Here is a 71,918-nt window from a genome sequence, read left to right as displayed (position 1 = left end):
TTGGATTTACATACTCTACTATTGAATCTGCATAATTTATTCTTTATTTCAGTTAATGCCTCCTTCATTTCTGACTGTGCATCCATCATTTCTGACTGGTCCTTTTTTATGCTCTTGAGGCCCTCACTAAGTTCACTGAGGTTTTCACTAAGTTCATTGAGCATCCTTACAAGCAGTATTTTGAATTCAGCATCTATTAGGTTGCTTATCTCCCTTTCGCTTAGTTCTTTCCTTGGGGTTTTGTTCTGTTCTTTCATTTGGGATCTGTTTCTTTGTCTCCTCATTTTGGCTGCCTCCCTGTGTTTGTTTCTGTGTATTACTTAACGAGCAGTATGGGGCTAGCTAAGACCAGATGCTGCTTGTTTGAAAGAGTTTAGGAAAACCTGAAGCAGGATCCAAGACAGGCCAATCCTATGGTTAAGTAAGCAGCAACAGCGTGGGTGGGCCTGAAAGTTGAGTGGGGCGGGGCCTCAGGGAGTCACCAGGGCGGGGCTACCAGTGTGAGCCAGGTTGCTGGAGTCCCTGATATGGCGGCTATCTGCCACCCCAGGGAAGGGCTCACCAAAGGAACAAAGGCCTCTGACAGCACGTTTATCCCGGAGATAGACCCCTCTCCAGCCCTCGCTCCAGTGCCAAACAGCTCAGTTCTTCCCTGTATGTCTCTGTCGAGCTGCCTCCCCTCCAAGCTTAGAGGGAGAGAGTCCGATATGTTCGTGCGCGGGCCTTTTAAGGAGCTGCTTGGGTCTCCAGCCGCGTCAACTTCCCTGAGCCTCAGTTCCCGCTGGTTTTCCGAGCCAGAAGTTATGGGGACTTCTCTTCCTGGCCCTGGAACCCTGAGCTGGGCACCTGGTGTGGGACAGGGAACCCTCAGTCCTCAGGGAAGGCCTTCCCTGCCGAGGTGTCCTTCTGCCCCTGTCCCTCCTACCAGTCTGGATGTGGCTGCTGCTTTAATTCCGTAGTTTTAGGACTTCCATTCAGCTTGATTTCAGGCGGTTTTGAATGATGGTTGTTCTGTAGTTTAGTTGTAACTTCGATGTGGTTTTGAGAGGATGCGAAACCGCGTTTACCTACGCCGCCATCTTGACCGGAAGTCTCACATTTATTGATTTGTGAATACTGTATCAGCCTTGCATCCCTGAGATGAATCCTACTGGGTCACGGTGAACAGTTTTTTTGATGTATTGCTGGATCCAGTGAACAATTTTTTTTGATGTATTGCTGGATCTGATTTGCTAATATTTTGTTAAGGATTTTGGCATCTATGTTAATCAAGAATTTTGGCCTATAGTTTTCTTTCTTTGTAGTGTCTTTATCTGGTTTTGGAATTAGAATTATGCTGGCCTCATAAAACAAGTTTGGAAGTCTTCCTTCTTCTTGAATTTTTTCTGGAATAATTTGAGGAGAATGGGTGTTAGTTCTTTGAATGTTCAGTAAAACTCCCCTGTGAAGCCATCTGGGCTTGGGCTTTTGTTTGCTGGGAGTTTCTTGATTACATCTTCAATTTCCTTTTGTTGTTATTGGTCTGTTCAAGTTTTCTATCTCTTCCTGATTCAGTTTTGGGAGACTGTGTGATTCTAGAAATTTGTCCATTTTGCCTAGAGTGTCCAATTTGTTGGCATATAATTGTTCATAGTATTCTTAAACGATCCTTTGTATTTCTGTAGTGTCCGTTGTTATTTCTCCTCTTTTGTTACTGATTTTGTTTATTTGGGCCCTTTCTGTTTGTTTCTTGGTGAGTCTGGCTAAGGGCCCATCAATCTTATTTATCTTTCCAAAGAACCAGCTCTTTGTTTCATTGATCTTTTGAACTGTATTTTTTAGTCTCTTAGGTTTTTTATTTCTGTTCTGACCTTTACTATTTCCTTCTATTTGCTCTGGGTTTTTCTTTTTGTTTACTTTCTAGTACTTTAAGTTGTAGAATTAGATAGTCAATTAGGAATTGTTCTTGTTTCTTTCTTTTTTTTTTTTTACCCTCACCCGAGGACATTTTTCCATTTTTTGTTCAGGTAGAGTGGGAGGGAGAGAGAGAAACAGAGAGAGAGAAACATCGATGTGAAAGGAACACATCAAGTGGCTGCCACCCACACAACCGACCAGGGCCGGGGACAAACTGCAGCCGAGGTACGCGCCCTTAGCGGGAACCGAACCCGGGTCTCTCAGGACCACAGGCCGACGCTCTAACCGCTGAGCCAAACCGGCCAGGGCTGTTCTTGTTTCTTGAGGTAAGCCTATAGTGCTATGAACTGCCCTCTCAGAACTGCTTTTGCTGCATCTCATAGATTTTATTTTGTTGTGTGTTCATTTTCACTGGTTTCCAGGAAGTTTTTAATTTCTTCCTTGATCTCCTTGGTAACCCATTCATTGTTTAATAACATACTACTTAGCCTCCAACTATTTGAATGTTTTTGTTGTAATTGAGTTCTAGTTTCATGCCATTGTGATCTGAGAAGATGCTTGATATGATATCAATCTTTTTGAATTTGTAGAAACTTTGTTTGTATCCTAACATGTGGTCTATATTTGAGAATGTTCCATGTGCACTTGAGAAGAATGTGAATTCTGCAGTTTTGGGGTGTAATTCTCTGTAGATATCTATTAAATCCATTTGATCTAGTGAATCATTTAGAATCTCTATTTCCTTGTTAATTTTTTGTCTAGAGGATCTATCCAGTGATGTCAGCAGGGTGTTGAAGTCTCCTGCTATGATTGTATTACTGTTGGTTTCTTTTTGAAGTCCTCCAGAAGTTTTTAAATGTATTTTGGTGCTCCTATATTGGGTGTATATATGTTTACCAAGGTTATATCCTCCTGTTGGATAGATCCTTTCAAAATTATGTAGTGACCTCCTTTGTCTCTAGTTATGGCCTTCATTTTGAAGTCCATTTTATCAGATATGAGTATTGCTACCCCAGCTTATTTTTCTTTCTGTTTGCTTGGATGATTTTTTCCATCCCTTCACTTTCAACCTATGTGAGTCTTTTGTTGTGAGGTGGATCTCTTGTAAACAACATATATATGAGTCATACTTTCTTGTTCATTCAGCTACTCTGTATTTTGATTAGAGCGTTTAATCCATTTATGATTAAGGTTATTATGGATATATATTTATTTATTGCCCTTTTTGTTTATTATGGTTATGTTTCTCTTCCTATTTCTTTTCTTCTTATAGCACTCCTCTTAAAATTTTCTGCATTGCTGGTTTGGTGTTAATATATTCCCTTAGCCTCCTTCCCCCCCCCCCCCATCTGGGAAGCTCTTTATTTCACCTCTATTTTGAATGATAGCCTTGCTAGATAGAGTAGTCTTGGATTCAGAACCTTGTTTTTCATTACCTTGATTACTTCATGCTATTCCCTTCTGGCCTGTAGTATTTCTGTTGAGAAGTCAGATGACAGCCTTATGGGGATTCCTTTGTAAGTAACCTAGTGCTTATCTCTTACTGCCTTTAGGAGTTTCTCTTTATCTTTCATTTTTGGCATTAATTATAATGTGTCTTGGTGTGGGCCTCTTTGGGTTCTTCTTAGTTGGGTCTCTATTCTTTTTGAACTTGTATGCCTTTTTTCCTTACCAAGTTAAGAAAGTTTTCTGTCACTATTTCTTCAGATATATTCTCTAACCCTTGCTCATTTTCTTCTTCTGGAATTCCTATGATGCGGATGTTGTTACGTTTCATGTTGTCTCACAGTTCTCTTAAGCCATCTTCCTGTTTTTTCATTGTTTTTTTCTTTTTTGGTTTTCTAATTGTATGATTTTTTTCTACCCTGTCTTCTAATTTACTGATCCAATCCTTGGCTTCTACTCTGCTGGTTATTCCTTCCAATGTGTTCTTTATTTCTGCTGTGTCATTCTTCATTTACACTTGGTGTTTTTTCATTTCCAGTTGATTGATTTTCAGTGTTTCTATATCTTTACTCATGCTGTTGAGCTTCCTCACAGTCATTTCTCTGAATTCTGCCTCTGATATCTTGCTTAATTTCATTTCATTTATCTCATCTTTTGTAGAATTCTCTTGTTCTTTCATTTGGGATTTGTTTTTTTGTTTCACCATTTTGGCTGTCTCATGGGTTCTGAAGCCTGTCAAATTTTCCATGTGGGTGTTGGTGTTCCACTGATTGTGGTTCCCTCTACTGGATTTGGATGAGTGTGGGAGAACCCATGTTAAACATCACTGTCCTGTGTTGATTTGCAGGCTAAACAAAGTTTAGTTATCCTCTAGCTTTTGCCTGCAGGCTATTATTCTTAGTTACTTGATGAGCCTTGGGTTGTAGTCCTCAGCTGAATGAAAGAAATCCCTCAGGTGTGCAGGGTAAGAGGATTTCCAGTGGGTTGTAGTCCTCAGCTGAATGAAAGAAATCCCTCAGGTGTGCAGGGTAAGAGGATTTCCAGTGGGTGGGGCAATTGCTTGCTGGCAATTTCTAGGTGTTAATGAGCCTCAATTTGCATTTCTTTGGCCTGGCCTGGTGTAGCTTCTCCCCAGGCTCTGGGAAGGGGGCTCTTTGAGCAGTACAAAACTCTTGGTGTCCTTCTCCCCAGCTCTCTCCTGAGCTAGGAGCCCTGGACTCTCTCCACACAGTTCCAGTCTGTCCACCCTCCCTGTGTGGGAGCCCAAGGTGAGTGGCTGTAGCTGATTTAGTGCTCTGGCCCTGATTGCTCAAAGCTAAACAGCCCTCAGCTGCTGTTTGTGGGCTCCCAGCATGCCCTCTCATGCCTCTGTAGTTCCTACCAGACTCAATTTGTCCTCTTTCCATCCCAGGTTATGCGGGTTCTCTCCATCTGCTTTTCGGTTGGTTTTCCTGATGATTTGTCTTTTTTTGGTTGTTGTTGTAATTCCAGTTTAGTCCTGGGAGATGGTCTGTGTAGCTTCCATTCACTCCACTGCCATTTTTCTCTCTCAAGTCTCAATAGATTTTAAAATATAAATAGGATACAAGTATCTTCTCTGACCACAAGAGGATGAAATTTGAAACAAACAACAAAAGGAAAACTGGAAAATTAACAAATTGTTGACAGACTCTCAGCCAAGATGAGATGGCAAGTGAATTTAGAATGCACTCAGAAATTAATGAAAATATAAACAAAACATATCCAAACTATGGGACACATCAAAAGCAGTGCTAAGTGGGAAATTTATAGTTATAAATATATTAAAAAAGAATAAAGATCTCAAATTAATAGCCTAATTTTACAACTTATGGAGTTAAAAAAATAACAAACTAAACTCAAATCTAACAAAAGGATGAAAATAATAAAGGTGAAAGCAAAGATAAATAAAACAGAGACTAGAATAGAAAAACTAGAGAAAATTTTAAAAATTGTGTGTTTTTTTAAAAGATTAACAAAATTGACAAATCTTTAGCTTGCTTCATTAAAAACAAAACAAAACAAAAGACTCAAATTATTGAAATCAGAAAGGAGAGTGGGGAGCCCTGGCCAGTTTGGCTCAGTGGTTAGAGTGCCGGCCTGCAGTCCGGAGAGACCCGGGTTTAGTTCCCGCTAAGGGCACGTACCTCGGTTGCAGTTTGTCCCCGGCCCTGGTTGGGTTGTGCGGGTGGCAACCACTCGATGTGTCCCTTTCACGTCGATGTTTCTCTCTCTCTCTCTCCCACTCTATCTGAACAAAAAATGGAAAAATGTCCTCCGGTGAGGATAAAAATAAATAAATAAATAAATAAATAAATAAATAAATAAATAAAAGTTTAAAAAAGAAAAAAGAGTGGGGAACATTACTATGAAACAAAAAGGATTATAAAAGAGTACTATAAACAATAGTATATCGACACATTGGATACCCTAGATGAAATGAACAAATTCCTAGACACACAAAATCTATCAAGACTAAGTCATAAGGAAATAAAAAATCTGAATAGACCTTTAACCAGTAAGGAGATTGAAGCAATAATTTTTTTTTAAATCTAACAAAGAAAAACCCTGAACCTGCTGGTTTCACTGGTGAATTCTATTAAACATTTAACAAACTAACACCAATTCTTCTTTCACTTCTCAAAAACTTGAAGAGGAGAGAACACTTCTATGAGGTAAACTTTCTTCTGATACTAAAGCCAAAAAAGTACACTGTAGAAAAAGAAAACTATGGGCCAATAAACCTATGAACATTCACTCAAAAATCCTCAACAAAATATTAGCAAACTGAATTCAACAGTATATTATAAGGATTATATACTGTGACCAAGTGGAATTTATTCCTGGAATATAACATGTGAAAATGGTTCAACATTGTGAAATGTATAATACACAACAGTAACAGAATGAAAGGAAAAACCCACATGCTCATCTAAATTGACACAGAAATAGATTTGACAAAATCCAACATTCTTTCATGATAAAAAACAACAAACTAGGAATAGAAAAAACAATCTCAACATAATAAAAGCCATAGATGACCCCCCAACCCCCAGCAGATATACCCAGTAGTAAAACACAGAAAGCTTGTCTGTACAATGAGAAACAAGGCAAGGATGCTTACTTTCACCACTTTTGTTCAACATAGTACTGAAAGTTCGATTCAGAGCCCTTAGGCAAGAAATAAAAATAAATGCATCCATAGTGGAAAGCAAAGGAAACTTATCTCTGCTGGCAGCTGATACAGTCTGATATGTATAAAACTCTAATGATTCCACAACAAATTGTTAGAACTAAAATGAACAAATTAAGCTAAGTAGCAGGATTCAATATCAACACTCTAAATCAGTCGCTTTTCTATATACTAACAATGAAAATCCAAAAAGGAATTTAAGAACACAATTCCATTTATGGTAGTATCAAAAAGATTCCCAGGAATTATTAAAAAGGTGAAAGACTCCAAAACATTGCTGAAAGAATGACATAGATCAATGTAAAGCCATCCCATGTTTGTGGATTAGAGAACTTAATATTGTTATTATATGATGCCAATACTACCCAAAGCAGTCTACAGATTAAATGCAATTGCTATCAACCCAATGACTATTTTTCAGAAATAGAAAAAAAAAATACTAAAAGTCATGTGTGTTATCTCAAGTGATTCTGAATAGCCAAAACACTCTTGAAAGGAACAAAGCTGGAGGACTCACACTTCCTGATTTCAAAACTTATGTAACTCATAATGTTACATCTATCAAAAGAGTATGGTAATGTTTCCACAATGCCACAGTCCTTTCACCACTTGTTCCATGTAGGGGATGATTAGCAGTAGTTCTGTTCTGCATTTGTTGTTAAAAAAGAAATTCTTCCTCACAAATAATATGTTTATAGCAAGAGAATGCCAAAAAACAACACACACACACAAACAAAACACAAAAGAGTATGGTACTGCCAGGCACATAGACCAATAGAATAGAACAGAACAGAATAGGAGAGCCCAGAAATAGACAGTTGCATAAATGGTCAAATGATTTTCTACAAGGGGACCAAGGACACTTAATGGGTGAAAGAATAATCTTTTCAACAAATTGTGTTGGGAAAACCGAATAAAAAACATGCAAATGAATAAAGTTGGGCTCTCTGTATTACTATATATAAAAATTAACTCAAAGATCAAAGCCTAAGACCTAAAAGTATAAAACTCTTAGAAGAAAATAAAGGGTAGACGCTTCATGACTTTGGATTTGGCAATGATTTCTTAGATATGGCATTAAGGCATGGCAACAAAAACAAAAATAGAAAAATTTGACTTGATGGAAATGGGAAGTTTGTGCATCAAAAGATACCATGGACAGAGTACAAAGGCAACTCACAGAATGGGAGAAAATATTTGCAAATCAGATAACTGATAAGGGAGTAATACCTCAAATATATAGTGAACTTTTAAAACTCCACAACAGAACAACAACCAACCAATTCAAAAATGGACAAAGGTCCCTGGCCAGTTTGGCTTAGTGGTTACAGTGAAGGCCCAGGGAACAAAGGGTTGTGGGTTTGATTCCAGTCAAGGGCATGTACCTGGGTTTTGGGTTCTTTCCCCGGCCCTGGTTGGGGTCATGTGGGAGTCAACAAATCAATGTGTCTCTTTCACATCGATGTTTCTCTCTCTTCCCCCTCTCTCCCTCCTTCCCACTCTATCTAAATATATATATATATATATATATATATATATATATATATATATATATATATATGAGTGTGTGTGTGTGTGTGTGTGTATAATCTCCTTGGGTGAGAATTAACCAAAAATATAGGCAAAGGATCTTAGATTTTTCTTCAAAAAAATTATAAGAATGGCCAATAAGTACATGAAAAGATGCTCAAGATCACTAATCATTAGGAAAATGCAAATCAAATCTATAATGGGATAGCTTCTCATACATATTAGGCTATCTACTATTTTAAAAAAACCCAAAAGTAGTAAATGTTGAGGATATGTATAAATTGGAACTCTGTGCACTATTGTGGGAATATAAAATGGTACAGTCATTGTGGAATACAATATGGAGGTTCCTAAAAAAAAATTAAACATAGAATTACCACATGACCCAGAAATTCCACTTCTGAGTATATACCCCAAAGAACAGAAAGCAGGGTCTTGAAGAGATATTTATATACCCCTATTTGTAAATTATTCACGATAGTTCAAATGTGGAAGCAACCCAAGTGTCTATCGATAGATGAACAGATAAGCAAAATATAATACATACGTACAGTGGAATATTATTCAGCCTTAAAAAGGAAGGGAATTCTTGAGATATATTACAACATGAATGAAACTTGAAGACATTACGGTAACTGAAGTAAGCCAATCCCAAAAGATAACTATTACACGATTCCATTAAATGAGGTACTTGGAGTAGTCAAAATCTTAGAGACAGAAAGCAGAGTGGTAGTGGGTAGGGGCTGGAAGTAAGAGGAAATGAGGAGTTATTGTTTATAGCTATCATGTTTCAGTTTTGGAAGATGAAAAGAGTTCTGGAGATGAATGGTAGTGATGGCCACACAACAATATGAATGTACTTAATACCACTGAATTGTACACTTAAAATGGTTAAGATGGCTGGGGGGAAAAAGAGAAACATCTGTAACAAAAATAAATTAATTTATTTTAAAAAATGGTTTATGATGGTAAATTTTATGTTATGTGGATTATGCTAAGTGAAATAAGACAGAGAAAGACAAATATCATATGATTTCACTTATGTGTGAAATCTAAAAAACAAAATAAATGAACAAATAGAACAGAAACAAACGCAGAGATATAGAGAACAAATTGGTGGTGGCCAGATGGGATGGGGATTGGGGGCGATGGATGAAAAAGGTCAAAGGGATTAAGAAGTACAAATAGTTATAAAAATAGTCATGGGGATGTAAAGTAAGCATATAGTCAATAATATTGTAATAACTATATATGGTGTCAAATTGGTACTAGATTTATTGGAGTCATCACTTTGGTTTTTTTTTAATCCTCATCTGAGGATATTTTTCTATTTATCTTCAGATAGAGTGGAAAGGAGAGAGAGGGGGAGAGAGAGAGAAACATCGATATGAGAGGGACACATTGACTGGTTGCCTCCTGCACAACCCCGACCAGGGCTCGGGATGAACCGCAACTGAGGTATGTGCCCTTGACCAGAATCAAACCCGCAACTCATTGGTCCGCAGACCGACCCTCTGCTGCTGAGCCAAACTGACCAGGGCTGGGGCCATCACTTTGTAAGGTATATAAATGTCTGATCACTATGTTGTACATCTGAAACTAATATAATATTATATGTCAACTATAATTGAAAAATAAATTTAAAGAAGAAAAAAGATAGGAAAGAATTATAACCCACTGAATAAAAAGGAACTCCCAAGTCCATGCTGATAAAAACAAATAAAGGAAATATATTAATAAATGGAGAAAGAGAAGTACTTGTTTACTTTAGAATGCCAATTGATAAATGATATAATCAGGGAATTTCTACTTAGCAACTAATAGAGTAACAATTGATTTAGGCAAGAATCATTAATGAATGCTAAAACTAGGGGGTGAAAGTGTGATGAGTAAAATATTAAATAATCTCAAAGTATCTCCCCCAAAACTACCCATTAATTACAAAGGCAAATTTACAATGTAGAAACCTGTCAGATACCACCTTAACCAAGCAAACAGTGTTAACGGGAAGAGATAATGGGACAAATCACTATTGTGCTCCTTCTAATGCAATACCCTAATGCACTTTTGTTATGTTACTGCCAAAAATGCACACCCTGAATCAAATCACAAGGAAACATCAAACAAACCCAAATTGAGGAGCTTTCTACAAAATACTGTTAGACACAAAATAACACCATGGGGATATGCGTCAGCCAAATGCAGAAATTTCGAAGGACAAATGAAGCAGTTTCTTCAGCAAGTAAATAGCATAAAAGATAGGGGGACTGTTTTTGAGTAAAAGAGATTTAAGAGATAATAATGCAACTCCTGGATCTTGTTTTAGGTTCTACTTTGAACAAATAGCTTAAAATTTTTAGACAACTAGGGAAATTGGGATGGTGATATAGAATAATTGTTTATTTTTACAGGTGTGATAAATACATTATGGCTATGTAAAAAAAATTCCTTGGCTGTTAAAGATGCACCTTTTTGTGGGTGAAATAATATAACGTGTTATTACAGAAAAAAGTGGAAGTGGAAGGATGGATGAAATATGATTGGCAAAATAATGACAATTGTTGAAGCTGGGTAAGGTGTGAATAGATGTTTATTATATTATTTTATCTACTTTTGTGTATGCTTGACATTTTTCATATGTATGTAAAAGAAGAAGGAGGATAAGAATTTGAAAAAGACCTTTAACCATAGCTAGTCAAGAGTTTAATTTACTTCTTAACATGGAAGAATTGGAATAAACACAAGAGCTAGACAATAGCCCTAGCCAGGTAGTTCAGTTGTTTAGAGCATCATCTGATACACCAAGGTTGTCGGTTTCACCTCCAGTCAGGACATATACAAGAAGCAACCAATGAATTCACAAATAAGTAGAACAACAAATCAACCTCTCTCTCTCTCTCTCTCTCTCTCTCTCTCTCTCTCTCTCTCTCTCTCTGTCTCCCTCCCTATCTTCATCTCTAAAATCAATAAATTTTTTAAAAATTTAAAAGGAACTAGAGAATTAGATTACATACCAATTGTAGTGGATACATGTCTACAAATCCTTAAGTATTTAGTGAACTGCATATAATTTTCTTTCCATACAACTAGTACAGTATCAAGTTATAGAAAGCACTTAGGTAATATTATTGATAATTAACACTGAGTTGTATTATAGATCTTGGTGCTCAGAGTTGGGTGGACAAGGTAAATAAAATCAAATACATTCTGTTCTTACTTTGCTATGCTATAACTTACACAAGCAACCAAATGTCTATTTTAGGACTTTTTCATTTCCATATAAACTTTAGAATTATATTGTCAATTCCCACAAAAAATATGAAATACTTATTGAGAGTTAGACTGGAAGTACATTGAATCTATATATTAATTTTGGGAGAATTAACATGTGTGTAATATTGGATCTCTATGTTTTGGGTGTAACCCTTCATTTACTTCATGTTTCTTTAATTTTTCTCAGTACTATTTTATAGTTTGGTGTACACAAATTTCAGACATCATTTTATAAATGAATTCCTAGGCATTTTGTTATTATTATAGTACTTCAGCATTTTTATAGTCTTTTTCATTTTGTAGATAGAAATACAATCGGTGTTTGCATAGTTACCTTGTATCCAGCCTAATATTGCCTAACATTTATCTTTCTGATATTTAATTTCTTTAAAATTTTATACAGGTACAATCATATATCATCTGTGAAAATGACAGTTTTATTTTTTTTCTTTTCAGTCCTTTTACATATTACATATTTTTTTACCTGTCTGGACTGGCAAGGACTACAAGTAAAAATGTTGAATAGAAATGATAATATTCTGATCTTTTTCATGATTTCAAAGAGAAAGCTTTCATTTACCATTCCACCACTGAGTATGATTTCTTTTGTATACAAAAAATTTATTTTTTATCCTCACCTGAGGACACTTTCCAACTTTCCATTTTTTGTTCAGATAGAGTGGGAGGGAGAGAGAGGAAGAGAGAAACATCGATGTGAAAGGGACATATTGAGTGGCTGCCACTTGCACAACCCAACCAGGGCCAGGGACAAACTGCAGCCGAGGTACGTGCCCTTAGTGGGAACTGAACCAGGTCTCTCTGGACCGCAGAGAGACCGATGCTCTAACCGCTGAGCCAAACCGACCAGGGCCAAAACATCTCTTTTTTTTATCCTCACCCAAGGACATTCCTCCATTCCTTATTCAGACAGAATGGGAGGGAGAGAGAGGAAGAGAGAGAAAGAGAGAAACATCGACGGGAAAGGGACACATTGAGCGGCTGCCACCCGCACGACCCAACCAGGGCCGGGGACAAACTGCAACCGAAGTACATGCCATTAGTGGAACCAAACCCGGGTCTCTCTGGACCACAGGCCGACACTGTAACTGCTGAGCCAAACCGGCCAGGGCAACATTTCTTTTATATACGTTTATTTTCCCTCTCTGTCTCTCTCTGACTCTCTCTCTCTCTCTTTATCAGATTAAGCAAGTTTTCTAGGACAATGTTGCTAAGAGGTTTTAAAACAAATGGATGTTGACTTTTACCAAATGCTGTTCCTGTACAGATGATATGGTCATCTAATTTTTTTTGTTTATTCTGTTAATGTGATCGATTACACTGATTGATTTTCAAATGATAACTTATATTCCTGGAATAAACCCAACTTGGTAATAATTTAGTATCCTTTTTAGATATTGCTGGATTCAATTTGCTAATATTTTGCTTAGGATTTTTGCATCTATGTTCATCAAAGGTAATATTTTAAGTCTTTGTCATGATATCCTTGGTGGTTTTTGCTTTCAAATTATACTTACTGGCCTCAAAAAATTAGGAAGTAATCCTTTTTTGTCTGTTCCTTGGATAAGTATGTGTCAGATTGTCTAATTCTTCTTAAATGTTTGGTAGAATTTGTCAGTGAAGCTATCTGGCCCTGGACTATTCTTCATAAAAAGGATATTTTTATGGATCCCTGGGGAAAAGAATGGAGACCTTGAAAATCATTGTTGAGGGACTTCTGAGGAGTAAGATGGGTGGGTTTTGGGGGTAGGGGTGGGGGCTGGTATATGGCATTTCAAATGCCTGACATTTTCCTAAAAGAATCTGGCCCTTGGTTCCCACCCATCTCGCTACACTTTCCCTGAGCCACAGGCCTGTGGGATAACATGTCTAGGAGCATAGGATTCTATGACCCAGACTCGGGTCTTCAGAGAAGGCCCTGTTGTTGGGCAGAGTGCAGTGAGTAGGAGGTGGAGGAGAGACTGGTTTAAGCAGACAGAGGCTCTTTGTTTGCTCTGTTTCTTTGTAAATGAGGCAATATTTGGAAACAACAAATATTAGTTCAGAGAACTAATGCCTCTCTGCCCATCCTTTTTAGGACAGTTACCCAACCCCTCTGCACGTACACACAAGTTCAGCTCTTTCTACAGCGGGGCCAATCTTGTTGAAATTTAAGAGTTTTATTCAGTTTATGAAGGAAGATTTGGGTCGTGATTTGGATTGTTTTATAACTGGAAAATCTCTTATATTCATATTCTCTCTTTCCTCCTTTCTCCCCTTCCTCTCTATCTCCTCCTCTTCTGGATAAATAAAGAGAAGATTAATATCAAAAAGGCAGCTGGGGTCTGCAGAAGGCTGGGACACTCGGGAGATTTGAGTTCAAGTTTCAAAGCTCTGTGAATGAGGACCTGTCATTTTACTGTAGTGTCCCCATTTAAACAATGGGGGGGGGGGGGGAGTACTGATCCTATCTCCTAAGGTTAGAGTTAGGAACAGTGCTTGGCACATGGAAAGGCTGCATAAATCAGTGCATACCTTCTGGGCATAAGCCAGTGCATACTTGAAGTTCTGCAGCTGGAGTACTTGATGGACCAGCACCTCTGCAGATTGAACCCAGGGGCTGCATCTCTGTGGAAAAACAACAGGGTTGGGAGTGCCCTGTTTATCCCTCTCATATGAGTCCAGGGCCTCTGTGTGTCCCTGGTGAATGGAACCAGACTGCCTAATTTTGCATCTGATTCACCAGCTGACTTTGGATAAGTTATTCACTTCTCAGGGCTTCAGTTCCCTAACTTCATCTGTGAGATGGGGATTCTAATGCACCAATCACAGAGGGTTAGCATCCAGTAACGCTTTCAGTGAGTGTTAGCCATCATTAAGTGGCAAAAGAGGGACAATGAATTTCCTGACTCCAGAGTGTCTGTGGTGTAGAATTAAGCACTATAAGGGAGAGTACAGGCATATGTGTCACGGGCCACCCAAGGCATAAAACACGTCATGCTAACCTTTACCTCCACACACCCCCATACTCATTACAAATGGGGGCAGCCATACAACCAGGGTCCTATATACATGTATACCCCACAGCCTCACCCCTTCCTCCAAGGAATGGCCGACATAGGGGTCTATTCCTGTCCTCCTGAGTAAAAACTAGGGCCCTGGGTCCCTGCCTATGTGAGTAGATGGTGTGGGACTCCTGCTGTCCATGTCCCATCTGACCTACCTCAAGATCCCATGGGCTCTGCACTTCCTCCCCTGCACCTGTGTGGGCTTGGACTCAGAGGGCTCTGCTGAGGCAGGGCATGGGGCTGGCTTGTCTGGAGAGGGTTCAGTCTGGCCAGATGGTGCTCTCTTTGAAGGGCTTAGGCTAGCCTGTCCCTTGAGGAGCTGCCTCAGGAAAGGATCATGGTCCATTGACCTTCCATGGCCTCCACCAAGCTTTCCCGTTTGTGGATTGGCTCAACATTTAGCAACTCTTCTTCACTTCTGGACAGACTCTGCAAGCTAACCTTGGGGCCTGAGGAGGGCATCAGTTGAACATGGGCATGCCCACTCTGCAGAGTCCTCTCCCAGCCAGCTCTGCCCCTGACTTTCCCTCCATCTTCATCTCTGTACCTCAAGGTCCCCACATGAAGCCAGACTCTCTCCCCTCAATGCTTTTCAATCATAAAAGGAAAAGTTAGTTTATATTTGTTTAAAAGTTTAAATATATTAGTTTAAAAAGTCATATATAGAATATACAACCTCACTATTTTCTTCTGTGGAATCAAACCCATTTGGAGACCACTTAGCAGGAGAGAGCCAGGGATGAGCCAGGGCATTGAGATCAGACTATATCCTCCCCTGGGCCTCTTTCTTTGTGCTCATGTGTCACTTTGTTCTGAGTCTCAGAGTCTTGATCACATCTGGGCAGCTTCTTGTGGGAGAGAATTCATCTATCCTGTGACTCTGTCCCTAGGCCAAGATGTCCAGCAGGCTACATGAAGGGAGGGAAGATTTCCAGTCCAGGAGTCTTAGCTCAGCAGGGCAATGGGGATGGAGCAGCACCTCAGTGGGGGCAGGCCCTTAGGAGCCCAGGAGCAGGGGACAAAAGCCTGGGAACCAGTGAAGGGTGCTGAGTCTGTTGTCTTTGACTTGAGGCCAGCTTTATTTTTCGGAGACACCTTCTCCCAGGAAGGTCCTTGCCTGTCACTCTCTGGGGTTCTAGTCTGGATCCGGGCAGTTCCCTTCCTTCTTCCGTCTGTGGCATGAGCACACGGGACTGGTGCAGGACCAGCTCTACCATCTAGGGATTCAGGAACAGAGCCAGTCCCTGCCCTTACCCCCACCCCCCTCTTTCCCCAGCCCCTGCCAGTGGCAGTTCCGCTCCTGGCACAGAGCCAGCGCACGTTAACAAAGAATTGGTTTTTCTTTAGTTTTCCTTCCAATCAGCATTTTTGTGCTGGATTCCATCCAGGGGTCTGACCCAGAGTTCAGGAAATGAGGAGAGCGGAAGGGGGTGAGGAATGAAGGGCGATTGGGCAAGCAGCTATGCAAACACAGGAGGTCAAAGGTTGTCCTCGGTCCACCCCACTAGGGATAAAGGGTAGCAGAGCACTGAGAGGCAGTGCAGAAGACGGTCAGTCTGTGCCTGCTGCAACACCTGCAGACCGCAGACCCAGAGGATGAGGTTCACCGCCCCTGCCCTGCTGGCCTGCACCATCCTGGGTGAGTGTAGGCGTGGGGGAAGGCCCCTTATACCCTGGACCCCGCCATACTACCCCCTGGGCTCTGTGATCTGACTGGAGGCCTTTCTTTAGCTCTTCCGGTTGCCCCTCTACACCTGCTTTAGCACTGTCTCAGGAACAGCTCTGCGCCTGCACCTGCTGATCCTGCTTGTGCCTCTGTCACTTTTTCATGCTCTTCTTGCCTTTTTCTCCTCGTCCTCCTCCTTGTCCAGTAAATCTTGTAATAGAGTAATACAATAAATTAGAGCACTCCCATCACAGTTTATCGAATCCCTTCCCTGGGTCCTCCTCAGTCAAGTCCAAAAGGTTCAGCATGGCATTCAAGGCCTCCCCCCAGATCTGACCCTCTCCTCTTTGGCAGTCTGCTAATGATGTATGGCTGCCCGGGGGTTGAAGCATGGGATTTAAAGACAGATTTCTTGGGTCCTCACCAGTGAGAAGGGTAGTAGAACCCAGCTTGGGAGGGTAGGTGAGGATAATTAAGGCCATGGGTCCATGCACCAGTGGAGTTTGCTGCACACATCCCTACAATGGGGGCTGTCACTGGATGGCCTCTCCCAGTCTTCCTGAAATTATTGAGCCCCTTTATTCTCTAACTTTTGCCTACTACTTATAGTACATTTGTCACACCTTTGGAGACTCCCATGTTAAGTCATTTGTCTCTCTTGAAAAAGTTTACCCTTGAGAGTTGGTCCCACATTATTTGCCTTTGCCTCACCCTTTTCCCACCCCTCACCCCAAGGACCTCATAGGGCTGTGCAAGATAAATACATGACTGAAGACAAATTACTGCCCATGGGAACCCCAGGAAGGGCAGTTTGGGGAGGGTCTGCCACTGATTCCTCCTATGAATTCCCAGGGCAGAGCTGGGATAAAGGGTGGTTGACGCAGTAAGTTCCCTGTAGTTCCAAGAACTGGTACCCTCCCCCTATGCTTTGTGGATACTCATCAGCTTCCTTGAGTTAGTTAATCCATGGAGAGTGGAGATGACAGAGGGTTTGGGCACAGTGCCAAGATCACATGATGGAGATAACACATGGCTTTTAGTAGCTACAGACATGGCTGAGTTTAGCTCCCCCTAAACTAACTTTTCCTTTTATAAATTTCTATTCCTTTCATGATTGAAAAGCATTGAGGGGAGAGGGTCTGGCTTCATGTGGGGACCTTGAGGTACAGAGATGAAGATGGAGGGGAAAGTCAGGGGCAGAGCTGGCTGGGAGAGGACTCTGCAGAGTGGGCATGCCCATGTTCAACTGATGCCTTCCTCCTAATTGCAGCCAAGAAAACTGGTGAAAATTAAGGGTCATTGGAAACAGAGAACCACTGACTATGTGGAGTTTCTAGTTACTCCTAGGACAGAGGATGACAGATGAGTGTAACAGGCAAATTCATTATCTCATCAATCATTTACCTCTATTTACTGGCCAACCAGATGTAAATAACTCAGAATGTTATCTTCTTTAGTTCCCTGGGCAAAGACCAGAGTCTAGAGAACTGGTTTCTAGGCCAGTCTCAGCCACTAATAATAGGCTGAGTAAAACATCACTCTCCAAGCAGTTTCCTCCTCTTTTAAAAATGGTAATTCCTCCCTTGTTGGCTTCCTGAGTTGTGTGGTATTGAGCCAATGCCTTGGAGTGGTTGAAAATACCCTGTCACACTGATGAGGCTTATGTCCCATTGTAGTCCCATGATGATGAGGGAAGGAGGCACAGAGAAGCAGATGGAGGTCTCCTACTGAGAACTGAAGGTCAAGCCACCATCTCTCTGGCCAGCAATGGGTGGCAAATGGGAAACTGGAAAGTCATTAGGGTTTGCTTCTCTTGTCCCCAGCCTCCGAATGCAGTGGCACCTATACCCTTCTTTGTTCACGGACAGGAGTGGGAGGAGGACAGCACACAGGGGATGTAGCCTTCAAATCCCTTCAGAGGTGCTGCTGTCTCTCCCACTGGCACAGTTCCTCTGGCCTTTCTCCCCTAGGGCTGTGTCTGGCTGTCCCTGAGAACACTGTGCGATGGTGCACCACCTCAACTCCTGAGTTCACTAAGTGCACTACGTTCCGCGACAGTATGAGAAAAGTCCTTTCCGCGGCTGGCCCTCTTGTTGAATGTGTGAAGAGAACCTCCTACCTTGAGTGCATCAAGGCCATCGCGGTAAGTCACTGCTGCCTAAAGGAGAGTGGAAGACAATCCATACTTTCTCTTGCTCCTGGTGTTCTGGACCAACTCTGTACTCGCACATAGGAGCCTGATGTACTTTGAAATGGAAACAGGAGTGACCATCTTGAACAAGTCTTAAAGCAAAATCCAACGTGCTCTGAAAGGGGACTATTTTGAGGCACTAAGTTCTCTGAACTCAGGGAAAAAACAAGAACGTTTGCTATCGAAATGATCACGTAACACTGTCTGGAAGTTCTGGAAACACCGTGGGAAGTAGATGAATGATGCTCTCAGGGAAAAGGAATACACACGGTGTCAGGATTGCAGATGATAGCTTTGTTTTCCAGGTTTTCCAAAATCCTCTTCACTCTTTCAACATTGTTCCTGCTCATTTACCTGTGTTAGACCCTGGGCTGGGCAATGGGGCTGCAGTGGTGCATTTAAACACACATGGTCCTTGCACTTGAGGAGTTTACACTCTAGTCAGGAGAGAAGGAAAACATACAATCAAGTAGATGTGATTTCAATTGTGTGATGTACAATGAAGGGGAAAGTAGAATGCTCTGGCAGAGCACTGGGTGTCAGAAACAATCTCCCTGAGAGGAAACAATGAAGCTGAGACCCCAGGGATGAGCATGGGTAAGCCAAGAGCCAAGGTATAATACTCTAGGCAGTGAACAACAGCGTGTGCAAAGGGCCTGAGGCAGGGTAGAGCTGGGCTCATTTGAATTACTGAAGGGTGGGTGACAGAGCAGAGCAAGAAGGGTATTGGAAGGAGTGATGAGGTGAGAGAGGTAGACTTAGCAGATGGAGCTTGATTAACTCAGGGAATCAGTGATTTGGTACAAACAACTGGTGTGTTCTGTTTGTTTTGTTTTTGTTTTTAAATTGGACCCCAGTTACTATCATGGCTTAATTACAACCCTTGAATTATGACATGTGTTCAGCTTTGGTCTATGTATGCCCCTCTTTATTTTTAAATATGTTAATAATATAAAATAATACTATTGACGACCCCACCACAAGTTCTCAGAACTTCATTATTGCCAACAGCTTACTTCTAGGGCTACTTTGCAGCAGCACTGGATTCTATGGGAATGGTGCCACTTGGGGTGGTGGAACCCACTGGCCCTACTTACAATGACCTATGTGTTTCCCCATCCTGAGCAAATAGAATCCAAGAATTTTTTGCCTTTTATTTTATTTATTTATTTATTTTTCAATCCTCACCTGAGAATATTTTTCCATTTATCTTCAGATAGAGTGTGAGAGAGGGAGGGAGGAAGAGAGAGAGAGAGAGAAACACCGTTGTAAGAGAGACATATCGATTGGTTGCTTCCTGCATGACCCTGACCAGGACCGGGGATTGAACTGCAACTGAGGTACATGGCCTTGGCCGGAATCGAACCTGTGACTCTTTGGTCCATGGGCCAACACTCTAACCGCTAAGCCAAATGAGCCAGGGTTTATTTTAGTTTTAAGACTTATCTAGGTATGTGTGATTGATAGTTTTGCTTCTTAAAAAATTATAAACATAATGTTACTGTGTTGTCTTCTGATACTTGCTTTTTTCTCCTCGGTATTATGCTAAGACTCAGCCGTGTTGTTGAATATAGCTATTGTCCATTCATATTCAGAACTTTACAATGGTCCATTATGTTAGTATACCACAATTTATTTGTTCTTTTCTGGTCATTAGCCATTTGGACTGTTTTCAGTTTTTGTTATTCTAATCGGAGCTTAAGAAATATTCTTATACAAATCTCCTGGGACCCAGGATTAAAAATTTCTCTTGAATATATATGTAGGGGCGAAGTTGCTGACCCATGGGATATGCATTAGACTTTTAAAACAATGCTGAATGTATGTGACTTCTAAGCAAATACAATATGGTTATTTCAATTTCTACTTCCACCAGCAGTTGGAGAATAAGCCGTACATTCTTGGTGAATTTGATATTTTACCATTATAAAATAATCTCTATCTCTGGCAGTGCTTTTTGACTAAATTTTGATACTAAATACCACATCAACTTTCTTTTGGTTAGTATTCTTTCTTTGTAGTGTCTTTTTCTGGTTTTGGGATTAGAATTATGCTGGCCTCATAAAACGAGTTTGGAAGTCTTCCTTCTTCTTGAATTTTTTGAAATAGTTTGAGGAGAATGGGTATTAGTTCTTCCTTGAATGTTTGGTAAAACTCCCCCGTGAAGCCATCCGGGCCTGGGCTTTCGTTTGCTGGGAGAATCTTGATTACCTCTTCAATTTCCTTAGTTGTTATCGGTCTGTTCAAGTTTTCTATCTCTTCCCGGTCCAGTTTTGGGAGACTATGTGTTTCTAGAAATTTGTCCATTTAGCTTAGATTGTCAAATTTGTTGCCATATAATTGTTCATAGTAGTTGTTAGTGATCTTTTGTATTTCTGTGGTGTCAGTTGTTACTTCTCTTTCATTTCTGATTGGTTAGTATTCTCCTGTACCTTTTTCCCATTCCTTTATTTTCAACTCTGTGTGCTTATGCTTCAGGTGTGTCTTTTGAAAACTGTCTATTGCTGGATTTTGTTAACGTAATCTGACAATCTCTTTGTTTTATAAGGTAAATTAGACCATTAATAATTATTGTTATTGTTGATAAATTTGGACTTATTTTATGACATATTACTTTTTTTAAAAACTTCACCCAAGGATATGTTTTTATTGATTTTAGAGAGGAAGGGAAAGAGAAAGAGAGAGAAACATCAATGTGAGGAACACCAATCAGTTGCCTCCTGTTTGTGCCCCAAATGGGGATCAAAACCCACCACATCGAAGACACATTGATTAGTTGCCTTCTGCACGACCCAGACTGGGGCTGGGGATCAAACCTGTACATGCGCTGACCAGGAATCAAAACCACAACCTTTTGGTGTATGGGACAACACTACAACCAACTGAGCTACCCGGCCAGGGTTGACATATTACTTTTAAATTTCTCTTAGACCTGCTTTCCCTCTCCTTCCTAATTTTTCCTTTTACGGTTTTTAAAACTTGAATTGTACATGTGACATGTATGTTCATTTGCATTGTTTTCGTTTTATTTCACTTTTCCTTCCTATTAGTGGTGAATTTAAATATTTTATATTCTTTTTTTTTAAATCCTCACCTAAGGATATTTTTCCATTGATTTTCAGATAGAGTGGGCAGGAGGGAGGAAAGTGGGGGGAGAGGGAGAGAAACATTGATGTAAGAGAGACACATCAATTGGTTGCCTCCAGCACCACCCTGACTAGGGCTGGAGATTGAACCATACTGAGATACTTGCCCTTGACTGGAATTGAACCCGAGACTCTTTGTTCTGCAGGCTGACACTCTAACTGCTGAGCCAAACTGGCCAGGGCAATACTTTGTATTCTTAAATTATTTCCCCTAAATTTATACTATATACTTTTAGTTTACCAAAGCATTTCACAGTAAAACAATAACAACACCCCCACCCCTTGCCAAACAATAAAAGAACTCTGGAATATTATTAGCTCAGACTTCCATCTTCTCTGTTTAGATATTACTATCTAATGTTTTATGTCTATCTTTATTAACCCCACAATGTAGATACTTCATGTATTAGTAGATGCTATATATAAATATATTTATGTGTGTCTGTGTATGCATCTATGTATAGGTGTGTATACACACACCCAAAAGCACTTAGAAAGAGGGAGAGAGACAGAAAACATTTGTATTTACCTACATTTTTGCCATTTAATCTGTTCGCCATTATTTCTTATAATTCAGATCATCCTTCTGAATATGTTTTCTTCTTGAAATATGCCCTTTTGGCCTTTAGAGTGAATCTGTTGGTGTTAAACTCTCTCAATTGCTTGCTTATTTGCTTTCTTTGTATTATAGATCTGATTTGCATTTTCCTAATGATGAATTATCTTTTTTTGTTGTTGTTAATCATCACCCAAGGATATTTTTCCATTGATTTTTTTTTAGACAGAGTGCAATGGAGGGAGGAAGAGAGACACATCGATTTGTTGCCTTCTGCACGACCCAGACTGGGGCCGGGGATCAAACCTGTAACTCAGAGCCCTGGCCGATTTAGCTCAGCAGTTAGAGCGTCAACCTGCGGTCCAGAGAGACCCGGGTTCAGTTCCCATGAAGGGCATGCATACCTCGGTTGCAGTTTGTCCCTGGCCCTGGTTGGGTCGGGGCCCTGCAGGAGGCAGCCACTTGATGTGTCCCTTTCAAGTCTATGTTTCTCTCTATCTCTCTCTCTTCCTCTCTCCCCCTCCTACTCTATGTAAAAAACAAAACAAAACAAAACAAAAAAAACCCCTGTAACTCAGGTACATGCTCTTGACCAGAAATTGAACCCAAGACCCTATAGTCTGCGGGTCAACACTCTAACCGCTAAGCCAAACTGGCCGGGGCATGATTAGTGATCTTGAGCATATTTTCATGTGCTTATTAGTCATTCATTTGATTTCTTTGAAGAACATTTTATTGAAGTCGTTTGCCCATTTTTGAGTTATTTTTTCCCCGTTGTTGAGTTTTAGTAGTTCTCTATACATTCTTGAATGGTAATTTTGCTGAATGTACAATTCTAGTTTGACATTTTCACAATGTTTAAAAATATTATTCCACTGTCTCCTGATTTTCATTGTAGTCATTGAGTAGTCTTGTGTTGTCCTGTCATTTCTTCAATCATCATTTCTGGATAATTTTGAGGTTTCATTTTCTTAGTCTATAATGAACCCACAGATTCACTATGATATTTCCAGTTGTGGAAATCTTGATACTTATCCTGCTTAGCATATAATGGATCTATGGAGTCCAATTTTTCATCAGTCCTGGAAAATTTTGAGCCATTATCTCTTTGAATACTGCCTTTTCTTCAGTCTGTCCATTTTTTCTTTTAAATTCTAGGATTCCATGGTGACAGATGTTAGGCCCTCTTTAATCTCCCCTCCATATCTTTTTTTTTTTATCTTTATCGTTGAATGTAAAATGTATTACAGATGTTCCACATTTTTCCCCCACTGACTCCCTCCTCCCCACTCCCGCCCACCTCCCGCCTTTTCCCACACTATTGTCTGTGTCCATTGGTTATGCATATAAGTTCTTTGGTTTATTTCTTCCCACCCCAACCCCTTTCCTTTGAGATTTGTCAGTCTAGCAGTGAATTTGGACTTCTTAATCTCTTCACCTTTTTCACCCATTCCCCCAAACCCCCCCCCCCCCCAGCTAGCAACCAACAAAATGTTCTCTGTATCTATGCGAATGTTTCTGTTGTACCTGTTCATTTTGTTTGTAGATTCCATCGTCGATAGATATGTATTCATTACCATTTTGTTTGTTCGTGTATTTTATCTTTTTCTTCAAAAAGTCCCTTCATCATTTCATATAATAACGGTTTGGTGGTGATGAAATTCTTTAACTTTTTCTTGTCTGGGAAACTCTTTATATGGCCATCGATTCTAAATGACAGCTTTGCAGAATAGAGTAATCTTGGTTGTAGGTTCTTGCTTTTCATCACTCTGAATATTTCTTACCACTCCCTTCTGGCCTGCAAACTTTCTTTTGAGAAATCAGCTGACAGCCTTATGGGAACTCCCTTGTAGATAACTAGCTGCCTTTCTCTTGCTGCTTTTAAGATTCTCTCTTTGTCTTGAACCTTTTGCATTTTGATGATGATGTGTCTTGGTGTGGGCCTCTTGGGGTTCATCTTGTTAGGGACTCTCTGCGCTTCCTGGACTTGTATGTCTGTTTCCTTCACCAAGTTAGGAAAGTTTTCTGCCGTTATTGTTTGAAACAGGTTTTCAATTTCTTGTTCTCGCTCTTCTCCTTCTGGCACCCCCAAGATGCGAATGTTGGCACGCATGAGGTTATCCCAGAGGCTCCTTACACTATCCTCATTTTTCTGGATTCTTTTTTTCTTTTTGCTGTTCTGATTGGGCATTTTTTGCTTCCTTATATTCCAAATCGATGGTTTGCTTCTTGGATTTATGTACTCTATTATTGAAGCTGTGTAAATTATTCTTTACTTCAGTTAATGCCTCCTTCAATTCTAACTGTGCATCCATGATTTCTGACTGATCCTTTTTTATGCTCTTGAGGCCCTCATTAAGTTTGCTGAGGTTCTCACTAAATTCATTGAGCATCCTTATAAGCAGTATTTGAACTCAGCATCTGTTAGGTTGCTTATCTCCATTTCGCTTAGTTCTTTCCTTGGGGTTTTGTTCTGTTCTTTCATTTGGGACCTGTTTCTTTGTCTCCTCATTTTGGCTGCCTCCCTGTGTTTGTTTCAGTGTATTACTTAACGAGTGGTATGGGGCTAGCTGAGACCAGATGCTTCTCCTTTGAAAGAATTTAGGAAAAACCTGAAGTCTGATCCAAGACAGGCCCATCCTATGGTTAAGCAAGTGGCAACAGCTTGGGTGGGCCTGAAAGATGGGTGGGGTGGGGCGGGGCGGGGCTTCAGGGAGTCAGCAGGGCGGGGCTACCAGTGTGAGCCAGGTTGCTGGAGTCCCAGATATGGCTTCTGTCTACCGCCCCAAGGAAGGGCTCACCAAAGGAACAAAGACCTCTGACAGCACGTTTGTCCCGGAGAAAGCCCCCTCTCCAGCCCTCGCTCCAGTGCCAAACAGCTCAGTTCTTCCCTGTATGTCTCTGGTGCTCCTGGGGCTGCCTCCCCTCCAAGCTTAGAGGGAGAGAGTCCGATATGTTCGTGTGCAGGCCCTTTAAGGAGCTGCCTGGGGCTCCAGCCGCATCAGCCTCCCTGAGCCTCAGTTCCCGCTGGTTTTTCCAGCCAGAAGTTATGGGTACTTCTCTTCCTGGCACTGGAATCCTGAGTGTGGCACCTGGTGTGGGACAGGGACCCCTCAGTCCTCAGGAAGGACCTTCCCAGCTGAGGCAGCCTCCTGATTTGTATCCGCCACACGTGGGTATGGGACCAGCCTGCCGCACCACCACCACCACCGCAGCCCCTCTGCCCCTCTTACCAGTCTCAATGTGGCTGCTGCTTTAATCCCGTAGTTGTAGGACTTCCATTCAGCTTGATTTCAGGCAGTTTTGAATGATGGTTGTTCTGTAGTTTAGTTGTAACTTTGATGTGGTTGTGAGAGGACACAAAACCGCGTTTACCTACGCCGCCATCTTGACCGGAAGTCTTCCCTTCCATATCTTTTAATCCTTTAATTTCCACCACCTGCACCTCTTTTCGCAGCATCCAGTATAAATTCTTATTTATTTTTTTATTCCTTACCCAAGGATATTTTTCTACTTATTATCAGATAGAGTGGGAGGGAGGGACAGAGAGAGAGACAGAGAGAAACATTGATGTGATAGAGCTACATCGACTGGTTGCCTCCCATATGACCCGACCAGGGCCAGGGACAAACCATAACTGAGGTATGTGCCCTTGACTGGAATCAAACCCTCGACTTGTTGGTCCACGGGATGACGCTCTAACCACTGAGCCAAACCAGCCAGGGCAAGTATACATTCTTTAGATACAGCTTCCTGTTTACTAATTCTCACTTTAGACATGTATAATCAACTTGTTGCTCATTCATTTACTTTTTTATTTCAACAGTACATTTTTTATTTTTGTCTTCACTGTGTACATAAAGCTAAATATCTCATAGGTAGCTCTTCTCCATTGCATCTGACAGTTCCAACCTCTATACCCCTTAAGGGACCAAGTCTGTTTTTCCTGTTAATGACCATGCGTTGTGCCTTACCTTTTTCTAGGTTTGGTTATCTGCATCTCTGAGGTCATGTTTGATTTTAGTACTCCCCCTTTCTGTTGGTTCAGGTTCCCCTCAGAATCCCTGTTGCTCTCGTGGACCCCATTCCTGAGCTCCTGAGGCTCCAGTGATTCCTGCCCAGGATACTGGTGTTTTGGCCAAGAAAGCCCTAACCTCACTGCCCTGGGAAAAGATCTTGTTTATTTGCTTGCTTACTTTTATTCTACAATGTGTGTGGTGGGCGGCTAAATGGTAAACTTTATGTTATATATCTTATTATAATAAAATCACAACAAAAACAACCCCAACATGGCCCTGGCCGGTTTGGCTCTGTGGTTGGAGTGTATGCCTGTGGACGAGAGAGTCCTGGATTTGATTCCCGCTAGAGGCACGTACCAAAAAATAAATAAATTTAATTTAATTTTAAAAAACCAACATTAAAAAGTTTCAGCTATAAAAATATATAGTTTGGCTTACATTATTGTTTCATTTCATTTAGAAATATCGTCTTATTCCCTACCTATAACTTCACACAGATCATGGAGGTATAACTTCTGCTTTGTAATTTTATCAATAACTATTCATAGAGTACTGGCCAGAGCTTCCAGAAGAATTATTTTGATTTAAGATAGTTGAAGAAAAGAGGGAATAGAAATATGATATTAACAGTCTATATAAAAAAAAACAGTGCTTCTCGCTTTACAAGAAAATAAATTATAGATACAGTGGGAAGGTACCTAAAATATTTAAAGTGAACTATTATATTAAAGTTAAAACAGAAACTAAAATAACAACAACAACCAGCAAGTAATGTGTAATAGAAGAAATAAACCCATATTGCCTGGATTTTAATCCCAGCTCCATACTTACTAGCTATGTGGCCTCCAGACGTGACTTAAACTGTCTCTAATTTTTAATGTGTAAAATGCAGCCGAGTTGGACAGTGGTGAGCCGTGACATGTCTCAGTAGTAGATTAAATGAACAAGGAACCGTAATGGAAGTAATAATAGTTTAATACTTAGATCAGAGTGAAACAAGAAATTAAACCCAAAGAAATGCTGAACCCAGGAAAGCAAAACTCCTGCAGTTATACGGACCCAGGACAGGAAGGAGCACTACTGAGCACTGATGAGAGTGGAGAAGAGTATCATCAAAGCCCATAAGGAGGGCTTCACAGTGCCATCTGAGGCCTCAGCAGAGCGCCCAAGATAAAGAGGTCACCAAAGGAAAGCACCTGGGTTCTCAAGGTAAACGTGTGAGAGCACAGCCAGGCAGGTGGACCTGTGTAATTGACTGCAACCTCCTCCAGAGACTGCAGTGCATGGGCTGCGCACCCAGTCTGGTGTGGGGAGGGCAGCGTTCTGCCACCAGGCCTGCTACGTAAAGTCTCTACTTCAGGTTGACCCTGAAAGAGCACACACCAGTTTCTGAGACAAGACCAGACTTCTCACCAGAAAAAAAGACAACTTATCCATTCCTTCCTCTATGTGGGAAGAATAGGAATACGGTGACCAAATTCCCTCACCAGGGTGGTGCAGTCAACTGAAGCTTGGTTTGGTGTGTGGTCTGGTCAAGTTGATGGTTTTTCTGTTCCCGCCAGTCACCCCTACTCGCCTGGGTTTAGGTGGGCTTTCCCAGAAGTAAAAGCTTCATTGGCATCTGGTCTGCTCCTTTTCAGGCAAACGAAGCAGATGCTGTGACCCTGGATGCAGGTTTGGTATATGAGGCCGGCCTGGCCCCCTACAACCTGAAACCTGTAGTGGCAGAGAACTATGGGTCAAAAGACAGTAAGTTCTCCCCAAGCACTCAGGAGAGTTTGTGGCCGTTGCTCTCTCCTGATAGACGCTTGTTCTCTCCCGGTAGACTCTTGTCTTCTTTAGGCAGGTAGTGGAGGAGTGAGTAGGTAATGAGGGGTCCCATACGTCCCCACCGGCACAACTCAAGGCCTCTGTGGCTTTGGGCTGGTTGAGGACTGGTGCCGCTGACACCGACCTCCTGGGCCAGGAAATGTGCTCCCTGGAGACACAGAGCTGAACCATCAGAGTTTAGCGTTGTATAGAGGAGTCCTCCAAGAACCACAGTGCCTCACTCAGAGGAGAGACCACACTGGAGCACACACTCTGGGAGTAACCTGACCATCCCTGGGTCCCAGGAAATACTTACAGGAATGTGGCTTCCAGTTTTCTGGTAGGCTTGGGTTGGTAGGTGTAGGCAGGCAACCTGCAGGGCCAGGGCAGGAAAAATCATTTGGGGCACATGTGGCCTTCTTCCCTGCGTTAACCTGGAGAGTTAGTACAGATGTCCCCTCTGTGGTCCTTTCCTTCCCTGCAAGCCTAGGAAACTTACTCTGATCCCTCCCTCTTTGAAATCCAACCCAACATAAGTGTGGCATGTGGGTTCCCCTTCCCTGGTCAGGAGCCCGGCAGTGATGAGCAGTGTTTCCCTGAAGCCCAGGTTGCGGGTCTTCCATTCACATGGTCTCTTTGCAGATCCACAGACCAGCTATTATGCTGTGGCCGTGGTGAAAAAGGGCAGTGGCTTCCAGCTGAATGAGCTCCGAGGCAAGAAGTCCTGCCACACAGGCCTTGGCAGGTCCGCTGGGTGGAAAGTCCCCATGGGCTTACTCTATAAGGAACTGACTGAACCACATGACTCTCTTCAGAAAGGTAAGCAGGAAGGAGGGTGTGTGCCCTCAGGTGTCCCTTCTTTAGGTGCCACACAGGCCACCCTGAGGTCATTCAGACATGATCAGATGGTCATGTGTGATGCCTCTTGGAGTGGAGGTGGAAGGTTAACCAGCTTTAAACTGGTCAGTTCTGCTACGCTAGCAACTCTTGCAGGTTTCAGCTGAGTCTTGTCTTCTCTGAGCTCCCTGTAGCTCTGCAGACGCTGTCTGGAAAAGAAGGTGGGGAAGGGCATCAGGCCCACAGTGTATTCAGGCAGGACCAAGGTCACTGGGCCCTGCTGTCCACTTTCCTGGGTGCCTTCCTTTCTGTGGCTCATGTGTTTCCTGTCCTGCTGGAGCATTCTCTGATGGCCATGAGCTTGGCATGCACCTGTTCAGGTGGGCCTGTCATCTGGGCATGACTTCCAGGCGAGACTTCTCTCTGAACTGTTCCAGTGTGACAAGGCAGGGAGGGGAGCTGACAGTGACCTGAGATAGGCCTTGGTTGGTGGCAGGCACAGGCCTGGTTCTAGGGGAGGGTGGTGGGAGAATAGGAGTTAACATGTCCCTTTGTGGGGACCTTGATCTTGAAGAGTGAACACATAAGGGCAAAGCTGGGCCTGGTATGCTGGTTTTGTTCTGGTCACTGTTCACTCGTGAGCCTGGGCTGGGAGCTGTAACTGTCTTTGGCCAGGCTGGCTCATGTCCTGTGTTCCACCTCTCTGTGTTGAGCAGCAGCGTCCAATTTCTTCGAAGCCAGCTGTGTCCCCTGTGCGGATCGGACAGCCTTCCCCAAACTGTGCCAGCTATGTGCGGGGAAGGGGACAGACAAGTGTGCCTGCTCCAACCACGAACCCTACTTTGGCTACTCGGGTGCCCTCAAGTGAGTGAGACTGGCTGCTGCTCCATGGCAGCTGAAGTGTTCAATGTCCTCAGGCTGAGAAACCCTCTCTGGACCGCAGTAGAGCCCAGCCTGCAACAGTCGTGCTCAGGATGCCTAGTCCCCTCAGCGACTCAGTGATCCAGCTGGGACTCCCTAGGCCAAGCCAGCGCATGCTCCCTTCATGTGGCATTAATAAGAAGCCCCTTACCTGGGGACTCTTCTATCTTCCTAGAGCACTTCAATCTGGCCAGTGTGTCCTCTCATTATATTGGGCAGAGCCTGAGCAGACAGGCACATTCCTAGTGTCCGGGCCATTCTTTGTTGACTGGCCCTCTGTTTCCTATTGCGGCAGTGTCACTTGCTCAATGTACCAGCTTCTCTCCTGCCTCCCATCATGGCCTCTGTGCAGAGCTCACATTGCTCATTTCTTGCTGCTTCTTTTCCCTTGGTTTTATTTCCAGCTAGGGATACTTCCTTTTCCTCAGAAGATACTATGCCTTTATCCTTTATTTCAGAAGTTTGAAAACTCTCCTCTGTACTAAAATATCCTCAATGCCCTTTGCTGCTTTGGAGCACATGGTGAGGGACCTCTAGCTCTTGTGAGCTCATCTCTTCCACATTGGTGGTGCTCTAGATATCAGTGCCACAGGGTGCTTCCTCTGCTGTTGTTCTGCACAGAGGTCTCCACCAGGCTCTCCCCTTGTCCCAGGGTTGGACAGTGTGATAAAGCCTAAGGAGAAGGACCTGTTCTGAAGAAACTCTCCTAATGTATTTCTTCTCACAGGTGTCTGATGGATGGCGCTGGGGATGTGGCTTTTGTCAAGCACTTGACTGTACTGGGTAAGTGATAGAACAAGAATCTGAAGATCCTCTCCAAGTAGTGGGCCTTCCCTTTTTCCTGATCAGTAGTCAGACATGAGCATAGTGTGCTCCTCCTTTATCACTGCTTGGGTTTCTACCTGTGCAGAGGTTATGTGCCTGTGAGGTCCCTGCCTGGATTCCTGGGCCTCTTTTTTGGATACAGGGCCCCCTTCTTCTGTTAAGTGTTGCCACAGCAAAGGATTGGAGACAGGTCTGGCCAACCTTGGCCTATAGTTGGCCTGCTGAGTTGAGACCAATGTGGGGTGTGGGGCAGTTATCCCTGCACTGGGTATCAGAAACTTCCTTGCCAGTAACTGGCTGTGGGATTTTGAGCAAGTCAGTTTCCCTATGTTCTTTGGCCCTCAGTGTTCGCTCCAGGCTTCTCAACTTGCACATTTTATGACGTAGTGGGAATTCAAGGGAGGGGAAGGTGGACCACAGCTCATGGCTTTTCCTGCAGTAGGTTCATCTGAGCTTTCCTCCCCCAGAGAACATGGCAGACCAGGCTAAGAGGGACCAGTATGAGCTGCTCTGCGGGGACAACACCCGGAAGCCAGTAGACAGATATGATGAGTGCCACCTGGCCATTGTCCCTTCCCATGCCGTTGTGGCCCGAAGTGTAGGTGGCAAGGAGGACTTGATCTGGGAGCTTCTCAACCAGGCCCAGGTACCAAATCCACTGTTTTCCCCCAGCTTGGTGGCCCTTGCTTAAATTTGGGGCATTTTCCTTCATTTCCTTATTGCCAATGCAGAACCTTCTGTTTTCAGGACATAGTTAGGATTATCCCACACACCATCCACTTATCTAAAAGTGTTCAATAGGGATTATTCTCAGAGTGTCACAAAGCCTAGTCCTGCATTATCATCTGCCAGACCCTATATTTTGGACATGAAGATGCTCCTTACTGCTCTATTCCATTTCTTTCCATGGAAATCAGGCCACCTACGACAAGGGCAAACACCCCCGCCCCCATAAGGCCTTCCATGACCCCTTCAGGAGGAAATTATCTCTTTCCTGATGTCCCTCAACCTGCCTGTGAGGGAGCTGCATGCACAACCAGCTTTATCTCTAGAGCAGTGGAATGCCAGAAACGAGCCAACTATCATCCAAGCTCTTCCATCCGTCCATCAAGAGTCTAAGTGGCAATCACACAGTGTCAGCCTCTGTTGGAGATACATTTCTTGCACTCAGTGAGCCGTCAACCCAGCCAGCGAGACCAGCACAGAAATACATCCAGGGACATAGGACGTGGCATATCCCAGAAGGCTGCGAGTGGAAAAGGTGATGGGTAGGAAAGAGCAGGCCTGACTACCCTGGCATCTTGAAAATTTCATGGTTTAATTTTGTTTTCATGGGATTTTTGTTGTTCTTCAGTCCCATTTCACGACCTACTTTGTTACTATAGCCATTCACTGTTGTTTTACTATAAACAGGAACATTTTGGCAGAGATAAATCTACAGAATTCCAGCTCTTCGGCTCCTCTCACGGGAAGGACCTGCTGTTTAAGGACTCTACACAAGGGCTTTTAAAGGTTCCCCCTCGGATGGACTCCTGGATGTACCTGGGATATGAGTATGTCACTGCTATTCAGAATCTTAAGAAAGAGACAGGTAAGTACTTGGGAAGAATTGTGTGACTTTAGGAGCTTGGAAACACAATGAGGGCAGGAACTTGGAAATCTGATGAGAGCGGGAACCAGTGAAAGAGAGTGTCCAGGTACTGAACACCTGCGGGGCTGTACCTTTATTTGTCCTACCTGTTGGATAGATGGTAAATGGCATTCATCATTATGAGATAAGTTTGGACATCACCAAAGGGCATTAAAGAAAATTCATGCTTAAAATGACATGGTTTCCCTTGTATAAATCAGGGCTGCCCCAACCACTTTCTGAAGCCAATTAGCCTGGCACAAAGTAAGTCAAAAAAAATAAAATTCATTTCATATCCACAGCCAGTACCATGGTTAACATGTAGCCTAGTGAAGCTGGAGTTCTAGCTAGATCCATCCTGTTCCTGAATTCCTTGGGTCACTGGAGGTTTGTTTGATCATTCATTCATTCAACAGAGATTTTTTGATTATCTGGCCATAGACTGTGCCAGGTGCTGGGTATATAATGGTGAGACAAACATATATTAGATTCTGCTATCATGAAACTATCTCACTAGTGGAGAAGACAAATATTCCATGGATAGTCATTCTATTGAATGATCAATTAAGAAGAGATTTACTTCGAAGAAGAAGAAGAAAAAAACAAAACAAAACAATAAAATATCATGATCCTTTGAGACCATGAAAACAAAAACAGGTCCTGAAGTTGAGGTAAGGCTTCCCTGAGGAAGAGACTCTTGAGTTGAGACTGATGGTTAAGTAGGTGTCCATTTATTCAGCAGACATGTATTGTGCTGACCATGAGCCAGGCACCGTCCTCAACAATGAGGATGCTGTGAAGAAAAAGACAGGCATGGTCATTGTCTGGCCTAGCTCATGTTCTCCTACAGGGAACAGACAATAAACAATGAACAAATAAAGAAGAACAGCTCAAGTGGTTAAGTTATATCAAAAAGAAGAGGAAAACTAGCCTGAAGTGATGGACTGCCTGGCGGCTGGGAGGATGGCTTCTCAGAAGAATTAATTTAAAGCTAAAGCTAAATGATAAGTCAACCAAGAGAATGTTATTGCCTTTGCTTTCTAAGATGATTAATTCCTTGAATAGGATATTTTTGGGCAAATTCCAGCATTTTCATGAAGTTAGAAGCATTCATAAACAGCAGGCAGCTTCTGGTGCCTCATCTGCATCCCCATTTTCTTTCTTATGTCCTAGGCTCAGATACTCCTCAGGAGAAATGCAAGAATGTGAAGTGGTGTGCAATAGGCCACCATGAGAGGACCAAGTGTGATGAGTGGAGTGTAAACAGTGGAGGGAAAATAGAGTGTGAATCAGCAGAATCTACTGAAGATTGCATTGCCAAGATCATGGTATGTCACTCCTGCCTTCATAGGACAGTGGCCCTGCCACTGCTGCCTGCCTGTCCCTAAAGCTGAGCAAGTATTCCTGGAAATGATATGAAAACCCAGGAATAATCAGATATATGGACAACTAACTCATTGGGCAAAATGAGTTAGTTCTGCCCTCACTATGGGAGCCCAGCCCACAGGAGCTTCAGTACTTTTGAATTTGTGGATCTGATGGGCTCCTTAGAGCAGGGCTCCACTCATCTGTCTTTCAAAAGAGAATTCTTGGTGTCAGAAAGGTGTCGTGGGAATGTCTCTGAGACAGTGTGTTCTGTTAGAGGACAGGCGGGCTGATTGTAGGTCTTTGCTCCTGAAGAAACTAAGCAAGGCACCCAGAGTTGATCATCTGTTCATGATGGTTTGGGTGAAAATGAGAGTACATTTTATTTTCTATGCTGGGTGTGCCTGGCTGATCCTTTGGGGGTCCAGAACTAGCAATAGCTGTCTCCTTGGTCCCTCATGACCTTTGATGGAAGGCTGCTTCAAGGAAACACCTAGAAGGGTAGATGGGACAGGAAATGGCCTCTTTTCATCTGCTGTGATGTGCTATGTCTTTGCAGAAAGGAGAAGCTGATGCCATGAGCTTGGATGGAGGCTTCATCTACATCGCGGGCAAGTGTGGTCTAGTGCCTGTCCTGGCAGAGAACTACAGTAAGTAACTGTGTTTTATTTCCTCTAGGACACAAAGAAAGGAGATGGGAAAATCATAGCCTGATTCATACTATATCGGCCATAAAGCTCTTGCTTACTGAGCACCTCCTACTTCCCAGGCTCTGGGCCCCCTCATCTGTAATCCCCACAGTTATGTTGAAGAATAGATCTTCTATCATACTTCCACCAGGGGAAATGGAGGCTTTGCACTGCAAAGTTCCAGCTAAAAGAGACCCCAATGCAGAGAACAGTTGGGATTCTCAGGTGGGAGATTCCTGGCAGGTCTTCTTGCTTGCAAAACTCACTTTTCCTATTGAACTGGTGTAGGGATTCAAGTATAACTGGCAGGGACCATTGTGGCCACAGGACAGATAGAGCAGGAAACTTGAAATTCATAATTTTAGGCTAAATTCCATTGGCCAGTGAGTTGGAGTGAATTTTCACAACCAAGAGTGCTTGGGCTTTTTTGGAATTGGTGATATTTAGTTTTGCTGGCTCTTTTTATTCTTATCTGCAACATGAGAAAAGCATGATTTCTGATATAAAAGTGAGTATTTAATTAATATTTCATTTTCTCTTCTCCAGAAACTTCTGACAATTGTGAGAACACACCGGAAAAAGGTGAGTTGGGATTGGAAACATCATGAATTTAAGATAAATTCCATTGCTTTGGGGGAAGAGGCAGGGGAAGGTAAGTTTAAATTCAAATCAAAAGTAGATAAGGCAATGGAAGAGATCAATTTTTAGAATGTAGAAGAATCATGAAAAGACAGTAAATGGTAATGTTGGTTTCTCTTTTACACTTGCCATGACTTGCACAAAAGATTTCTCACTTAATCCTATAAGGTAGGTCTTGTCATCTTCTAAGGATATATAAAAGGATCAATGGCTGAGAGATTTTACAAGTTGTCTAGGCTCCTATATCTGGTAAGCAAATCCTTACCCTCCTCACCACTCCCGACTGCCTTGCATGAGTTAGCACCAGCCAAGGAACCTTGCATATATATCTATATCTATATCTATCTATCTATCTATAGATATCTATCTATCTATCTATCTATCTATATCTATATCTATCTATCTATCTCTATAGATATATCTATAGAGATAGATAGATAGATATAGATATAGATATAGATATAGATATAGATATAGATATAGATATAGATATAATGTCTGGCAGTGCTGAGGAGAGAGGCTCACACAGACAGATGTCTAAGAGCATGAAATTACCCAGTCTCCCAACCAGGACTGGGCTCAGGAATCCAGGTCAACCTGCCTCTTGCCCAGGGTTCTGGCTGGGGTGGATCTGGAAAGACAGGATGGGAGCAAGTCAAGAAGTCTTACACCCAGGAGAGCACCCTGGAACCCCTCTACTCAGGCCTCTCTATGTCATTTCCCAGCTACTAGTGTGCAAGCCTGTCCTTGTGACTTCCTGTTTACAACCCCGAAGTCTTTCCCCATCATCCTAGGAACCAAGCTCAGTAGTAGAATATAGAGAGGCCTATTCTTATTCCATGGATAATGACTTCTGTTTTCTATCGTAAACAATTTACTGAGTTAAATTAGAATGCTGAAATCATAAGTTGATGTTCCATTCCCAATTTTTTATCAGCAATTATTTGCTGCTAAAGATGGCAGCTGACTTAATTTTGACAGTATCCACTTCACATATTTTGGTGCAAACCTGTATTCTTATGACAAAGTATCTGGCCAGAATATTCCCTGCAGTTTATTGGTCATATACTAATCTTCCTAATACTTTTTAGTGTATATAATGTTGGGAATTACATATACTCTTCAGTATTCATTCCTCTGATATTCCACAGTGGAGGGTGAGTTGCTGATTTATAACTCCAGTAGCTTTGTGCATTTGGGAAGAATCATACACCCGTTGCTCTGATCATAATACATTCTTACTACTTTGATTTTTTCAGTTCAGATTAATCTTCACCTGAAAGAGTGACTTGCACTTCACCCCACTCAGTTATTGGGAAAGGCTCTTTCAAAGGCAGGAATGATGCAGAATAATTTTGCTTCCACAGGGAGATGGTAGACTTTGACTAAAGACAGACACTCTGGAGGGCCTAGAGGTGTTAATACATCTTTTCTTTTTTTTTTTTTTTTGGTGTCTTTCTTGTAGGTTATCTTGCTGTGGCTGTGGTTAAGTCATCATCACCAGAAGACCTCACCTGGAACACTTTACAAGGCAAGAAGTCCTGTCACACTGCAGTAGATAGAACTGCTGGCTGGAATATCCCCATGGGCCTGCTCTACAACAGGATCAACCACTGTGAATTTGGTGAGTGGATCCTGGGAGGTCACTGTAGTCAGGGCAGGCCAGAAGGAGGTGTACTGGGAAGACAGTGGTACAGCACAAATGCTGCTGTGGCCCTGGTTCTATGGTAGGTAATTTTTGGTTAAAGTGAATCTGAAGGAAATGCCTAAAAGGGATGGTAGGGCTGGGAAGATGAGTCAGAATGGTTCTTTTTGGTTGCAAATGATGGCTTACCTTTCTTTCTCATGAAAAAGAGGAGAGGTGAGCAGTCCATGCTGATATGCTCATTAGAAACCAAGGCTCCTTCTCTCTTCTGCTTCACCATTCTGAGCATGAGGCCTCCATCTTCAAGGCCATTCATAATTGCCATCACATCCATAATCCAGGAAGCCTCAAGGAGCAAGAACTAAGGGCAACTTAAAGTGCATGCCACCTGCTGTTAAGTTATTAAAGAAGCCATCCAGGAAATCTAACTGAATTATTTCAAGTAACTTCTCATTGCTCAGAACTTAGGCACATGGCACACTTAGCTGTGAAATATTCTAGGAAATGTCATCTTTTATTTGGGCATGTTTCTGCCCAAATAAAACCAGATTTTGTTTTTTAAAAAAATTAAAAATAGACTTACCATGTGATCCAACAATTCCACTTATGAGTATTTATCCAAAGGAAAAAAAACACTAACTCAAAAAGATATATGCACTCCCATGTTCACTGCAGCATTATTTACAATAGCCAAGACATAGAAACAATCTAAGTGTCCATCAATAGATGAATGGATAAAGAAAATGTGATACACACAGACACACACACACACACTGGAATATTATTCAGCTATAAAAAAAATTAGGAAATCTTGCCATTTGCAACAACATGGATGGACCTTGAGGGTGTTATAATATAAGTGAAATAAGTCAGACAGAGAAATACAAGATACAGAGAACACATCGAATATTGCCAGAGGCCAGGGCTGGGGTTGGACAACATGGGTGAAGGGAGTCAAAAGGCACAAACTTCCAGTTATAAAATAAAGAAGTCATGGGGATGTGATGTATAGCATGGGGACTAAAGTTAATAATGCTGTGTTGCATATTTAAAAGTTGCTAAGAGAGATCTTAAATTTCTCATCATAAGAAAAAATTACAACTGTATGATGACAGATGTTAACCAGACTTATTGTGGTGATCATTTCACAAGAAATTTACAATTATTCTGTTGTATACCTGAAACAAATATAATGTTAAATGTCAATTATGTATCAATATAAGTAATTAGCAGAGAAAAAAGTTTAAAAAACTAAATCTATTACTAAAAAACAAGGGGAAATGGCAATAGGGTCAGCAGCTATAATTCCTGCCTTGGGGCTTTCTAGGCAATGTGAGTGTATGGGATCCTTAAGTCTCTTTAAGGTCTTGACAGTCTCACCAAGTGACTGCCCAATTCCCAGGATCCTTCTAAGGGGTGGAAATCAGTATACTTTCTGTCCTTTGAATATCTTCAGGTATGAGCTTAGTTCTAGCCCCTAAAAACTCATGTGTAAGTTCACCATGGACAAATGTTTTGTAATGGTTTTCATTTATGTTAACTTTCTATTATGTCCTGCCTGCCACCTCCAAATATATGCAACTGATGTAAAAAGGAGGCCTCTAGCCCTGGCCAATTTGGCTCAGTGGTTGGAGCGTCAGCCCGCAGACCAAAGAGTCATAGGTTTGATTCCAGCCAAGGGCATGTACCTTTGGTGTGGTTCGTCCCTGGCCCTGGTCAGGGTGATGCAGGAAGCAACCAGTCAATGTGTCCCTTTCACCTCGATGCTTCTCTCTCTCTCCCTCCCTCCCACTCTATATGAAGATAAATAGAAGGAAAAAAAATGTCCTCGGGTGAGGATTGGAAAAACAAAACAAAACAAGAGGTTTCTAAAAACAGTTATGAGCCAGACTCTTGTGTGTGTGGATTGGAGATGAGATCACATTTATGCACATAGTTGTTCTATGACACCAATCTGACAGGCAGCAAAGAGTGGCTGGGGTGACATTCAGAAGTTCTGGTTCCCAACCAGCAAGGGGCACCACCTCTGCTCTCCTGGGTCTTCTTGAAGTTTTACAGCCAGGGGAGAATAGCTGAGCCGTGACTAAAATTACCCAGCACTTTTTGGAGCTTGGAGGTCTAAGTTATAATAAAGCCTCTTCTAATAAATGTCAGGGGAAGGAAACATCTGAAAATAGGTGGCACAAGTTCAGGGAGTGAGACCTTCCATTTTATCCCCTTTACACCATTTCCATCTCTTCTTTCTTTAGATAAGTGATAACACTCTCAGTGTGTCCACAGAATTCCCTCCACCTCAGCTGTAATGGTCACTAACTTCTATTCCCAGTCTTATATTTCCCTTTAAAGCCTACAGCCTGGCAGATCCTGAGTTGGTGGCAGGTCCCAGAATAAATGAGCATGTTCTACCTGTCTTGGGCCATATACACCTGTTATTGTGTTAGATGAAGGCCATTCACATTGCCTTAGTTAGGAAAAGCTGACTTCCTCTTGTCCTTCTGCACAGATAAGTTTTTCAGTCAAGGCTGTGCCCCAGGGTATGAGCGAAGTTCCAGTCTCTGTGCTCTGTGTATTGGCTCGGCAAGTAATCCAGAAAAGCGGTGTGAACCCAACAGCAATGAGAGATACTATGGCTACACAGGGGCTTTCAGGTAAGTCTTATAACCCTGACATGAACATAATACCCCCAGCTATGACAAGATTCCTTTTTAAAAACTAAGGTGAGTTTCTAGCCTGCTAGCCCAGCATATATCAGGGCGCCACATTCAGCAACATGTAGAACCCTGTGTGAAGGGGCATCCAGGCCCCTCCAGGACACTGTCTCCAGACCCAGTGTTAGAGACAGCAAAGACTGGCAGTATAGCAGTATGGTACAAACTAGAAGTTATCAATAGAGGGCAATTTGCCCCCTGGGGACACTTGGTAGTGTCTGGAGATGTTTTTCATTATCAAATAGGGCCGGAGGTTGGGGTGGGGAGAGGGTACCACTGGCATCTAATTGGTAGAGGCTGATAAACATCCTACATATGTAAGATAGCACCCGACAACAAAGAGTTATCTGGCTCAAAATGTTACTAGTGCCAGTGTGAGGGAACCCTACCATAGTTGAATATAGAAGTCAGGTGCCTGGCTCATGCTCTTCCATGCACCTCTGGGGAACCTACAACAATAGTCACCTGGAAATATATAAAAGTAAAGTACATGATTTCTACATTCCCAACTACAATTCTATTTCATGGAATGTTTATCATTTTTATAGAGACACCTGTGCACCTTATGACTTTATTGCTTTCAAACTATCCTTTCTGATTCAAGCCTGTGTTACTTAGTAGTTAATGAATCCATCAACTGCATAATGATGGCAGTATTGTAACAACGCCTCAGTGAATTAAAAACAAAGGTCAGCCCAATTTATCAGTTAGAATCAGCTTGTAAGTTAGAGTAAGTACAATCCACAACCTACACATTTCCAGTTTTACAAAATAGAGTGTAAGAAATCACCTCACTGGAAAACTACTCTCTAGTATCTTGTTTTGATGCTAGGAAAATGATGTAGTTCTGTTGGAGAAACTGTGCCAGAATTGAAGATTTAGTGTGTGGAACCGAGAGTGCATTACTACAAAGCAAATTGGAGGCTTTGTTTTCTTTTTCTTTATTATTTACCTTAGTACTATATGTGAGAGTAATGATAACAGTAGATTAGTGCTAATCTATTATTAGTAATAATAGATGAATGATAGAAGGGGAGTCACAATTGCTGATGTCAGATGGCCAGCCCTAGATCTATAAGGTGGCCCTCCCGAATGACAGATGTATCTCGCTGACTTCCTCTCTTCTTTCTCCCTGTCTGGCTCTCTAGGTGTCTGGTTGAGAGTGGAGATGTGGCCTTTGTGAAAGACCAGACTGTCCTGCAGAACACTGAGGGTATGTGCACATGCTCCTCTGTCCCTGTAAATTGGGGTTGCTGTGTTCCCTTGTGTTCAGGATGCTATGGTGAAAGTGTTATGGACTCTGTCAGGCTCCAGAGCTCTGATTCTCAGTGAAGAAAGAAGTTTTCACCTGGGTGAGCACAGAGGGGTAAGGTGAGGTTCCAGTGGCCCTGAATTCTCTCAGAGGAGAGAATTATGCTGCCTGTCCACTAAATACTTCAGCGCATATTTCTTAAGAACAAGGACATTCTCTTATATACCTACATTGCAATGAGCAAGATCAGGGTATTTATATTAAAATGGATTTAATACTCATCATATCCATAGCCTATATTCAACTTTTCTGAATCATTGCAAAAGGGTCCTTTATAATTATTCCCTGTATTTCCAGATCCAATATATATTCCAATATATTCTATGTCCACTGAAAACACCTAAGACAGTGGTACACCAGTAGGGATGAGCACTGAGATCTTGGATTCTAGAACCAACTCCAATAAAAGGAACCAGGGCCCCTTAAAACAATAGCTGATTCTAGGGCTAGGCAGGAAAAATATAAGGGGAGCTTGGAACATCACACTGAAGCACTCAGAGTGATGGGACATGTGAAAGCACAAAGAAGCCAAATCTGGTGCATTCTGAGCATTAAAATAATAATAATAATAATGTGAACAATAATAACCCATTGAATAAAATAAGAACACGTGAGTCCATTCTGGTTAAACAAATGAAGGTAACAAAACAGATGTTCCTTATTGTAGAACTAATAAATGTAGAAATAATTATAAAATTAAAAAACTATCACTTGGCAACCAATATATTAATAATTGATTCAATCAAGAATCATTATTGGATACTAAAACTAGTGGGTGAATATTGGATGGCTGTGACATTAAAAGCAAGTCCTGGATGGGTGGTTCAGTTAATTGGAGCATTGCCCCATACACCAAAAGACTGTGGGTTAAATTCCTGGTCAGGGCACATACCTAGGTTGCAGGTTTGATCCCCAGTTGGGGTGCATACAGGAGGCAACTGATTGATATTTCTCTCTTACATCAATGTTTCTCTCTCCTTTCCTCTATCTCTAAAAACCAATAAAAAATATATTCTCAGGAGAGAATTAAAAAATAATAATAAAAAGTTTTTAAAGTTAGTGAGGATGAGTACTTCCCCTGCCTGCTCTGTATTACTGTCTGCTCATAGAACCCACTACAGTCCAGGCAGCCATTACTTCCCTTCCTTTCCTCATGTCCCTTCACCCAAACTCAGATGTTTCCAGCAACTCATCTAGAATGAACTAGTGTGGCACCAACTCCTCCAAGAAGCCTTCCCTGATGGCACACATATATCCACAACAGAATCCCCTCTCCATATTGCTAGTATTGTTGAGTTCATCACATTCTATAATAAACTGTGGCCACAGGAAATCTTTGAGCTCTTTTTCCCCCTTCTTTTATATCCCAATATCAACTATAGTATGTGGCATACAGAAGATGCTAAGTAGTTATTTGAAGGAATATTGGATTGGCTAATTTGTCTTTCCTCCTTCCTATTATTTTTTGGGTTTTTTTTAAGGGCTGTCTTTTTTCCTGCTAAGGAGTATTACCCTAAGACTGGGTCTTTGTCACTCCTTGATTTCTTTTTGTACTCTTCTGAGTAGGGCTCCCCTTTCTAGGCTTCAACTCTCCACTCTTTGCAGTAACTCTAAAAGCTTTACCTCCTGAGGGGAATTTAGAGAGGAGGCTTAGCCTAAATTGCCATGTGGTCATTTTCGTGTACAAAGTACACTGGTGTTGCATCCTCAACCTGTATAAATCCAAATTCCTCATATTCTCTCAAAATCCAGTCATCTTCCCAAAGCCTCTGTCCCTTTTGAGGTCTTGACTGTATGTGCTGCCAGTCAAGCCTAGATTAGTCTCTCAGTCAGTATGTTTTTTATTTCTTCAAAATATGTCTTTATTAATTCTGTGGTATGTTGTGATATAGAAGAAGCAGGATACAAAAGCATATGGATTCTATGATCTAATTATCTAGATATGTCTGTAAATTATATGTGTGTTTTGAAAAAAGACTAGAAGAAATGCGCCAATCTTGAAAGTGGTTGCTGTGGGATTTCAAGTGTTTTAACATTTCTTCCTTAAGCTAAGTAGCATTTATAAATTTCTTTTGTAAAAAACCAACCACCACCACCAAGGATTACTTTTATTAGAAAGAAAAAGTTTTATCATGGACCTCTAGATGCCCACTGCTACCCTCCTAACCCAGACTGAATCTCCTCCCATCTCATTATTCTTAGTTGTCCTATTAAAATAGGACAACTGTCCTATGAGCTCTGGCTCATACATTGACATAGACTTCCATTCATAAATCCTCATAGACCCACTTTTCCTCCTGCCAAGTGCCATACTCCATCCCACACTCAAGGCCTTTAGTGCCTGGGTGTGCCACACTTGTTCAGCCCCACCACCCAAGACTCTGTCCCAGTGGGGCCATTCTCCTTTCACCCATTAGAAACACCAGGTTCATACCTGTCCTTGAGTCTTCCCATGCTCTCCATCTTCCTCCAGAGAAGCATTCCTTTCTCTTACTCCCAATCCTATACAAGACACGTGTAAAACCTTGCCTCCTCCAGCTAGCTTTCCCTAACTAATGTACTCTCATTGTGCTGGTTCTGAGCTCACGACGCATATAGAGTGTAGCATGTTCCACAAAATAGAAAATGTTATTATCCGTGCCCTGAATTTTTGCTTTGGGTATGTGTGCTCTCTTCCCTCTGATCAGACTGTGTCTTGAAGAGGGCTGAGAACACAGTATTAAATACATACTTACATTATGAGTTGAACAAGTCTTGGAGAAAACAAGGGTTTCATTTGGAAGCTGTTGAGTTGGAGGGACTGGTAAGAAAGGAAAGGAGAAATGTTAGGTGAGCAATGATGTGTGCAGTTACTAGTGGGAGAGAGGCAGGCAATTTGAGTGTTTTATTAAAATTAAAAGTGTACCTTTGGGGCATATAGAAAACAGGTATTTTAACTTTATATAAAAATAATATACAATTTTATAATAGTGAATTCTTGTCTTAGTTGTTAAATTAAGAAAAAGATTAGGCAAAGAAATAAAATTGGGGAATCATTTGAAAATTGCCTCCAGAGAAAGGAGCCAAAACCTTGAGAATGGGTAAGATTTTCTTTTCCAGAGAGAATACAGAGAAGATGAAGCAAAGGGCTGAGAACAGGATATAGAGCTGTGTATACAGAGCAATGTATGTACACATTTTCACATAGAGCCAGTATGAGTGAGTCAGACTTAAAACACTGCTACAGCTTCCAAAAGGGCTTCTGGGGAAAGTTCTTTTGCTTGTTGGTACGAGAAGATGTAGCACAGAGACTGTCAACCAGTTGAGGGTCACGTTCTTCCTAAGCTGGAGCGACTGGTCCAAATGCTTTGGAATTTAGTAGAAATAAAGAACTTTTTATAGTCCACTCTTCTCTGGCTGGGTGGGGCAGGTTGGAAGGGATGACCACTAGGAATTCCTGGTAAGGTTCTTCCTCTCCATATCACTGTAACCTCAGAGTGTGCACTTCTGCTGGCCACTGGATCCAGACCCTCCACACACCAGTGGATGGGTCCTATCCCCCTGCAGAGGGTGCTTTGACCAAAGATGTCAGCTGTGGCTGACTCACCTTCTCTATCTCTAGGAAATAACCCTGATAATTGGGCTAAGGATCTAAAGAGGGACAACTTCAAACTGCTGTGTACTGATGGCACCAGGAAGCCTGTGACTGAGGCTGAGCAATGCCACCTAGCCCGAGCCCCAAATCATGGTGTGGTCTCAAGGAAAGATAAGGCAGATTGTGTTCGCCAGGTGTTACATGACCAGCAGGTATGAACCAGCCAGGGCCTCCCACCCTTTCTTTCTGGGTGGTGTGTATTATTTGTGGGGAGCTCACAATTAAATGTAGCCCACATTCCAGCGTTCTTTTTCTGGAAACTAGAATTGGGAGGGTATGGATTGTAGAACTAGATCTCCAAGGCCTGCCTCTCCTGGTCACTGTAAGGGAGGTGGAGAGATCCTGAGGCATCCTCTGTAGCTTCCCTTTCTTTCCAAAGCTGGTTCCTAGCTTTTAGCCCCCTCCATTCTATCCATGTGTCCTAGTTACTTAATGCCACAGGTTGTCATGCACTTCCTATTCATTTGACAGGGCCACTTTGGAAAAAATGCATCTGCCTGCTTGGGCGACTTTTGTTTGTTCCAATCTAAAACTAAAGACCTTCTGTTCAGAGATGATACAAAATGTCTGGCCAACCTTCAGCCGGAAACAACGTATGAATCCTACTTAGGAGCGGAGTATGTCACGGCTGTGGCTAACCTGAAACAATGCTCAACTTCGAGTGAGTAGAAGGGACAGCGTGGGGGAAGCTGCAAAGCAAATATAGGCAGGGTTCTGGGTGGTGGGTACAAGATGAGAATTGGGCTACAGCCCCCAGGAGATAACCAATGGACAAGATAAAACAGTGAGGGAACAACATAATCCCAGAACATATGAAGGTTACTTGCATGAGCACTTGGCAAGGAGGCCATGGGCTCAGGGCACTAAAGTAGTGAACTGCCTGGATGTGCAGAATTCCATGTTATTACTAAGAAAAGGAAGAGGTTTACGTGCCCATGCCCATTGCTCAGCATTAAAACCCCTTTTTTATACAGAGTTGCATTGTCCAATACAGGAGCCCCTAGCTACGATGGTCATTAAAATTGAAATTAAAATTAAACAAAATGAAAAATTTAGTTCCTCAGTCACACCGGCCACAGTTCAAGTGCTCAACAGCTACATGTGGCTCCATGCGTGAGCAAGGATAGCATTTCCATCATCACAGAAAGTTCTTCAGAACAGCGCTGCTCTTGAGAGCTTGAACAGTGATAAGTTCTGGTACCTATAAAGTTGTCATACATACCACTCATCTAGAATACCAGGTTTCTCAGAATTTAAATACAATAAAACACCACTTTGCCCTAGGTCTATGTTGGCTATAATTCAATCACTTGAACTCATTTGGAAGATGTAAGAGAGTAACATGTTAGAGAGTAAATATATGTCAACTTTTGTATGCATATAAGTAAGCCATGGTGCTTAAAACACTGATTCCCAGGGCCCGTGGATACTGATTCAGCAACTTTGTGCCATAGTCAGGGTTTCTGCATTTTAACAACTGCCCCATATAATTCTGATGTAAGGAACATGCTTTCCCATGGCCACTGTTGTGAGCACCCAGGTTATATTTACCTAACCTATATCCTCCAAGAGGGGAGAGTCTGGCTCTGCTGTTCTCTGTTCCATCCCCAGCCCCTAGTTCGGAAACTGGTACATGCCAGATGTCTAGTGCATCCTGCTATGGTAGTTCCTCACCTGCCTAAAAAGGTCAGAGAGGACAGTGCTTTCAGGCTCCTTCCAGCCACATGGATTGAGGTGTGGAAGCTCTGCCTATAAGACACAAGGTGGGAGATGATGTAGGGCAGGGAAATCGTTCTACCATCATTGGCATGGGACACCACCAGGGGTAGGCACAGGGGCATGCAGGCAAGTGGAGAAGGCCACTGGGAGGATGACTAGTCCAGCCATCAGAAGAGCAGGGCTACAGTGTGAATGCTTTTGTATCAGGTTTAACTGTTCATTCACTCAACAGAAAATAAATATAGGTCAGTGGTTCTCAACCTTCCTAATGCTGTAACCCTTTAATACAGTTCCTCATGTTGTGGTGACCCCCAACCATAAAACTATTTTCGTTGCTACTTCATAACTGTAATTTTGCTACTGTTATGAATCACCATAGGAAATATGTGTTTTCTGATGGTCTTAGGCAACCCCTGTGAAAGGGTCGTTTGACCCCAAAGGGGTCGCGACCCACAGGTTGAGAACCGCTGATATAGATAGCTATTGACGGTCCTACTTTTCTTCTCTGCCCCTACAGAACTCCTGGAAGCCTGCACTTTCCACAAAGCTGTACGTCCAAAAGTGGGGCCATGACCTGATGGAGATGGGAGCTCATGTGACTCATCAGCTTCCCCTGGTTGGCCTGAGTGGTTTTTGGGCTGCCTTCAGAGTTTGATGTTTCCAACTGTTCAGGAAATAAAAAACAAACAAACAAAAACCAAAACTATTTCTGGTTTTGTCTTTTAGAACTTCATTCTTTTCTAAATGTTTGTCCTGGAAGGATTTCTTTTTTACTATCCAACTAAATACATGTGCAACTGAGCCCTTCCTTCAGAGCTCAAGATTCATCTGATCCTTCCCACAGCTTTGGTTGTGGTGCCACAGCCACACCTCCTGGTACAGTCCCAGTAGGAATACTTTCTAAAAGGGGTCTGCATGGTCATTACAATAGAATCAAGTGTATGTGGCTCTGTGTGTGTTGCTAGGGAAGGGGCAGGAAGGAGGATTTAGGGTGAGTTACTGACTGTTCAAGGGAGTACAGAAAAAATGTAAAATATTTATATATTTAAAAATATTTTTAATGAATTTCATCAGGTCCTGATTCTGATTGGAGAAGTGAGTCACTGGAACATCTTCTTGCTAAAAATCATCCCTTGGCCCCAATTTCCACAGTAGTCATTGTCGTTTCCTCCCCTTCTCAGTCAAGCTCCTGAAAGGTGGAGTCTTGCTCTTTCCATATCTCATTTATTATCAATGGCTGAACATATGGAAATCAGTCTTCTACACCATTCACTTCTCTGTAGCTACACTGGTTGCCAACCACCTGCCAATTGTGAAAAACAATTTTAGTTCTTTCATTCCTGAGTCTGTTTACTGCACTTGATACAACTGACCACTCACTCTTTCTTGGAACTCTCCCTGCTTCTCTGTCATGGCAGTTCCTCTGTTCATTGTGGCCTTTCTTTAGGCTCATCCTACAAGCCCTGAAATTGTAGGGACATCTTCTGGGGGTTCTTCTCTTGACCCAGCACTCTTCTCACTTTGCAGGCCCTCCCTAAACAATGTGAATGACTCCTGGGCATCTAAGTCTATATCAATGTTTCTGACCCCTGACTCCGATGGCCCCACACTCATACCTCTTCCTCCTATGGTGGATCTATACTGTACAGTTCTCACAGCAACCAGAAATATAAGTCAAAAACTGAGATGATCATCCTGCCCCTTCCCTCTCCTGCTTCCCTAAGCTAACTGGTGTTTACATCTATTTCACATCAGCTAAAGTCAAGGTCTATCCTCACAGGAGCCATGCAGCAAGGAATCAAATTTCAACTCACTGTTTTCCCTCACTCCATGCCCAATGTCAGCAAGTTCTGTTGATTTTGCCTTCTAAACAACTCTCCAGTTTGCCTCTTTATTTCCTAACTCCTTCCACAGCCTCAATATACACTTGGAAATAGAGCTGCATATAGGGGGTTTCTGGACACAACAGTCCACATCTCTCTTAACTTTCTAGTATCCACAGAAACAGGATCCTAGGTCCACTCTGCAATGAAGACCTGATAATGACCTTTTTATATGCAGCCCTACTTTGCTTTGAGCCTATCAATACTCCGCCTTATTTAATCACCCAAACCCCACCCTTACCCCGAATCCTATAATAACTCTCTTTTCCTTAGTTTGGTGAGATACCCCATGGGGTGTGATCTGTATTTCTGCAATGAGTCAACAAACCTAATTTTTTCAACAATGTACTGAGCACCTACCATGAGCCAGACACTATTCTAGGGACTGCAAATATAACAGTGCATGCTATAGTTCCTTAAAATAATTGGTGTGTTTTTATTTATTCCTCCCTCTAGATTGCCTTCTATCAGTACATATGTACAGAGAAATGCCTGAAATAATGTTCACCAGACACTTATAAGTATAAAAAGTAAGGTGATTTATGGCTTTCTTCTTTGATCTTTCATTATTGCTTGAGTTTTTAATATAATAAAGTATAACTCATTTTAATTCTTTAAAAAAACACTCTAAATATTTTTTCAAAAAGACAGAGTTAAAGAGATAAGCCAGAGTAGAGGAATCACTCGATTGGTGTCCCAGAGTCTGAGATAGGTTCCATTGTGCTTTAGAACTATTGGGAACAGGAGAGGAGATAAAGATGTATCTGGTGAATTAGACATTTTAATTAATGGAAGAGAAGGAAAAATTGCCTCACTATGTTTGTTTCACTGTAACTGTTCATTTGAATCAAGGAGAAGATCAGTTTCAGCAAGCAGCAGTCTTTGTCTGCAAGTCCTTCCACTGCATTCATCCCCACAGAGATCCTGGAAGCCTGTGGTGTCCAGGAAGTGGACATGTGAGAGGACAGGAAGCAACTAATCCCATCCTCTCCTGCTCCTGTTCCTGAGAATGACAGCACCACCTTCTCACTTGGGTGTGCACATTTCTTCGTCCTTCGTGATACCCAGGAAAGAAATTGGGGGGAAAAAAAAAAAAAGACTGTCTTCTTAAACTCTGCTTTTATCATTACCAAATTCCATCACCAAGGTAGCACTTTTTCATTCACATAACACTGACTAAAAATCCTTACACAGTTTCAGTTATGGTATGTGTTCTCCATATCTGGCCCTTCCTCCAAACCTCCATTCTTAGTCCCTAAGAGAGGAATCAATAATTATTATAAAGGAGGTGTGTGTGTGTGTGTGTGTGTTGGGTGGTGCATACAGAGCAGGAGGCAGGACCATAAGAAAGAAACTGAATGTGGTAAGATTACTGTCAGTTCTGATCGTTTTAACTGATTATGCTAATTAGAAGTAAAGTATTTGGTTTACTTTAACCTCACATCCTAAACATCCTGGAATCCCTTCATTGATGAAGTGCCTGGGAAATGAACTGTTACAGGTTAGAGCATCTAGTTAGGCATAAAAAAATTCCAGCTGCCTAGGATCAATGGGTAGGTTACTTAACCCCTGCCTCAGTTTGCCCTCTTTAAAATTGAGATCATGAGTCACTGTGAAGATTAAACAAATTAATAAATTAAAAGTATTTAGGACAATGCCTTATACTAGCAAGCACTCATTAATGTTAGCAATTATTCTCATTACCCACCCTCTTCATTTACCACAGTCTCGCTTCCATACCCATGCCCCCAAAGCCACCTTCACCCGGCTGTTCCCCCTGAGCTCACTTTTTATCCAAGCCCTCATCACAGGATCCTCTCTGTTTTAAGCGATGCTGCTGACCACTTCCAGGACATGTTTTACTCCTGTGTCACTGCTTCCTCCTTCTTAGGCTTCCTTAAGGGTTCCTTTCTCCTCATTTTTCATTTTAATGACCACTGTTTATATATGACTCTCAAATGAAATCTAGCACCTACTGCTGAAACTTTACATTTGTTTCCTGTATCACCTACTTGAAACAAGATTTTTAATTTCCCAGAGGCATCTGAAACTCAATATATCCAAAAGAGCCAATTTTCATTCTGGCTCTGTTCTCAGCTCCAAAGTCCCTCCAAGTGAGTTTTCTAATTCACTTTATGCACTCCGATACTCACAGTAACCCACACCAACTGCTTCAGATGCAGTCTTGACAACTCTTCACCTTAACTCAGAATGCCCAATTAACCACCACATCCTCTGTACTTTCCTTCTAACCATCTCTCAAATCTGTGCCCTCCACTCCTACCTGTCTCTGGTTTAGATTCTGTGCATCTTTTGCCAAAAACGCTGCAGTAGCCTCCAGCTGGTCTCCCTGCCTCAAACGATAGTTCTCCATTGACCAGCCACCTATGTCTCCTCCAAATGAAACTTCTTATTGCATTCTGTATAATACAGTAAGGTTCCTCAGCACGGCACAGTCCCTTCAGGTCTGATTCCTGCCAACCTTTCCACATTCATCTCCTGCCACTTCTACCAAAGTGACACACCTGCTTAACGACAGAGTCTGCAAACTGGCAGGCCCTCGGCTGGCCACGGCTGGCCCAATAATGTGTTTTATTTTGGCCACAAGTTTTTGAATGTTTTGCATTACTTGCTGAAATTTGAAAAGTGAAAAATTTCCCATGAAAACGTGCCTTTCTGGCTTCTCTTAAAAAACTGGAAGAACTGCCCTGGCTCGGTGGCTCAGTTGGTTGGAGCATCATCCTGTACACCAAAAAGGTTGTAGGTTCGATTCCCGGTCAGGGCACATACCTGGGTTGTGAGTTGGATCTCCGGTCAGGGTGCGTACGAGGGGCAGAATGGATCGATGTTTCTCTCTCCCTCCCTTTCTCTCCTCAAACACACCCTTGAGCAAGGATTTAAAAAAATAAATTGGAAGAACGGACCACCTTGGTCCCACACGCCTGCCTGGCAGGGTTGTGGCTGCCCCCTTGGGCAGGGATGACGGCTGTGGTTTTCAACAGCTCCCACTCCTCTCCTGGCTGCTTGCTTCAAAGGAGACCTCTTAGGTGCAGCCCTGGGATTAGAGTGCAGGGGCAGTGAACTGCCCATTTGCTTCTGCACGGAGCATCCTTTCTGCTTTAGGGTCAGCAGAGGCTAGGGGCTAACTCATCTTTCACGGCTCAGTGCAGCTCACATTCCTCCAGGAGCCTTCTCTGAGCCCACGATGCACCAAGCATCCTTTTCTGTATGTCCATATCAAACTGCCCATCCTCTGCACACCCCATACCCCGTTATATGCAGACGAAATGTTTCTGTAGTTCAGATCTGGAAACAGCCCAAGTGTCCATCAGGAGACGAGTGGATAACAAAGCTGTGGTACATGTACACAATGGAGTACTATGCAGCTGTAAGAAAGAAAGATCTCTTATCCTTTGAGACGACATGGAGGGACCTGGAAAGTATCATCCTACGCGAAACAAGCCAGTCAGAGAAAGACAAGTATCATATGATCTCACTTGTTTGTGGACTATAATGAACAAAATAAGCTGATGAGCAAGGACCGCAGAGACATTGAGGTAGGGATCAGACTGACGAACCTGAGAGGGTGAGGGGGATATAAACCGAAGAACTTACATGCATATATGCATAACCAGTGGACACAGACAACAGTGTGGGGAAGGCCTGGGGTGGGGCGGGAGCCGGAGTGGGACAAAGGGGGCCTGGGGGGCATCTGTAACACTGTAAGGGACAAAACCACGTTTGTGAAAGGTTTGAGTTCCTCACAAGACTCACCTCAGGGAGGAGCGACTGGCAATTCTCAGTGGCGATTTCTCGGGCCCCTAATATTATTCATCCAGCATTCTGTCAACAACCGTGAAGAAGGCGGCAGCATCTGACTGACATCTTAAAGGAAGAGCGTGTCCTTCTCTCCTGAGATACCTGCGGCTGCCCCCTCGCGCCTTACGAGTGCCAAGTACTACCAAAGAACTACAACTCCCATCAGGACCTTCGGGATCCCGGCCCTCGAGGAGGAAATTCAACTCAGGAACTACCGCTCCCGTGATGCCCCGCTTCGGACGTCTGCGCAGAGCCCAGGGACACGTTGCTTTTGCGGCGCCGGAGACCACGCACGCACCGCAGCATGGCTTCCGCGGACTCGCGGCGAATGGGGAATGGTGGTGGTGTCGGGGGCGCCTTCCAGCCCTACCTAGACTCCTTGCGGCAGGAGCTGCAGCAGGGGGACCCGACGCTGCTGTCAGTCGTGGTGGCGCTCCTGGCGGTGCTGCTGACGCTGGGTAAAGAGGCGGCGGGTGGTTCTGGAGAGTGCAGGGCGGGCAATCCCGGGCGTGGAGTGGGAGGACGCCGGGCGGAGAAGGCCACCTGGGCGGCGTCTGGAGAGGGAAACTCACCTGTGACACCGCGTCCTCCTGCCCGAAGCAGTGGGAGCAGCGTTGATTTCAAGGGGAACCCCCGCGACCCTGACGTGATGTCCTAGCCCTTGGGGAGCGGATTACTCTTCCCTCATCCGCCCCTTTTTAGCCTGAGCGCGTGATCCCCCCCTTACGTTGCTTTTACTACTAAGACTTACAGGGCCTCTACTCAAGTCTGAGCGTCCCGTGTTTGCGTGCGAGGCGCTGGGCATACAAAGTAAGACAAGGTTGCACTCAGAGTCCACAGTCGTGGTAAGGGGTGCACACAAAAGTTGACATTTGCTAGTGGCCGGTACTCAGAGGGGTCCCTAACAACAATAAAACAATTATAATGGTGGTAATAACAATAAAAGGAAGTTTCAGTTAATTTTGGTGTTCTGTGGTAGATTTCTATTAATTTCCCCACCCCAGCGATATATGCATATCGTTATTGATAAGGCATAATTTTGGTTCTTTTTTTCTATTCCACAGTATTCTGGAAGTTCATCCGGAGCAGAAGGAGCAGTCAAAGAGCTGTTCTTTTTGTTGGCCTTTGTGACTCTGGGAAAACATTGCTGTTTGTCAGAGTAAATGCTTTGATTTACATTTCTCTCAAACTTGATAGGAAATTTTAGGGCATCCCATTATTTCTCTAAGGTTGTGGTTTATTTGGGAGAAGAAACCGATGCTGATAAATTGGGGAGGTAATTCTTGACTCTCTTGGGTGGACAAAAAGACTCTTGAAAACTTACAAACTCAGATTTTTCGACCATTTCTATTTTCCTGCACTTGCCAAATATTGATATTTAGTCCTTGTCCCGTTTAAAGGATTTATGTAACTACTTTCATACCATCCCTAAGGATGCCAGAACGGCTGAAAAGTTAGAAGTCATTGATCTGTATATGATGTATAATCTGTTGCGCAATATACTCTCCTGATAGTTTGTCAAAGAAAAATTTTTAAAGGGTGATTCTTTGTCATTGGCTATTTAGGTTTCTTTTCACTAATACTTATTTTTAATCTATTTAATATTTTTATTTAGTTAGTTAGTTAATTCCTCCCCTGAGGATATTTTTCCATTGAATTTTAGAAAGAGAGTAGAAGGGAGGGAGGGAGAGAGAGACACATTGATCCCTTGCCTCCTGCACAACCCCGACCAGGGCCATGGATCGAACCTGCAACCTAGGTACATGCCCTTGACTTGAATCGACCCATAACCCTTCCATCTGAGGGCTGATGCTCTAAACACTGAGCCAAATTGACCAGGACTCTATTTAGCATTTTTAAATGTTTGGTTCTTTGTTGTGAAGAGTAGCAGAGGTTTTCTCCTTATTCTTGTTTTTGAGAGTATAAAATGTTTTCCTTCTGCTAAAGAAATAAAATCTTTAATTATGAATTTTTAATAATTAAAAATGTTTATGGAAGGTTGATAAATTTGGTCACTAGCCATTTGAAACTCTTATTTGAAAATAATAGAGGTTTTCCCCCTCTCAGTTGGTTAGAGGGGAATAAAGTTTGCAATTAACTAGATTTTTCTACAAGTCAAGGGGAAAAAAATTCAACATGGTCCTCTTCATCTATTGTAAGCAACATTCATTTATTTGACTAGACACTTAAAAGCATTAGAACAAAATTATTCGAAGTTTGCTATTTAGATGTTTACTCTGATCTCCCCATTTTATTACTTTTTTTTTTTTTTTTTTTTACAGTTGCTAACCGGCCTTTACAGAGACACTCAAACTTCTATCACTGACAGCTCTGCTGTGTACAGAGTCAACAATTCCAGGGTAAGGGGTTCCTAGAATGTTGGGAGTTTGACAGTTTTACTTTACTTTGGTGTGTCAGGAAAGAACATTTATAAGATAAATTAGTGTAAGGATGTTGCGTATTTTTATGGATAAATATAACACATGTGACAAATTCTGCTCTTCACCATCCTGGCAACAGATTTAATCATGTCCTCCCCTGCTTCGTTGTACTTCATGTACACTGATGTTACATCACGTTTTATTAGTTTTTGTTTCTGTGTCTTAAGGGTGAACATTAAGCCTTTCTCTTTTCATTTATGTTTTGAATATGTAATACATGTATATGGGACAAAAATTCAAAAGGTTAAAAAAGATATGTGGTAAAAAGTCATCTTGCCTTTCCTATCCCTACTCCCCAGTCTTCTCTTTAGATGTAATAACTTCCCCTTTTCCTGTGTATCCTTTCAGATGGTCTATGCATGTATAAACATATCTATATACCCTTTAATTTTTTTTTCTTTGTAACACTGTTCTACCTATTGTTTTATGTATTTTTTAAATTTAACAATATGACTAATACAGCTTGGGGTTGATTTTTTTTTTTTCCCTCATTTATACCTAGTTGGTTAATGAGCTGCATAGTGTACCATTATGTGGCTGTACCATACGATTAAGTTCTCACTTAATATGAGCTATATTAACAGACATTTATATTGTTGTTTTTGTTTTGTTTTTTTTTGTTTTGTTTTTTTTTTTATCCTCACCCAAGGATATTTTTCCATTTTTTGTACAGATAGAGTGGGAGGGAGAGAGAGGAAGGGAGAGACAGACAGAAACATCGATGTGAAGGGACACATCGAGTGGCTGCCACCCGCACGACCAACCAGGGCCGGGGACAAACTGCAACCGAAGTACGTGCCCTTAGCGGGAACTGAACCCGGGTCTCTCCAGACCGCAGGCCGACGCTCTAACCGCTGAGCCAAACTGGCCAGGGCTATATTGTTGTTTTAATCTTTTGTTTTTACATACAATGTTGCAGTGTGGGTATCTTAAAGAGTATGCATGATATTTCAAAAAAATATCTATAAGGAGTCATGAGAAGGACTTTTTATGTACCTATGTAGCTATAGAATGTCGATAGTGACGGTCAAGCCAGTTATAATGCTTAATAAGTATTTGGTGAGTGAGTAGAGGAAAGTCTGGGAGCCTGGTTGGAGATCTTAGAGACCATCTCTTGTGTTTCCCCTACTTCTCTGGTTTTTGTAGAATTAAACATTGTAAGCAAAGATAAAGAGACATCCTTTTAAATGTCCTAAAAGTAGTTTTGCTTTTATCAGTAATGGCATTCTTTTTGGCTCAGTACTTTCTAAACTCCCAAGGATTCAGATTTTGAAATTTCGGTTTGGGAGATAGTTAATTCTTGAGGCAGTTGTACCAGATTTTTTAAGTGGGGTATTCCAGGCTATGCCTTAGACCTATACTTTCCAATAGAGTTGCCACTGGCTACTTGTGACTATTGAGCACCTGAAATGTGACTAGTCCAAATTGAAGGGTGCTGTAAGTGTAAAATATACACCAGATATTGAAGACTTGGAATGAATAAAAGTATGTAAAATATCATTAATGTTTTGATTTTTTTTTTTTTTTATCCTCACCCGAGGACATTTTTCCACTTTTTGTTAAGATAGAGTGGGAGGGAGGGAGAGAGAGAGAGAAACATCGACGTGAAAGGGACACATCAAGTGGCTGCCACCCGCACGACCAACCAGGGCCAGGGACAAACTGCAACCGAGATACGCGCCCTTAACAGGAACCAAACCTGGGTCTCTCTGGACCACAAGCTGACGCTCTAACCGCTGAGCCAAACCGGCCAGGGCTGATTTTTTATTATATATTAAAAGGATAATATTTTACATACTTGCCCTACTTTTGTGGAGCAAAAGTGTATAGTTGTGAATACAAGAAACAGTTTATTCTTGTATTATTATTTATTAATTACTATATTATTTTCCATACTAACAACTATAAATCTACTTCTGCCCCACCCTGTATGTTGAGTTAAATAATATATATTATTAAAGTTAATTTTACCTATTTCTTTTTACTTTTTAAAGGTAGTTTACAGAAAACCTAACATTACATATGAGACTTGTATATTTCCATTGAATATGTAGAGCATTCCTCACTTCTCTTTTTTACTCCTTCTCTCACTCCCCTTATATTTTAGATCTAATCTCTTGCTCAGGATAGTAATGTATCTTACAGTGTATCTTCTGAATTATTTATAGTATTTGGTGAAGTGCTCATTATGAAATGTGATAGTGGGTCCCAACCTGAGGTCCCTAGGCTCTTAGCTATGCTTAAAAAAAAAAAGGACTGCCCTGGCCGGTTTTGCTCAGTGGTTAGAGTGTCGGCATTCAGACCAATGAGTCGCGGGTTTGATTCCGGTCAGAGGCACGTGTCTTGGTTGCAGTTTGGCCCTGGCCCTGGTCTGGGTCGTGAGGGAGGCAACCAGTCTACGTGTCTCTTTCACGTAGATCTTTCTGTTTCTTTCTCTCTCTCCCCCCCTTCCCTCCCTCTCTCCCTCTCCCTTTTTTCCTTCTCCCCCTCTCCCTTCCTCCTTTCCTTTCACTCTATCTGAAGATAAATAGAAAATATCCTTGGGTGAGGATTAAAAAAAAAAAAAGGAGTTTATATACCATATTTTTACCCATAAAAGACTGTGCAGGCTAAGTAACAAGTCATAATAAATCCAGCTATATTTATGTCAGAATCTGAGTAATACTTACTCCCTTCCACTAAATAATGGTTAAGGCTGGCTATGGATAAGATAAAACATCTGAGAAATGATTCATGGGTCTGATGATACATGTTCCAGAGCTGTATCTGAGGATATTACCATTGAGTATAGCCACATCTACATAACCTGAGCTCAAGAACGAAGGCTTTGAATAAATAGCACTTAAATGGGTGCTTAATGAGTCTGCTCAGTAGGGGCATAACCCCTCCCTGTTTCAATGATTGATATCTGGATCAAGAATTGACACAAAATATTGACAAAGTTGTAACGTGGTATGTCTGGTAGACATATTTAAAGTTATGGTGGAAATGAGCCCTGGCCAGTTTGGCTCAGCGGTTAGAGCGTTGGCCTGCGGTCCGGAGAGACCCGGGTTCGGTTCCCGCTGAGGGCACGTACCTCGGTTGCAGTTTGTCCCCGGCCCTGGTTGGTTGTGCGGGTGGCAGCCACTTGATGTGTCCCTTCACATCGATGTTTCTCTCTCTCTCTCTCTCCCTCTCTCTCCCTCCCACTCTATCTGTACAAAAAATGGAAAAATGTCCTCGGGTGAGGATAAAAAATAAATAAATAAAAATAAAGTTATGGTGGAAATGAAAAAGAATGTTTGTTACAAAGATTGGGGATCCCTATAATGTTAACAGGCTATGTGGTAAAATACAGGGTCTTAATATTACTTAGTTTTGGATATTACTGTTTTTCACGTTTTTGCTGTCATTTATACTAGCGTATTTCCCTGGCCTCAGATGGACCACACTTCCCTCACTCCCCCAGACAGGGTCAGGTTTTCTCATGTACCTTCAGAACATTGATCAAAGTTGTAATTTTACATTTACGTATATATAATTTTATATTGTGTTCATCTTTCTTTTATAAGCCCTGTTAGAGCAGGGACTATGTCTGGTTTTGCTCATTGTTTCTGAATGGATAATTTGTAAATAAAAGATGCCTGATAAACATTTGTTCGATTCATTAATTAGAGTGAGCATTTTTTTGATTAATTAATTGGCCACTATTCTGGTACCTGAAATCTGATATGAAAGGTTTATGTTGTGAATGTGCATCAGAACCAAACATTAACTTAATGTTATTGCTGCCTTCCTTAGGGCGCTAGCCTGACTTTGATTGACCTCCCTGGCCATGAAAGCTTGAGACTTCAGTTCTTAGAGCGGTTTAAGGCTTCAGCTCGGTGAGTAGGAAGTAGAATGAGCTTGTCTGAAATCTGTATATCAAGACATGTTGTTTGCTGTGATGGTATTTGGGAAGCAGCCTGGTATCCTGGAGTGGAAAGAGTATGGACCGTGGGGTCAGCCAGTTTTGGGTTGCAAGCCTACCTCCACTAGGATTTTATGAGGATTATGTGAGATAACGTTTGGCATGTTTCTCAGTGCTCAGAAAGTATTAACCCTTATTATCATGTTAGTAAAGTTTTCAGTTACTCTGAGGACAAATTCAATCATGTATAGAACTATTAAAATCTGAAAAAAGAATTTTAAAGCTAAGTGGAATTCTAGACGTTATTAAAATCCAATATTATATATTTATATTCTTAAATTACTTAAAATTGGTGCTTCAAAAGTACAGAACAGTATTTTCATATTTCTTTTAGTATTGTTCTGTTACTTACTCTTATTTCCTAAAATTCTTGTGCTACAGTTTAAGATGCTTTATTCTTACTTAGTTTCTAACCCTGGTAAAAACTTAAGAGGAAAATCAATATATCAGATTCACTAATTTTTAAAAATTTTTTTATCTTCACCCAAGGACATTTTTCCATTTTTTTGTTCAGATAGAGTGGGAGGGAGAGAGAAGACGAGAGAGACATAGAAACATTGATGTGAAAGGGACACATCGAGTGGCTGCCACCTGCATGACCAACCAGGGCCGGGGACAAACTGTAACCGAGGTGCGCGCCCCTAGTGGGAACCGAGCCGGGTCTCTCGGGACCGCAGGCCGACACTCTAACTGCTGAGCCAAGCCGGCCAGGGCAGATTTCACTAATTTTTAAAACACATTTTAATATCTATGAAATTGAAATTCTGCTTTACAGTTGGTGTTATAGAAGAATTTTCATTCATAGTATTTTTTCTTTCTTAGCTGTACCTGAAATAATGTTTTTTAATTGATGGAATCTTAGGCTTGATGGAATGAGGTAGTTTTTTTACTTATTTTTTGAAGATGTGTTGACTTACATTTTGTTGTTGCTTCCTTGCCCACAAGATGGTGGTGATAAGCAATCTATCACAGATGAGACTGTTGTATGATTTTTAAAGAACAGTTTTTTTAGAGCAGTTTTAGGTTCACAGCAAAATTTAAACAGAAGATACAGAGATTTCCCATATACCCCTATCCCCACCCGTGGAAAACCTCCCCTATTGTCAGCGTCCTCCACCAGATTGGTTCATTTGTTATAGTTGATGAACCTACGTTGACTTAGCATAATCACTCAGAGTCTGTATTTAACATTAGGATTCACTCTTTGTGTTGTACATTCTATAGATTTGAACAAGTGTATAATGACATGTGTTTACCATTATAGTATCATACAGAATAGTTTCACTGCCCTAAAAATCTTCTTTGCTCTACCAGCTCATCCCTCTCTCTCCCCTAACCTTTGATAACCACTTTTTTTACCGTCTCCATAGTTTTGGCTTTTCCAGAATGTCATAGTTGGAATCATACAGTATATAGCCTTTTCAGATTGGCTTCTTTCACTTAATATGCATTCAGGTTTCTTCCATATCTTATTTTTGTTGTTAATTCTCACCATTGATTTTTATAGAGAGAGTGGAAGGGGGGAAGGGTGAGAGAGAAAGAGATCAATGTGAGAGAGACACATCTATTGATTGCCTCCTGCATGCCCCCCACTGGGGATTTGGCCCACAACCTGGGCATGTGCTCTGACTGTGAATCGAACCGGCGACTCTTGGTGCATGGGTCAGTGCTCAGCCACTGAGCCACACCAGCTGGGCTCTAGATTCATTTTTTGCATGTAGATGTCTAGCTGTTCTGGCACCATTTGTTGAAAGGCTATTTTTCTTTCATTTTATTGTCTTTACTCCTTTGTCAAAGATCAGTTGAGTATATTTATGGGAATCTTTTTCTGGACTTTATTCTGGTGTATTGATCTATTCTTTCACCAGTACCACACTGTCTTGATTACTATAGCTTCATAGTTAACTGAGTAGTATCAGTCCTCTGACTTTGTTCTTCAATATTGTGTGTTGGCTATTTTGGTCTTTTTTTTTCTCTTTATATAAACTTTAGAATCAATTTGTTGCTATCTACAAATAAATTGCTAAGATTTTGATTGGAATTGCATTGACTCTATAGATCAACTTGGAAAGAACTGACATCTTGATGATACCGTTATAATTAACTAGTTATTAATTACAGGAAAGGAGCAAAAGGAAGGCCAAATATTATTGTCATGTCATTTGGGCAGCTTCACCAGGAAGCTAAAGCTTCATGTTCCCCAGGGAGCCACCTGTCTATTCTGCAGGGAGGACCTGGACAGGGAGGAGAATGGAGCCATGCCCAGTAAAATGGGGTGACATAGGGAAGATGCCTGCTGTCAGTCATTGGCTAGAATGGGCATGGCCACTGCAAGGGTGCAAAATATGGAGTATTTAATCCCCTAAACAAAGGAATTCATGCTCTGGTGTTCTTGTGCTCTTGGTTCCTCTTATGCTCTTGGGACTCTTATTGCTCGGAGTGGGCTCACCTGTATTTGCCCACATGGCCACCCCCACACACAGTGAACTAATGGACTGTAACTAGCCCGATGCTGAACTGGACCCAGGTGTAACATGGGACAGAAACTCCGGACACTGGCTTTGCTTTTAGCTTTTCTGAAACCCCAGCTACACTTCTGTAACTTGAATTGGAAACCCAAGGATGTAATTCCACACAAATAAAAATCACTCATCCTCCCATGTGAGTCTCAGAAAATTATTTTTCTCAAGATATCATAAGAACTCCACCTGCAGCACCCATTAGGGAAGAGGACACTCCAATTTCTCCTGTAGCATTGACACTATATAGTCTTCCTATCTGCAAATGTGGGATTTCTCTGTTTATCTAGTTCTGCTTTGATTTTGTTCATCAGAGTTTTGTGGTTTTTCTCTTGTAGATCTTGTACATATTTTATTAGATTTATATCAGTTTCATCTTTTGGGTGCTCATGCAAATGGTGTTATGTTTTTAACATCAAATTCCACTTGTGTATTCTTGATATTTGAGAAAGCAAGTGGCTTTGTGTATTAACCTTGTATTCTGCAACACTGCTATAATTGCTTATTAGTTCCTAAGTTTGTTGCTGTTTCTTTCAGATTTTCTGCAAAGGTAATCATTTTATGTACAAACAGACACATTTTTATTTCTTCCTTCTTAATCTGTATACCTACCTTTTATCTCCTTTTCTTGTCTTAATGGATTAGCTAGGAATTCCGGTAGTGTTCCAAAAATAATGATGAGAAGGGACATCCATGCTTTGTTCCTGGTCTTAGAAGGAAAGCTTTGAATCTCATACCATTAAATACATTAGGTATATGTGTTTTGTAGATATTCTTTATCAGGTTGAGGAAGTTCCCCTCTATTTCTAGTTTTTATCATGAATGGGTGTTGGATTTTGTCAACTGCTTTTTTTTGCATCTATTGAATATGGTCATGTGATTTTTCCTTTTTAGTTTATTGATGGGATTGATTACATTAATTGATTTTTGGATAGTGAATCAGCTTTGCGTACCTGGGATAAATCCTACTTGGTTGTTGTGAAACTGATTTATGATAAGAAATATATATTTGATCCTCCTGTTTCTGGCGCAGAGCTCCTACCTACAGCCCTAAGTGAAGAGAGCAAGAGAGGTGCTTTTATTATGTTAATGAAGAGACTTTTAGACCGCACCTAAGGATGGGGGCTTGTTGCCAAGAGAACCAACCATGTGCTTAGAGGGTTGGAACTTTCAGTCCTGTCCAGAGGGGAGAGAAGCTGGAGGTTGAATCAGTTGCCATAGGCCAATGATTTAATCAACCATGCCTAAGTAGTTATTGGCCATAAATACCCAAAAGGGTGTGGTTTGGAGAGCTTCCAAGTTGGGAAACCAGAATGCTTCCACATGCTACCATGCAGGGCCCAAACACCATGGGGACAAAAGCTTCTTCATTTAAGTTTTTTTTTTTATCCTCATCCGAGGACACTTTCCCATTTTTTGTTCAGATAGAGTGGGAGGGAGAGAGAGGAAGAGAGAGAGAGAAACATCGACGTGAAAGGGACACATCAAGTGGCTGCCTCTCACATGACCCAACCAGGGCTGGGGACAAACTGCAACCGAGGTTTGTGCCCTTAGCGGGAACCGAACCCACATCTCTCTGGACCCTAGGCCGACACTCTAACCGCTGAGCCAAACCAGCCAGGGCCAAAAGCTTCTTTATTCAGGACCTCATCCTATGTATCTCTTCATCTAGTTGTATCCTTTAATATCATTTATAATAAACCAATAAATAATTTAGTGAATAAATAGGTTTCCTGAGTTCTGTAGCCACTCTAGCTAATTAATTGAATCCAAGGAGGGGGAATATCTGATTTATAGCCAGTCGGTCAGAAGTACAGGGAACAACAACCTGGACTTGTGACTGGCATCTGAGGTCTCCTCTAGCAAATTACTTGAACCCAACGAGGGAGTTGTGGGAACCTCCAATCTATAGCCAGTCGGTCAGAATTACAGGTGATTCACATCTGAAGTGCAGAGCAGTCTTGTGGGACTGAGCCCTTACCCTGTGGAACCTTATGCTAGCTATATCCAGGTAGTGTCAGAAACAAGTTAAATTGTATGACACATACCTGGTGTCAGCAGCATTGCTAGGTGGTACTGGAAACCCTCACCCCCTACATTGGAATTGGGTCCAGAAGCCATTATTTGTGGTACATAATTACTTTTATATTCCTTTTATAAATTCAATTTGTTAATATTTTTTGAGGATTTTTACATTTATGCTCATGAGGTGTTCAACTGTAGTTTCCTGTTCTTGCAGTGTCTTTGCTTTTGGTATTACAGTAATGCTGTCTTCATAGAATGAGTTAGGAAATAGTCTCTCTGCTTCTATTTTCTGAAAGATTGTGGAGAATTGGTATATTTTATTTTTTCAATTCAGTATATCTGACATGTAACATTTTGTAACCTTCCTTAAATGTTTGATAGAATTCACCAGTGAACCCTTATGTGCCTGGTATTTTCTGTTCAGAAGGATTTTAATTAATGATTCAGTTTATTTAATAGATATAGGCCTATTCAGATTATTTATTTCTTTTGTGAGTTTTGGTAGATTATGTATTTCAAGAAATTGGACCTTTTCACCTAGGTTATCAAATTTGTCCGTTTAGAGTTGTTCGCATTATTCCTTGATTATCCATGAGATCTGTAGTAATACCCCCTTCATTTCTGATATTAGTAATTTGTGTCCTTGCTCTCTTTATTTTCCTTAGCCTGGCTAAAAGTTTATCAATTTTATTGATTCCTCCCCACCCCCACCCCAAGAACCAACATTTGAATTTGTTGGTGCTCTCTATTGATTTCTGGGTTACCAATTTCATTGATTTCTGCTCTTTTATTATTTCTTTTCTCCTGCTTACTTTAGATTTATTTTTATTTATTTATTTACTTTAGATTTAATTTGCTCTTAATTTTTCTAGCTTCCTTAGATTATTGATTTTAGGTCTATCTACTTTCCTAATCTGTGCATCCATGCCATAAATTTCACGGGGTATAGAATTATATTGTTGGGATTTTTCTCTCAAAGAAAAATTAAGGATATAAGTTTTCAGTGTACTGCCACACTGTTGAATGCTCACATGCCAGTATTTCATTTTCCCCTCCAGGGCTGTTGTGTTTGTTGTGGATAGTGCAGCCTTCCAGCGAGAGGTGAAAGATGTGGCCGAGTTTCTGTATCAAGTCCTCGTTGACAGCATGGGTCTGAAGAACACACCATCATTCTTAATTGCCTGCAATAAACAAGGTACCATCATATTATCTGGCAATAATAACAGATTCTCCTGGGATTGCTAGTAAGAGTTAATACAGTTATCTAAAATTATTATTATTGAGGATGAAAGACAATTGCTAATGAAGTAATAAATTGAAGGATTTTAATTTTTTTTTTTAATCCTCACCCAACGATACTTTTTTCCATTTTTATCTTCAGATAGAGTAGGAGGGAGGGGGGTGGAGGGGAAGAGAGAGAAAAGAGAGAGAGAGAGAGAGAGAGACAGACATCAAAGTGAGAGAGACACATCAATTGGTTGCCTCCCGCATGACCTGACCAGGGCCAGGGGCTGAACTACAACCTTGACCAGAATTGAACCCTCTACTCTTTGGTCCGTGGGCCAACACTCTGTAGCTGAGCCAAACCAGCCAGGGCAAGGATTTTAATTCTTAAAATTTATTTATACTCCTGCCCTGGCTGGTTTGGCTCAGCAGTTAGTGCGTCAGCCTGTGGACCAAAGAGTCACGGGTTCAATTTCGGCCAAGGACACGTACCTTGGTTGCAGTTCATCCCCGGGCCCCAGTTGGGGTCGTGTGGGTGGCAACTAATCAGTGTGTGTCTCTCACATCGATGTTTCTCTCTCTCTCTCTCCCCCTCCCACTCTGTCTGAAGATAAATGTAAAAATATCCTTCGGTGAGGATTTAAAAAAAATTATTTTTTGTTTGTACTCCTGCATTTTATTAGTTATCTTATCTGGTTATTTTAGGGAGTGACTTAAAATTTTTCTCTTTGACACAGTGTTTTGCTTTTTTGTTTGTTTTTATTAATCCTTACCTGAGGATATTGTTTCATTGATTTTTTAGATAGAGTGGAAGGGGGAGGGAAGAGGAGAGAGTGAGAGAGTGAGAGCCCCATCAATGTGAGAGAGACACACTGATTGGTTGCCTCCTGCATGACCCTGACTGAGGCTGGGGATCAACCTGCAACCCAGGTACATGCCCTTGACTGGGAATTGAACCCGTGACCCTTTGGTCCGAGGGCTGATGCTCTAACCGCTGAGCCAAACCAGCCAAGGCTGTTTTGCTTTTGTAAAAGTATTAATCATCTTTACCTAGTTAAGTTAGTCAGATTGACAATATATCTGTTAGATACTCAATTGTGAAGGGACAGGTGGAGTCTCTGCATTTCATCAAGGGGAGTTTGCAGAAGTTGTTTTTCTTTAACCTTATAACCATTAAAAACTTTTTAGTCACACCCAATAAAACTAGGCTTCAGTTTCATTACTTCTAAAATAAGATAGAGTAGTTGATCTTTAAAGGCCTTTTTCGTATATAAAATTCTGAATCTATGGAGAGCCCCAGCACATTTCTCAGAAGTGATCAGGTAATAAATCTAACAATACTTAAACAGGAAACAGTTTCAGAATCATTACCTGGCCTCTTTATTTCTCCTGTTCAGTATAAAAGCAGAGGTAATATTTATTTGGCTTCTGCTGTGAGGCAAACCAGTGCTTATTTCTTACCAGTGTGTACTTGATGCTGTAACATACCTTTTTAGTATTGGTTGGAAATATGCTTAGTTTACTTTTATATGACAGGTAGGGTATTTATTTTGGAGTGAAGGCTTTTATTAAAATAAAGCTGGTTAGTTTTATTTTTGTTACACTGGCTGGACTTACATATATGTTGATTTAAAAGGTCTGTAAGGTATGGAAAACTCATGAAAGAGCTAGTCAGTTTTAGAGTCACCAACTTAATATATTTGTAAGCATTATACGAAAACCCCTACATCCAAATGTAAAATTTACTTTGATAAGGAAGCTACTAGTGATAAAAAGCTTTTATTATTTTAAATGTGTGTTGAAGGGGCAGGGTACTGGTCTTAATAAGAATTGTCCATATTTACAAGAAATCTTGGGAAAAGACTCTTTCTGGTTTAAACTATAACAGTGTCTTCATTTCTTTACAGATATTACAATGGCAAAATCAGCAAAGTTAATTCAGCAGCAGCTTGAGAAAGAACTGTAAGTATGAATAAGTTTCATTAGTTAATATTTGAATGACAGCTTTGTTGGGTATAATATTTTTGGTAGTTTTTTTTTTTTTTTCTTTTTAGCATTTTGAATATATTATCCCACTCTACTGGCCTGCAAGGTTTTAGTCTTATGGGGTTTCTCTTGTGTGTGACAACTGACTTTTGTCTTGCTGCTTTCAAAATTCTCTGTCTTTGACTTCTGTCATTTTGATTATAATGTCTCTATAAAGCTCTCTTTAATCTATTTGGGGATCATTGGGCTTAATGGATCTGAATGTTCATATCTCTCCCAAAATTTAGGGTTTTTCTATCATTATTTCTTTAAATAAAGTTTTTGGCTTCTTTGTCTTTCTCTGTTCCTTCTGGGTCTCCCATAATGATGTCCCATAAGTTATGTGAGCTTTTCTTCACTCTTTTTTCTTTTTAATCTGCTCATTGGGTAATTTCAAATGATCTCATTCTTCTGCTTAATCAGATCTGCTGTTGAAGCTCTGAAATTTTTACATCAGTCATTGTGTTCTTCAGATCTCAAATTTTTTTAATGATTTCTGTCTTTCTGTTGAACTCATTTTGAGCATATATTGTTATCTTCATTTTGTTGCGTTGTCTGTGTTCTTTTGTAGCTCACTGAACTTTCCGACGATTATTTTGAATCCTTTGTCAGGCAGTTCATAGATCTTTATTTCTTCAGGCTTAGTTATTGGTGCTTTATTTTGTTTCTTTGGTTGTATCATGTTTCCCTGATTATTCATGATCTTTTTGTTCTTGAATTGGTGTCTGCACACATTTGAAAAAGTAAACACCTCTTCTAGTCCTCACAGACTGGCTTTGTAAGAGAAAGACCTTCTTGCCCAGCCGGTGTGTCTCAGTGGTTGAGCATCGACCCATGCACCAAGAGGTTGCTGGTTCGATTCCCAGTCAGGGCACATGCCCAGGTTATGAGCCAAATTTCCACTGTGGAGCATGCCGGAGGCAGCCATCGATATTCTCTCTCATTGATATTTCTATCTCTCTCTCGCTCTTCCTCCTGTAAACCAAAAGGGGGTGGGTTTGATTCCTGGTCAGAGCACATAGCCAAGTTGCAGGTTCAATCCTTGGTTGGGGTGCAGGTGGAAGGCAACTAATCAATGTTTCTCCACCCCGCCCTTCTTCTCTCAAAAATTAATTTTTAAAAAGAGAGAGAGAAAGGCCTTCTCTAGTCAGTCCAGCCAGAGATTCTGGGTGGGCTTGCTGCTGAGTCCTTGGACAGGCTGGCCTGGCTCCTGGGTCCATGGGCTGGTGGGTCTACTGCCTGGAGTCATGGAAGTTGGCCTGGCTTCAAGTCCACTTGGGCAGGCCTGTAACCTGAATCTGTCATGTCCAGCCAGGTGCCTTGGCCTACTGGACCTGGCCTTGTACAGAGGTCCACTGGGGTAAACCTGGAGCCTCAATCCAAAGGAGGGGGCCTGGGCCCACAGGGGCTGGCCTAGTGCTGGGTTCTGCAACACAGTAGGTGTTCACTTCACTCTTCTTATCCCGTGTGGGGTGTATCTCTTCACGCTGCACTGTGCAAGCTTGCAGAAGTAATATTGGTAATGTGAAACTGTTCTTTCCACCCTATTCAGTGTGTCTTTTCCTTTTCTTTTTAAATCCTCACCCAAGGATATTTTTCCATTTATCTTCAAATAGGGTGGGGGTGGGGGGTGGGGTGGGAGAGAGACATCAATGTGAGAGAGACTCCTCAAGTGGTTGTCTCCTGCACAGCCCTGACCAGGACTGGGGACTGAACCACAACCGAGGTATATACTCTTGACCAGAATTGAACCCACAACTCTGGTCCACAGGTGGATGCTCCCAACTGCTGAGCCAAACTGACCAGGGCAAGGTCTTTCTCCCTTTTTTTAAAAAAAATTTTTTTCTTTATTTGTCTGTGCTACACCCAGGTGCTCTCACCTGGATTCCATAACCCTCATGAACACATTTTCATGCATGGATGGTTATTTAAATTGATGTTTCTGTGAGAGGACTTAGGCTGGGAACTCCTGTTCTGCTCTCTTGCTGATGTCACTGTCAGTGGTTTCGCTCCCTTCTCGGCATGTTTATCATCTCTTCCCACACTCTTGACGCTCACTCTCTTGAGAATATATATTGTTTGTCATTAGGCTAAGGAAATTGAAACAATTCGATGATTTTGGCTTTCCGAAATACTCTGTTGTAATTGTTAGATATTGTCTTTGGGAAAAAAGCAATCATATTATTTGTGTATTTGTATTTTTTTTAACAGTATAGTCCAAGTCTTCTCATGTTTAAAACACTTGTTTTCCTTAGTCCATTTGCTGTTCACTCTAAAGAGCCATAGAAAAAAATTCCGAAGGAAATGCTGTATTGTAATGAAGTGAAGTGAACTGTTAAAAAATTGTAAAAGTTAGTGTCAGTTAAATTAGGAGTCTCATTTTAATTTAATCCTATGTTAGAATTAGGCTCTATCAGTTTTTAATTTTTTCTGTCTTCTGTGAATAACAAAGATTACTATGTTTACATGGCTATTATAAAGCATTATATATACAATACATATAACACATGTATTGAGTTTAAAGAATACTAAAATGAATACCCATTAACTCACCACCTTGCTTAGGTACTCCTTCCCCAAAGCATTAGGCCCTGTGTGTTCTCCCCAAAAGCTTTTCCCTATTACCTCAACAGGTAAATAATACCTTGATTTCATATTTGTTTTTGTTTTGTTTTTTTATCCTCACCCGAGGATATTTTTCCATTTTTTTGTACAGATAGAGTGGGAGGGAGAGAGGAAGGGAGAGAGAGACAGAAACATCGACGTGAAGGGACACATCGAGTGGCTGCCACCCGCACGACCAACCAGGGCCGGGGACAAACTGCAACCGAAGTACATGCCCTTAGCGGAAACCGAACCCGGGTCTCTCCGGACCGCAGGCCGACGCTCTAACCGCTGAGCCAAACCGGCCAGGGCTCATATTTGTTTTTTAAAATATTTTTTCTGTATGCGTATGTGTCTTTCTAAACAAGGTAGTGTTTGGTTTTTCCTATGCATTCTTCACTGATTCTCATGCAATATTACAGCAGCAAGAAATGCTTTATTTTGTAAGAAAGCAGGTTGGCAGCATGTATTCCTCTGCTTCTGGATAGCAGAAAGGGGGAGGCAGGTAGATGACCATTGCTTATGCACTGTTTATTAGGGCCAGCAGGTGGCAGTAAGGAGGTTTAAATTGCAAAGATTTTAGTGGTTAAAGAGGTTGGAGAATAGTAATTGTGCCCAAATAGGATATGAGAATCTAGAGTTTGTGGATTTCTAAGCTCTATATCCAAAAGACTCAAGATAAATATAATTATCCTATCTACCCACACTTAAGTTTCAGAAACTTACATTTTTATAACATAGCATATATATATATAAATATATATATATTTTATTTTTTATCCTCACCCGAGGACATTTTTGCAATTATCTTCAGACAGAACGGGAGGGAGAGAAGGAGGAAAAGAGAGAGAGAGACATCGATGTGAGAGAGACACATCGAGTGGTTGCCACCCACACGACACCAGCTGGGGCTGGGGACAAACTGCATCCAAGATATGTGCCCCTAGCAGGAACCGAACCTGGGACTCTCTGGTCCGCAGGCCTACACTCTAACTGCTGAGCCAAACTGGTCAGGGCAGCATAGCATATATTTTTTATTTTTTTATTTTTTTATCCTCACCCGAGGACATTTTTGCATTTTTTGTTCAGACAGAGCGGGAGGGAGAGAGAGGAAGAGAGAGAGAGAGAGAAACATCTATGTGAAGGGACACATCGAGTGGTTGCCATCCGCACGACCAACCAGGGCCTGGGACAAACTGCAACCGAGGTACGTGCCCTTAGCGGGAACCGAACCCGGGTCTCTCTGGACCGCAGGCCGACGCTCTAACCACTGAGCCAAACCGGCCAGGGCAGCATATATTTTTTAAAAATACACACACAGCCCTGGCCGGTTTGGCTCAGCGGTTAGAGCATCGGCCTGCGGTCCCGGGAGACCCGGGTTCGGTTACCGCTAAGGGCATGTACCTCGGTTGCAGTTTGTCCCAGGCCCTGGTTGGGTTGTGTGGGTGGCAACCACTCGATGTGTCCCTTTCACGTCAATGTTTCTCTCTCTCTCTCTCTCCCTCCCACTCTATCTGAACAAAATATCAAAAAAAAAAAAAAAGTCCTCGGGTGAGGATATAAATACACACACACATATAATTAATATATATATATATATATATATATTTTTTTTTTATGCCATCATTCAGGAGATCCTGGTAGAAGGGGGCACTGGGCTGAAAGAAGGCTGGTGTGACCTGGGCCCTTTACTGCTGTCATTTAGCCATGTAAGGTTGGACCCCCATCTCACCTTTGTCCAAGAGAGTGATCTATAAATGCACAGGATTATTCAGCAGCTATAATAGCATAATTGACAGTTTTATGATTAAGCATTTAAATGAGTGCTGAAATACTTAGGGAATAATTTGATTTCCTAAAGGCCTTTAATTGTGATATTAAAAATGAAATTCTTTTTGCTTCCTGACTCATTTTTGTTTTGCCTCACAGCAACACTTTACGAGTCACCCGCTCTGCTGCCCCCAGCACACTGGACAGTTCCAGCGCAGCCCCGGCTCAGCTGGGAAAGAAAGGCAAAGAGTTTGAATTCTCACAGCTGCCCCTCAAAGTGGAGTTCCTGGAGTGCAGTGCCAAGGGTGGAAGAGGGGACGCTGGCTCTGCTGACGTCCAGGACTTGGAGAAATGGCTGGCTAAAATCGCCTGAGGGGCAAAGCCAAACCGCAAGGCGTGAAGGTGTATGTGGTGATGGACAATTTTGGAAAAGAGTGTAGTTAGAAACATTTCCTTGTTCTGGAAACAAATTATTGTTGCATTCAGCTTGGAATTTTTTTTAAGTTCAATTCCCTGTGTTGCTTTCAAACTTGTGACTTTTATTTGACTCCTGTGCCTTCCCTTTGTTCAGGTGTATGTGACGTCCCTTTAGTGTATGCTTGATGTGGGTTAAGGTCTCCAGAAGCAGACTCCACATAGAGAACATCATGAGAACATGGTTATTACCTGAAAAGTTTCTTGTCTTGTGCTTTGGTCCCTTTTTCCTGGAAACAAACCCGTCTGTGAATGGAACCAGTTAATTTCACGTTACCCTTGAAGGTTCATGGACAGTACATCATCTAGTCCTTTGTGTTTTTTTTTTAAAGTTACTTTTATTTTTTTTTAAAGATGATCTTTATTTTTTTCTTTCAATATTTTTGTTCAGATAGAGTGTGGAGGGAGAAAGAGAGAGAGAAACATCGACGTGGAAGGGACACGTCGAGTGGTTGCCACCCACACGACCCAACCAGGGCTGGGGACAAACTGCAACGGAGGTACGCGCCCTTAGCGGGAACCAAACACAGGTCTCTCAGGACCGCAGGCCAACGCTCTAACCGCTGAGCCAAACCGGCCAGGGCTCATCTAGTCCTTTGTGAACTCTCAAATTTGTAGGTACAATTACAGTATGGTCTCCAGACATGTGGAGACAGGTATGAAACAGCAAGGCTGTGCTGACAGTGGATCTCTTCTTCGTCAGCTCAGTGACTTGTCTACACTCCACCCTCATAGCACTTAAGTTTCAAAAAGATGTCATGGACCCTTGCAATGAATCATTCCCAGATGATAGAACTGTAAGTGCTAAATCCCCAAATGCCAAGGGTCTAGTGTGCTCTAATGGTTTCCCTTTACTGGGGAGTATATGGAGATTTAAAAACTGTTCTTTTTTCTGGGTAGTGAGGGCTCTTGAGCTAACTTCATGTGCTGTTGGATCAGCTCCTATTGTGTATTCTTAGTTAGAATGCTGTGGAACAAATGCAAAATGAAAAAAGTTCTCTGTGGATTTTTTTTTGTTGTTAATCCTCACTGGAGGATTTTTTTTTTTTAATTGCGTTTTAGAGAGAGTGGAAGGGAGGGGGAGAGAGAGGGAAACATTGATGTGAAACACATTGATTAATTGCCTCCATCCACCCTGACTAGGGCCAGGGTTCGAACCTGCAACCCAGGTACATGCCCTTGACCAGAAACTGAACCTGTGACCCTTTGGTGTGCAGGCCAACTCTAACCATTGAGCCACTGCATGGCTCGGTGGGTTTTTAACATGCATATTCAGTGATGGTTAAAAAAAATTTGGCCTTTTCGGAGTGATATTCTTTGCTGTCTTTGTAAATGTATGGTTTTTTTTTTTTTTTATGGCTTTTATAAATTATTAATACATTTCTTGGTAAATACGACAACTTGTCTGGCTCAAAGGAATTAAATAGAATGGTATAGTGAGTACAAATGGGAG

At 41.7% G+C, this 71,918-nt stretch overlaps 2 protein-coding genes across 2 annotated transcripts; both read left to right on the top strand.

Moving 5' to 3' along the window:
- Positions 1 to 15,968: 15,968 nt before the first annotated feature.
- On the top strand, positions 15,969 to 46,429 carry TF (transferrin). Its single transcript, XM_036267202.1, has 17 exons — positions 15,969 to 16,060; positions 18,058 to 18,230; positions 27,640 to 27,748; positions 28,451 to 28,627; positions 29,362 to 29,509; positions 30,294 to 30,349; positions 30,859 to 31,037; positions 31,805 to 31,982; positions 33,195 to 33,349; positions 33,946 to 34,036; positions 34,622 to 34,657; positions 36,180 to 36,338; positions 38,863 to 39,007; positions 40,216 to 40,280; positions 43,981 to 44,165; positions 44,485 to 44,674; positions 46,250 to 46,429. Exons 1-17 carry the CDS (start codon positions 16,018 to 16,020, stop codon positions 46,303 to 46,305), a joined length of 2,145 nt encoding a protein of 714 aa, XP_036123095.1. The 5' UTR covers positions 15,969 to 16,017; the 3' UTR covers positions 46,306 to 46,429.
- A 5,287-nt stretch (positions 46,430 to 51,716) lies between these two features.
- Positions 51,717 to 70,809, top strand: SRPRB (SRP receptor subunit beta). Its single transcript, XM_036267203.1, has 7 exons — positions 51,717 to 51,892; positions 52,499 to 52,593; positions 53,717 to 53,794; positions 57,656 to 57,738; positions 63,427 to 63,563; positions 65,500 to 65,554; positions 70,151 to 70,809. Exons 1-7 carry the CDS (start codon positions 51,739 to 51,741, stop codon positions 70,362 to 70,364), a joined length of 816 nt encoding a protein of 271 aa, XP_036123096.1. The 5' UTR covers positions 51,717 to 51,738; the 3' UTR covers positions 70,365 to 70,809.
- The last annotated feature ends 1,109 nt before the right edge of the window (positions 70,810 to 71,918 follow it).

The sequence above is a fragment of the Molossus molossus genome, unplaced genomic scaffold (assembly GCF_014108415.1).
Source record: "Molossus molossus isolate mMolMol1 unplaced genomic scaffold, mMolMol1.p scaffold_m16_p_18, whole genome shotgun sequence".
NCBI lineage: Eukaryota > Metazoa > Chordata > Mammalia > Chiroptera > Molossidae > Molossus > Molossus molossus.
The sequence above is the reverse complement of the archived record's forward strand: the minus strand, read 5'-3'. Positions and strand labels throughout refer to the sequence as shown.

Coding starts and splice junctions, on each gene's coding strand:
- TF (XM_036267202.1), top strand. CDS start 16,018: ATGAGGTTCACCGCCCCTGCCCTGCTGGCCTGCACCATCCTGG. Junction 16,061..18,057: donor GCTGGCCTGCACCATCCTGG/GTGAGTGTAGGC, acceptor TTTCTCCCCTAG/GGCTGTGTCTGGCTGTCCCT. Junction 33,350..33,945: donor ATTGCATTGCCAAGATCATG/GTATGTCACTCC, acceptor ATGTCTTTGCAG/AAAGGAGAAGCTGATGCCAT.
- SRPRB (XM_036267203.1), top strand. CDS start 51,739: ATGGCTTCCGCGGACTCGCGGCGAATGGGGAATGGTGGTGGTGTCGGG. Junction 53,795..57,655: donor ACAGAGTCAACAATTCCAGG/GTAAGGGGTTCC, acceptor TGCCTTCCTTAG/GGCGCTAGCCTGACTTTGAT. Junction 57,739..63,426: donor CGGTTTAAGGCTTCAGCTCG/GTGAGTAGGAAG, acceptor TTTCCCCTCCAG/GGCTGTTGTGTTTGTTGTGG.